The sequence below is a fragment of the Camarhynchus parvulus genome, chromosome 3 (genome assembly GCF_901933205.1).
Source record: "Camarhynchus parvulus chromosome 3, STF_HiC, whole genome shotgun sequence".
NCBI lineage: Eukaryota > Metazoa > Chordata > Aves > Passeriformes > Thraupidae > Camarhynchus > Camarhynchus parvulus.
Genome location: NC_044573.1, coordinates 72,030,434 through 72,102,522, shown reverse-complemented (window position 1 = coordinate 72,102,522; position 72,089 = coordinate 72,030,434). Strand labels below are relative to the sequence as shown.

General features: G+C 37.9%; 1 protein-coding gene across 1 annotated transcript; it reads right to left on the bottom strand.

Moving 5' to 3' along the window:
* Positions 1–34,954: 34,954 nt before the first annotated feature.
* On the bottom strand, positions 34,955–70,487 carry APOB (apolipoprotein B). The gene is given in 31 exon segments (XM_030944757.1): positions 34,955–35,266; positions 35,268–36,878; positions 37,937–38,123; positions 38,975–39,089; positions 39,557–47,137; positions 48,010–48,386; positions 50,071–50,216; positions 50,486–50,673; positions 50,803–50,978; positions 52,247–52,457; positions 53,043–53,164; positions 53,374–53,556; positions 54,080–54,291; positions 55,495–55,662; positions 56,398–56,589; positions 56,890–57,066; positions 57,605–57,842; positions 58,179–58,390; positions 59,847–59,993; positions 60,190–60,307; positions 60,472–60,596; positions 60,598–60,700; positions 61,495–61,714; positions 62,459–62,544; positions 62,731–62,855; positions 63,819–63,974; positions 64,160–64,313; positions 65,324–65,469; positions 66,332–66,447; positions 69,050–69,088; positions 70,430–70,487. Coding segments are annotated over 31 exon segments (14,001 nt in total).
* Between the last annotated feature and the right edge of the window lie 1,602 nt (positions 70,488–72,089).

Here is a 72,089-nt window from a genome sequence, read left to right as displayed (position 1 = left end):
TTTGCCACAACAACACAGCACTTTTCCAGAGGAATGCATGTACAAGGGGGATCAGAGGAAAGGGAAAAAGGCATTTGTAGAACAATTTCCCTACTCAACATTTTCTAGTTGCACATACATTAGTTCCATTCATCTGTACCTCTGCTGCGGCCGAGCACTTCACTGAAATATCTCATTCTCTTCACCACTTTATTTACAGAGAAAGATGAGCCTTAAACCATTCCAGTTTTGCTGAAATTTTTTCTGAAGTGATTTTTCCTCAACTGTTTGTTTTCATTTCTTCATAGAAGACCTGCAATATGTGAGATGTTTGGTTGTCAGCAGAGCTCCCTGATTACCAAAGACAATGCTGCTATAGAGAGAAAATATACTTTTGTGTGGCATTTGGCTCAGTTTCTTCCAGGAGCAGACAAGTGAGAAATTCTCCTTGGGCCTGCCATTAAAATGGAATCCCCAAATAAACTCAGTAGTGAGCAAGGCCAGCACTTTTCATGGCAGTGAGCGCAGAGAACTGGTTGCAGCTTCTCTTTTTAGCCCTGGTAGATGGCCAAGAGTTTTGAGCCAACACTATATCAGGAAGGGAAAGAGAAGGGACAGTTGGATTCAGGCAGTACAGATGTGTAAGATGTGTAAGCCTCTATCCCATCATATTCTTCAATTTGCCATACAAAATTGGCAATGAGTATTTGCTAAGTTTTTGTGGCTATGCTTCATTTCCATCTCTTTCTGCTTTATTTTGGGTTTTGTACATCTGTTATTCTGACACAAAGCTTCTTTAAGGGTAAGCAGTAGGAGAACAAGTTTTATGCCTAAATATAGATATCTAGTGGTACCCCTAGGAGTCTGGGTATGGTGGGCTGCCCCAGGCCAAAGGCCAAATACCCACCTAACTACTCACACCATCTCCCCCAGCAGGATGGAGAGAATGCAGAGGGAAAAAACTCTCACAGGTTGAGATAATGATGGTGTAGTAGGGAAAACAAAAGCCATGTGTGCAAGCAAACCAAAAAGAGGAATATGCTCTACATTTTGTATTGGTGGGCTGTTGTTCAGCCATTTTGAGGAAAGAATGTAACAGCTGTGAAGAAAAATGTAATAAGTGTGAAAATCCACCTCTTATTTCACCTCCTTTCCTTGAGCTTTTATTGCTGAGCACAGTGTCATAGGGAGGGATTGCTCTTTGGTCACCTGGAGTCAGCTGGGTCCCCTCCCAGCACTCCCCACCTCCTCACTGGGAGCAAAGTCTGGAAGAACAACTTGCTGCAGTGCAAGCTGTGTTCACGAGCTATACAACCATTGCTGTGTTATCAGCACTGCTGCAGCTGCCAATTCAAAGCACAGCACCCTACAGGAGAGCTACCCCCACCCCAGCCAGCCCCAGTACAACAGGGTGGTCGCTGGAGTTGGTGAGTAAGACACAGGACCTGCCAGAGCCTGCAGCCTTCTGAGGCTGCAGATGAATGCCAGGTAGGATGCTCTGAAGCACCTAAGGCAAAAATAAGCAGCTATTTCAGGCATGTCTATGTTTTGTAACACTTTGGGTCCTGCCTTTATCTCATTTGTATTAGATTTTCTCCTCCCATGACGCCATATTGCTGCATGGTGGCAATCCCTGATTGATACCATTGCTGAGTGAAAAACAACCACAGCTTCTGAATGTAGCAGGCACTTGCTTGGAAAATATATCTGAATGCACATGCATGTGGATTTTTCTGTCTCTACCACTGATAACCACGTGTTAGCCCATTTCAGCCCATTTCTGATCCTGCCAGATGTGTCGGTGTCATGTACTTTAAATCACTTAGAGAGGCTTTGTGTCTTCCACAGCAAATTCTAGGAACAGGGAATAAGCGCATGACAAAGCCTAGGACTCTTTTATGACAAAGAGTCATAAAGTGGTAAGTAATTTCCAGTCCTGGGATTGGACTTGGCTTATGCTGCACACATGGACAGTTTTGACATGACGTCTTTATGTCTACTCAGTTAGTGCCTCTGAAACATGTGCTAGCAGCCAGGTAGATGTTCACATGCTGAACGACTTTTGGTGCTCTTGATTTGAGCTGTAAATCCACACAAATGTTATTTCTAGTGGAGAATTTATTTGCTATAAACTAAGGAGGTGAATGCAACATACGTAGTTCAGAAGAATTATAACTCTTGACATCTTTTTACTGGCTGGTGGGGCAGCATTTTTGGCTTGGTATTGCTTCAGAAAGGATTTAGGTAAATTGTACTTAAGGAGCATTTAATAATGAGGAAAAAGGACAAGTGGAATTTACCTGTCTAGACAACTGTATCTGCATGGGATAACCCCAGCTGGCAAGTATCAAACTCTGGACACACTTGAGGTGCATCTCAAGATTGAATCCCACAAATAAATTAGCTTTCCATTTCAAAAAGAGGCATTTTGGAGTGCAGGACAGTCACCCTTGACTTGTGCCTCTGCTGCTGTGGAAATAGAGCAGCTTTGCCAACAAACCTGTCCTACCTACCCTTCCCTGGATAGGGCAGGTCTGGTTTCTGCAGGTCAGGGGTACAGCTGCCCATGACCTCAGTAGTGAAACTCTCCCATCTAGGCAGGCCATTGCTTTCAAACTGCTGGATAATTTATTAGCACCCAAATGCTGTTGAAAAACACAGCATTCATAGCTTTGGCACAGAGTAAGTGTTAAATGGCTGGCAGGAGGGCTATCTGCAGGGGCATGAATGGTGTTTCACACCTAATTATCACTTCCCAGTGTCATCTGGCTTGATAATTGAGAACTGCAATATGGAAAGGTTTCAGAAATAATTTGGAAAAGTAATTACCTAGCTAACAGTAAATTAAGCTATAGTAAAGCCTTTTCCCCCTGTCCTTTTGAAAGTGTTTTCTGCTTTCTTATTTTCTGGAGACAAATTAGCACAGGAAGGGTCAGTTTTCCTGAAACAAAACAGGGACAATCATGTCCCTGTTTTGTCAGTTCCCTCTCTGCAGACATATATACTGTAAAACATTACCAAAACTGATATTAAATGAGAAAAGGCACTCAACAATAGCATGTGACAAGCAGGTGGAAGAACAGTATGAAAAAAAATGGGGAGATTTCTTTCTTGCCATCAGCTCTGTCCTGTCTGTGAGGGAGCTGGGTGATGACTGAAGAAGTAGTGGGTGTAGGTGAAGGAGTACAAAAAAGGCCTGAAGGAGACAAGGCCACTCCTGCCATAGGCAATCCCAACCCAGAGCTCTGTTGATGAAGTTATAAACTCTTGAGAGAAGGTAGAAACTATTTGTATTCCACTCTCCCTCTTTCAACAGTCCTCCACTCCGAAGATTAAAAAGGGGTTTCTTTGTTTTTAATTTGCCATCTGCATTTATTTCTAGAGACTTAATATCCATTCAATTTTCTGTCAACATTTTCTCCAGCTTCTAGCAGATTTTTTTTCCTGATGCCAGTGTTGCTCCTGTAAATTTAAATAATAATTACTTTTTTTTCCTAATTTTTAGAGCTAAAGCAACAAGTTCTACACTGCACAGGTGCTGATTGTGTCTTCCTGTAAAAACAGACCTTGTTTCTTTCACAGCTTAAATTTACCTTTCCTGAAAATGGAAATTCAGAAAGGTTTTAAAATAACCCAGTCACACAGCTCTCCCCAGCTGCTGTTCTTTGCATTCATTCCTGTTCTCTACATTACTGCTGGAAATATTCTTGTTGTATAGTATCCTATGTGATGGAAATGTTGCTATGAGAATTTACCAAGAGAAATCAGAGGAAGAAGCTCCTGGAAAGACTGGTGGTCTGCTGGGATCTGGAGGAAATGAGCTGTGAGCTGGTAGGTTGGATGACTCCTCTCTCAGAGTGAAGATTAATGGGATAACCCTGCTACTGATTAAAGGCATCTGAAAAGGGGATTGTCAACAGCAAGGGACCACTTCATGCATTTGCTGCTTTCACAAGAGACTTCCTGAAGGCGAGGAGGAGTGGGACAAGTAATATAGAAAGTCATTGTGTGTTGGTAATTTAGGACCTGTAACATGGGGCAGACTGTGGTATTTTGCCACCACGATGTCCAGGTCACAACCTCTGCTCAGTAATTTCTATTATCACCACTGCTGATAAACTCTAGAGCCAAGGGCTCCGGATCTTGCCAGTTTAATGCTAAAGTCTCTAGACATTTTTTAAGGGAACAAGTGCCTCCCCATGTGTATCTGTGATGGCAAAGCCTTGGAATGTCAAAATCAGTCTTAAAACAAGTAGCATCATTTATCACAGTCTGATTATCAAAACTTGTGCTAACTATGTCACGTGGCAAACTTCTTTAGAGAATAGGGCACAAAATTCTCTTTCCACTTCAAAATGACCTGAAGCCAGACTTTTCTGAAGCTTGGATTTTGATGCATTTTATTGCAGAAGTTACAGTATGCAAATAACCACGAAGCAGAGTAATTGTTCAGAAAGAAAGATGATGTTTTAACTAAATTGTGCAGTAACACTGACACTTCCAAGTCAGCAGGTCTGAGGCACTAGTGCTAAATCCTAATATTTCCATTTAGACTGATGTTTGACAGTATTAGAAAAAATGGTGATGTCAAAAGGACTACTGTTCCCGTGGCTGACAAGGAAACCATTTTATATAATTGTTTCAGCCTACAGAAGAGGGTAATTCCTTTGGACATTGCTGGGTTTTATTTTCATAAAGAGTGAATAAATTATCTCAGTCCCCCGGATCAGAGGATGTTAAGTTCAAATCCTGTCGCTGAAATAATCACTACAAAATAGTTCAGTGTTGATTCTGCAATTTGTGGGTAGTTTTGGTGGGAAAGGCATTTTTCCAAGTTTGCTCTCTTGATGTGTTGAAATTACAGAAAAACTGAATTCTCAAAAGGGTGGCCAGGATAGTCAAAATGGCAATTGGCTGAAATATGTCCAATAAAAAGTAGACTAAATTCAATAAAATGCAGCCCTGCTGTTATATTTTCATATCTACCAAAAACCTATGACAACTTAACTAGATCTGGCTATTTTTATGATTTTTAAATTGTCTCTCTTAGAAGTCCTAGGGAAAGAATCCACATGAGTTTTAAGAAATCTCACATTGAATGTCTGCAGAATTTAAAGGTGTTTTCTTGTGAGGTTTTTTTTTGACTGAAAGTTAGGGAAAATCATGATCAACCATATCAAACATCTGATTCCTCAATACTTTATTCAACATGGACTTCATTAATTCAATTCCCATTTATACTGTTTATATTTCAGATTTATTAAATTTTTATTTTAGAACTGCTTCTGATCAATCAATTTTTTGGAAGCTAAAAGCAGTTCTTATTAGCTTACAAACAACATTGTCAAGAAAATAATCAATAAAACAGGGCAGAAGCACAGAAATAAGAAACCCTTACCTTTCTAGCCATTAATTATACTTAATGTGTTATTATATTATAAGAATGTTTCTTTTTATGCTCTAGTGTATCCTTTTTGTCCTTGAAGAACTGAAAAAGGTATTTCTGGGTTTTATGAGGTTTTGTAAGGTATTTCCAGGGTGCTTTATTAGAAGTGTAACATTACTGATCCCAGCCAATGTGTGTCACCTCTGTAAACCATCTATTGTTACTTCACCACTCTGCTATTTCACACAGCAGGTGTAGAAAACACAACCAATGAATCTCCTTTCATTTGATGTGCAGACTAAACTTCTGGTCATTGTTACTTTTTTTTTTCTTCAGGCAAAAATAGGAATATATTAGCAAAGATTCTCATAAGCAAGACATAAAAAAAAAAAGAGAAAATTCTTTTCATCTAGCTGATGAAAAAGCAAAAACCCCCAAATCCCCACAACCTGAGTTAACCATTGGTGGTGAAATGATGAAATGACAGCTGCTGGGACACAGTTACCAGAATAAGTGAAATTGATCAATTAGATAAATTCTTTTAGATTGATATTGAGATAAATTTTGCCTAAAGTCTTTAAAATGTGGGAACAGGTAAATCAGTGTTCACTAACATTGATGATTTATTTTTTTATCATAACAGATGACCTTTCTGCATCTTACTCATTTGGTTGTTTTCCTGCTAAGTAATTCTTTTCATGGCCAGTCCATTCTCAGCAACCTGCAAGATCAGTGTCACTTATAACAAAAGAGAAGTCACAGAGATTTGAGTGCTGAGTAGCTCACTGTTTTGTTATGGCTGTAGCTAATTACTCTTCAAGCTCTGCTACTTCACAGGGATTTCACTCTTAGGGTCTCTAAACAGAAATCAGTTAGTTTTGGCAGCCTCTGCTCTGCTGTGTAACATTCATCAGTGTCTTTCCCTGGCGTTTCAAAGGCAACACTTACATGTAATGGTTTTGCTGTGAAACAAAACAGAGAAGGAGTATTATGGTGTTGAAAACACATTTCACAGGGTTGTTACAGTTTTTTTGGAAGGATGCCCTTTATTTAATTAATCTTGCTGCAATTTTTTTTTTTTCTTTTTGCATTTTCCATCACCATTTTATTATTCTCTGATGGACTTGGTCCCCGGAGCTGGCTCCAGGGAAAGGTCTGCTGGATTAGACTGTGGTGCCTTCCACCCGCAGTATTTCCATGAGCCCTTCATGGTTGGCAGCGTGGCGTGCAGGCCTACTGTGAACCATCAAATGATCTGTTTTCTTTTCCCTTGAGGTGAACCACATTCGCTTGTATAAGAAAGCAAAACCTCCACAGTAGACCTGAAAAGCAGCCTACTGCTTTGGAGAGGGCTCCAACAGGCCTTGATGTAAAACCCTGACCCCCGTTAATGGGATTCTATTGCCATAAAGCCTCCTTCAGACATTTATTTATTAGACATTTATTTATTATATAAGGAGGTGATGCCAGTGTGCTCTGCTGGATTAAATGTGTTGAGCTTCATGATTATTCTAGAAAGATTTATTTTGCTCTGCACGCAATTACACACCAGTCCAGTCAAATGAGCACAGTGGAAAATCTCACCCCACTGCTTTGATGGACTAAGCTGGTGCCATCCACAGTCTGCAGACAAGGGCTAAAGAAACTGAGACATTTTCATAATGTTACTGAATGACAGCTGAGGTGTTAAGTAATTTCTGTGGTAGAACAAGCACCTGGAAGAAAAAAAGTAACTTGCCTTTGGCAGAGCTATGGCTGAACTCATTGTCCAGGCTGGGATCTATCCAGACACGTCATGACTTTGGCTACATCTAAATAAACAGCTTTGAATGCTGATTTAGAGGTATTAATGGGTTTCTTGAATCATTTATGACTATGTGTAGTGACAATTGTGCTGCAACAAATCCACCACATAAATCAGGTGTGTGTTTTGGCATGGTCAGTCTTGCGTGGAAGGGCAGCTTTTAGGTGAGGAAAAGAAAAGTTGCCTCATAAATGTCAATAAGGTACTCATTCCATCAGATGCCAGGAAAAAGAGAAAAGCCCCTAGTAGCAATAGCAGGGTTACCATCCATGAATGCTGATGAACTATCAAGTAACTGTACACTCAAAACAAACTTTTGTTGTCATTAATACTCAGTCAGAGAGATCAAAAATAAGCTGGCATCACTTTCTTTTTATTATATATAGGGTTTGTATGCATCTCTGTGTGCATATCTGTCACCTGGCAACCCACCTGCAGTTTATTTAAACAGTTTTATGAATTATATGTATTTAAGAGTTGCTTTAAGCACTCTTTGCAAGTTATATACTGGCTGAATGTAGCTGTAGAGTAAGATTGATAAAAAGTCATGTAAAGCAGTAAGATTGTCTGCATTTTTGTACCTGATGGTGTGGATCCTCATTACCATTAGTTGAAATGTGGGTTCATATTAACCACACATAACTGGTGAGAGTCACATGATAAATTGTTCAGCTGCTGATTGCAGGCTTGAGCTCTCACTTTTCTGTGTAGAAAGTCTGCATGAGCTTGAAGGCTTAAGAGGTTTTTGAGAATTTACAGGAAAAATTTGTGTTTATTTTGCTTTGAATATTGGCAATTTTGAAATGAGGTTGACATTTCAAATGCTACTCTGAGTTCTAGAACTTAGATCCATCTTGGGTGTTCAGAGCCATTTTAAAATCTAGAAAACTTTGCACCCCCAACAGTCATTGAAAAAATTGTCAGGGGACAATTCAGAAGCTGCACCACATTCAGGAACCTTCTCTCAATCTGCTGTCTGCAAGACGAACATAAAATCTTATAGGATCCTCTGATTTTTCTAGACCTAAATGCTAGACATGAGGTGACTGAATCTCAGTTTGAGTAGGAAGAAACAGGTAGGGAGGCACAATTAATGAAAGAAAAACAAACTTTATCCTGACTTCTTTTTGTTCCCTTCCTCTTAAAAAAAATAAATAAATAAAATAACAGAGTCATTAATTTGTTAATTTTTTACTGGCTCATAAAAAATTCTTTTTGTGGCACCCTGTTTCCAGGTCCTGTTCTTCCATGATCAATCTGTGAAATGGAAATTCAGGATACTTGATACCAGACTCTAGAACAGCTCTTTGCCCAAGTTATACCAGTATAACCAAACTGGAGCTGCCTTCTTTGGGAACCAACAATACAAATCCTTTCTATAGATTAACAGACATATTTCTGTTTTTGAAAACCTGATCAAATGTTCCATCAAAATAAATGTTTTACATAAATAAACCTAACTTATCCAAATTTTTAGCTACAGAACAGTGCTTTATGAGGCTTGCCAGCTCTAGCTTCCAATATGCCATTATCTGCATTTAGCAAAACAAGCAAAAACCCTAACCAAACCAACAAACAAACAACCCCCTCTCCTCCTCCAAAAAGAAACCAAAACCCCTAACAAACCAACAAGACTGCAAAACACAAGTTTGTTGAAAAATAGCAACTTGCCACACATTTCAGGGTATCTCTCTCAAGCAAGAAGAGGTGACCCTCTAGATGCTTTGATTTCCAAGATCTTATCCATGGCAAGCAGAATAAAAGTTACACTTCACTTACTCTAAACTTCCTCAGCCAGCAAGGGATCACTTCCCCTCATGGGAAGAATGAGGCAGATCTTAAAATGAACTCACTTTTTGATCTTCTCCATTATTTATGAAGTCTTTTAGGAACACACTCTTTGTATGTGAATCTGAAATGAGGAGTAGGGTGAACAAATCTATTTGCTTAGTGTTTGGGTACAATTAGTCATTAGAAAATAAACCTGTGTAAGGATTCATGATGGAGATGTAAAAGCTGGCAAAACTTAGTTTGGGAGGAATACACCTTTATTTCTGTCTATAGCTACTTCTGATTCAGAAGATGATATGATCATTCAGGTGCTCTAGTGTGTTCAAAGTGCTGGAGCATGTCTAAAGGGGGTAATGAAGCTGCCGAAGAGTCTGGAGAACAAGTCACTGAGGGAATTAGGTGTGTTTAATCTGGAAAAATGGATGCTCAGGAGGGAATTTATTTCTCTCTATAACTACCTGAAAAGAGGTTGTGTCGAGGTGTGGGTCACTGTCTTCTCCCAGGTAACAAGTGGAGGGATGAGAGAAAATAGCCTCAAGCCCCACAAGGGGATGTTTATATGGGATATTGGGAAAAATTTCTTCACTGAAAAGGTGGTCAGGTGTCTGAAAGGGCTGCCCAGGGAAGTGTTTGAGTCACTGTCCCTGGAGGTCTTTTAGACATGTACATGTGGCTCTTGGGGACATGATATAGTGGGGATCTGCAGCGTTAGGTTGATGGCAGAACCTCATGATCTTAGACATATTTCCCAAGCTTAATGATTCTATGAATCTATGAATTTCTTGCCCAGATATGGCTGTGGAACTGCCTTTTTCCAGTGTCCCATGAATTCAGCAGGATGGCTGAGGTGCAATGGTCCAAGCTGGAATAGGATCTAGGCTCTAAGAAAAATATTCCTTGTGGATGAAACTCTGTTTTGTAATTTAGTGAAACATATTAACAAATGGGTTGCTGTAATAAAAGGTAAAGTGTGAAAATAATCCTGGACTGCACAGCAAAGTGATTTCTATTTTATGCCTTTTGGCAGCCTCATGTTTTGGGTTTCTCCTGTATTAACAACATACAGAAAACCCAGGCTCTTGGGTTTCTGGTATATTAGCTGGTTTTTACTGGGGGTTAGCTCGAGTTGTTCAGGCTGTGTTTACCCTCAGTACAGCATCACCTGTCTGCTGAGCTCAGCTGTGATCACTGCCAGTGGAGGCTGTTCAGTGTTATTATTGCAATCTCTCCCTGGGAACCAATCCTGAGCCATCCAACTACTTCACCCTTGACTCTTGCATGCCTCCTTGCTTCTCAAGTCCTATGGCAGCATTTGGCCAGGCAGAGAGTGCAGACTGGTGCACTCCAAGACTTTTCCGTACATGGGATAGTTTTCTCTCATGCAGAGATATTTTCTTTGTCGTGGAGACTCCATATCTGAGTTGTTTCTTTGACAAAACAGGTTGGATATGAGAAGGTTGGTATAGTCTATACACTTTGTGCAATGTGAACGTTGTTTTGAAATCTATTTTAATGATTTTTTTTTCATTTTAAAATTTCTAAGCACAAATATTTTAAGTATTTATGCACAGGATAAAAGCCATTTTAATCATATTCATGCATATGCCAAAACCTTTTTACTTCTGATCAACATTTATGTTTCCTTTCTATCTGCTCTTCTTAATTTCACTCATCTTCTCCTTGGCTCATTTAAATGAATATTAACTGCAGGATACATTCTGACAGATTTCCATTTCTCTGCCTTCCTCTGAACCAGCACTTTGAAGGCTGAAAGAAGAGTTTGATTGAGAGCAGCACTGTACAGTTAAATATCTCACCTTGCAGAAATACAGAATAAATCTGGTCACTTCAGTATCATTTGTCCATTTGCACTTGGAATAAGGTGCCTTGAGGAATCAGGTGAAGACAGGACAGAAGTGGCAGGCACGCTGATGTTGTGGCAGCCCTTTTCCCAGCCTCACTGTACCATGTGGTGCAGCTCTGAGTGGGAGTAGCAGTGCCAGAACACAGGAGTCTGTGTGGACCAACAGCCATTATGACACCTGCTGGGTGAACACACAGATACAGAGACATAAACCTCCAGCTAAAATGCCCCGCAGCATAAACAGCATTAGACACAAATCAAGAGATCTCCTTTTACACTGTGGGGCTGCACCAATTGTACTGGTTGTAATTTTCTGTTGATTTAGTCACAGTGGTATAAAACTGTTTATAGACAAGCACTTCACATCAAAACAACTTTGATGAGTACTATCCTCTTCTCATTCAGAAGAAAAAATGCATATTTAATAACAAGTTTGATTACAGCTTTTCCATAGTAATGATAGAATGCCTTTTCTGACTTATCTCCAGATTTGGTGTGAATGGAAAAGAGAAGTAAGCACTTGAAACACTTGTCTTTAGCTCAATTCTTGCAGCTTTCTCCTTTTTTCCCCATAATGCCCCATATTTGCAAAGAGACAGATCATCAGCCTGTTCTCCTTTTGTCTGTAAGTCATATGAATTGAGGATCTATTTTTTCCCTTGGTTTCCATCATATTTAGTTAAGCAAATTTATGCCAAAGGAGTGTTGGAAAATGAATGTTTCAAATAAAGAAGTGCTTCCCAAAATCACATGAGGAAACCCATTAATCCAAAGAGTTATTGAATGAGTTAGCATTCAGTTTCGAAATGGATGTCTCAGATGTAAAACAAAGGCTTGAACTGAGCACAACATAGTTATGTGGTAAAGCTGATTATTTCACTGTTTTTCACTGTGCTGAAATACAACACTAAGTTAAATTACACACATTTTTTAAACACAATTGAGAGATTGCACTGGATTACAACAGCCTAAATTTTGGCATAAAGCAATTAAAATTTTGTGATGAAAACAACATTTTTTGCAAATCTTTGATCTTGGACGATGCATTAGCAAATTGGGAAACAACAAATTACTAAACTTTGAATCCTTGGCCTATTTCTGGTTGCTTAATTCTGTTTGCTGGCTCCTCTGCAGTTTTGGAGGAGGTGACATCTGTCCCCCCTGCTTCCTGTTTAATTTTAAATGGTTTCACCTACACTTCATTGAGACCTGGACCCAATCTCGTATCACAGGACCTATTTAAGGATGAGAGGCAGAATAACCAGAATCACCATTTTTCTTGCTCTGGGGAGCCAGAGAAATGTTCTCAGCATTCTCTGCTATGCAAGGAGTAGAGTCAAGCCCTTCTAATCTTCCTGAATGTGGCAGAAACTCCTTTGCTATAGGATTTCCTGCTATGTAATTGAAATGTTTGCCTCAGACGAGGAATTTACTTCTACCAGGCACCAATCTATCCTTACATGCCAGACTGGCAGCTTCCTTTGTTATTTTGAAGAGGCTGGAAATTCTTTCAGGAATTCTTTCAGACCTGTGGGACTAAGCCTACTATTTAGTTACTTTCAATTGTATCTTTGTGGGATATTGAAGGTTGAACAATGCCATTTCAAGAGCCCAATTCTCATTCTTCTTTTCTTCATTATTTCTTACATGCTGCCAAGTCATAATTGTGACCCTCTTGCAGTAGGTGTTCCTTAAACATTTACACAGTCCCTCTCCCAAAGAGCTTGTAATTTAGCACACTCAGTCAAGGCAAGATTAAAGGAAAAAAACTCAGAAACCAATCACTTGGATGGAGTTGATATACACCGTGTCAGACAACACCAATCGTTTGCTGAGATGTTTTCAATTCCCCTTACAAACTTCTTGCAGACTCCCTATTAACGGTCAGAATCACCATATTTGCATATGTATCCATTTTTTAAAATTTCCTTCTCCCACACATAATCCATTGGCAGATACTTATGCATACCACAGACATCACATTGAATTAAATAATATGGATAAATAAACCAAAAATTCAACCTATTGTAAAGAGAGCTCCATCTAACATCCTGTCAGAAGATTCATTCCCTCCCTTCAGCACACATAATCAGGGCAATCTTGACTGAATGCACAGGGATCAAACCACCAAACATTTCTTGCTGACGTGTTACAGAAGGTTTATTCTGTCCAAGTTCTGTGACCTCCTTTGGCATTTCCAGTGAAACGTGGCAGATCCCAGCTGGCTGAGTTAGATGGGCCATGGTGCAGAAGCAAGTGATAGAAGTAATTTTTCAGCCTTTCTCAGAAGAGGTGGCCATGGAGGGCAAGCAGAGACTGGTGGGGAATGAAGAAATCAAGCTTCAAAAATTTTGGAGAAGGCTTAGAGGAGACTTTATTGAGGCCTGACATTATATAAAGGGGGCTTCCAAGAAAGATGGAGGAGATGGTTTACCAAGACCTGTAGTGGCAGGACAAGGGGAAATGGTTTTTAACTGGAAAAGGGTAGGTTTAGATTGGACATAAGGAAGCTGGTTCTTTGGGTTTGATGGAAGTGAGATGCTGGAACAGGTTGTCCGGAGAACTTGTGGATGTTCCGTTATTGGAAATATTCAAAGTGAAATGAGATAGGACTTTAAGTAACCTGGTCTAGTGGAAGGTGTCCCTGCTCATGGCAGGAGAGTTAGAATAAATGGTCATTAAAGGTTCCTTCCAGTCAGGAGCATCCTGTGATTCTGTTTGCATATCCATTCATAAATATTCATCTTGAGGCTCAGTGACCTCAACATCAGCATGTGATGGACATTGATCACATGGATGTATGATGGATATGATGCCCAGTGGATCAGTAGGAAGAACACTAAGTTTTGTGGCTACTAGCACTGTTTCTTATCTGAAAGGTAGGGCAGCTTTCAGCTTCTTCTGGTTTTGGGCTTTTCAAGGTGGGTTCAAAGATGTCTGTGGACAATGTCTCATTGGCAGCCACTGCCAGTCACAGGGGCTTTGCAGTGCACATTAGGAACCTTGTTAGATGTGGGGAGAAACAATTTAACTTCTCATATTTGGGAAATAAGATTTTTACTGTTTCCTTTTCATTTACTTTTAGAGCGAGATAAGTGCTAAGATTTTTTTCTCTGTCACCTCATAAACATTAAGTAATTCTCAAAACTGTGCTAGAAGAAACAATTCAGAATGAACATGCGGCAGTAAATAATATAACAAGGTTTTTAATCAAGCCATGTTAATTCCCATCTGTAGAAGACAGAGTAGACAAGCAGAGAGATGGACAATACCTTAATAGTGATACATTCACAAATATTCCTAGAAATACAGAAATTGAAAGCGTGATATAAGTGCGCTGTTAAAAATGCTGAAAAGCTTGCTCATTTCTTGACACTGTATGTCTGTTTCTTGTATTAAAGGGTTCAGAAACATTGTTTATGGATATTGCATGACCATGAATGCCAAAAATAATAATCCTATTAAGTTTAGTCCAAATAGCATGTAATGAGATTCAAAATGATATGTTAAATACACATTCTAATAATGAAACTCAAATTGCTTTACAAATAGCATCGGAGAACATTAGCCTATTTTGATTCTGATAATTACTTGCATCCTGTGTTCCAAATCTATTCAATATGCTTTGTGTAAGAACAAATATTTGTTCTACTAATTGTTCTGCAATTCTCCTGGTTATTTTTAAAAGGTTAAAAGGCTACACAAGACCAGCAGTTGTCTGTTAGAATAAGATCTGGTTGTTTTTTTTTACTTTAATCATCTTACAGAATTTGAAGAAATTAGGTTCTCTAATACCTCTGTCTTTTGTCCAGATTTCAGTTGTCTGTGTTTTGTATACTATCATTAAACCACTTTTCAAGTGAATCTTTGCCAGACTAAACATAATTTTTCCTCGTAGAACATTCCATCCAAACCACATACAACCACTGTAGCCCTTTCTGGATTGTCCTAAGATGCAGATTGTTGATTTTTAGGCTAGGCATTATTTCTAGTTTACATATTAATTCTTAACTATTAGTATATTATGATCGTATCATATTGCCAGTTAAAAAGGAGCTATCGATACATTTTTGACTGCAGAAAAATGTAAACTGTCTATAAAGAAGCCATATGGTTTAAATGTTTCAAAATATTGTTTTAAATAGAAAGAGAACAACTATGAATGGGAAAGGAGCTCAGCTTTCGTTCACTTCTGGCTTCACAATGAAACAGCCTGGGATCTCAGTGGGTATTAGAAATGGACCAGAATTGTATAAATGCTACTCTATCCACTCCTTGAAATATTTATTCAGGTTTCTCTCCTTAAGTCTTTTACAGATGTGAAGTCGATTAGTCTTCAGTCTCACTGCCACAATCTCAAAGACCCAGTGTGTGGCCTCCAACACATGGAAAGATGACCAATGTGCAAGATGCACAGGGGATTTTCAGATCTGAAGCCAACAGTCTGAAAAATAAAGTACCCAGGGAAAGTGTGTCTTCTTTCCACTGACAGTGAGATCAGGTTCAAGGAGAAGCTATGCACGCAAGTTAGATATCAAGACAAAAGTCAAGCAGACAGAACACCATTGTCTTCATTTTTCACCACACTGTATTTGTATTTTGTTCTTTTAAAAAGTACTTTAATTTTGTTTTGTACCATCCAAATGGGGAGTGTCTGAATACCACTGTTATATCATAACTTTTTGATAACTTCATCTCTTTCCAGTTTTCCTGTATTCTACTTAAAGAAGGAGAGGAGAAACAGTCAGATAGTAAAAATGCCCACTGCAATATCCTGGCCTTAAAATTATCCTGTGTTTGAATGGCAATTCCTTTTTTTCTTAGCTGAGTTGCGTGTAATTCTTTTCACATATATGGAATAGTCCTGGGTATTGAGTACAGCTGGGATTTCTGAATACAAATTCAACCTGACTGCATACCATTGAAATAGAACTCAGTTGCTTGGAGAGTCTATTGGAGAATTCCTTAAGTCTCATTAATCACGTATGTGGTGACACTGGAGGGGGCTCTTTACTTTTTTATTTCTCATTTGTCTCAGATATTCCCTGTTTATTACAAAATCCCTTCCTTTGCTGGATTTATAATGTGGCTATTTTCCAATACAGTTGTACCCTTTCACTCCCAAGCGGAGCCACCCATGTGTGAGAGCTGGGAACCTGGAGCTTTTTGATGAATATCCTTACTTGCCACAGAGCAAAGAGACCATGACAGACCTTGGAGATGCTTGATGGTGTGGCCCACCAGGAAGATGACAATTACAGATGGAGTTTGCTGATGCTGCTTGCACAATCTGATTCCAGTTCCCTCTGCAGCAGAATGTGTCTGTCCCTCCGCTGTTCTTCTCCAAGAAATTTGTCATTTTTGAAAAGAAATATGCACGTCTAATTAGGAAATGTATGAATTAATCTTATTTACAGCATAGTTTCTGTCTTTTAATATTGATGCTGAGATGAAAATTTGCAAAGATATTTAGGTACCAAGATGTTTTTGAGGCTATGATTGCCTTATGGCGTCCAGCTACTGATGCCTTGAACAAATCATCTTTCCCATTTCCAATTTTCTTATGCCTTCTCCTGCTCTCTAATCCAGATTCCTCTCTTGATCTGTGAGTGGTACATCATGACCACATACTTTGAAGATTAGTTGTTCCAGTCAGCTTTTCACACAAAGGTGAGATGCTAGGTACATGGAATGGATTTGCAGAGGGGGTTTCACCTTGTGTTGGCAGTGTGGCAATTGAAAACGCTCCAGAGGTCTGCAGTGCATGCTATTGATACTGCACAGTTACAGCTCCAAAACTCCACTTGATTCTATGTGCAGAGGACAAATTTTCAAGTGCACATGAAAAATGTCACGTTTTTTCTGTCTAGTGCTCATATCTCATTTGTCCATAGACATGAGAGCTGAGCATGAAACCATAATTTTCTGTTAGGAGGCACCTAAAGTTCTTTTCCCTGTAAGCTCATAGCAAGCATTCTTTATTTGGAAAAATGTGACCTTACAGATGAAAAACTATGTGGGACCAAGTAAAAGTTGCAGATATGCAAAAACTTACTAACCTTGGAGAAAGGAAGGACTAAAGAGGAATTTTAGTTCTGTTTCAAAACATGCTTATGTGCATGACATATATGCAGCATATGGAATATCTAAACATTACTCATAAAATCACCCACACAAATAAATTTCTAACAGCATTCATGGAGCCTGACACTTTTTTCCCCTCATTCCAAACAATACTTAGATGGTGTTTCTTCTCTTTATTTGATGGGGCTAATTCCCTTTCTGGTTTTGTGGTAGGAATTTGACATAAAAGAGAGCACCACTGCAGTGATTTCTATTAATTGTCATGCTAAGTAACTTGATGCTAAGAGCTACCATAGGTGTTAACAAAAAATTGCTTCCAGAACATAAATGTGTGCTGCCAGCAGAATTTAACCTCAGGTTGTAAGAGTAACAGTGAGACATGAGGAGGCTGAAGTGGAGTTCTGCCAGATTTCCCTGTGCAGATTATGCAGGTGTTTCCCTAAAAAAGGAAAAGTCTATAATAGATACTATGGCAATTTATTTCCTCCAAATGATAGCACAGGCAAGTAGACTTTTTGGCATGAGTTTTGACTAGGAAATAATTGTGATCTCCTCAGTATTACTTAAATACATTTTTATAGAAAGCATAAGGAATTTTATGTTAAAATATATCATGTGTCAAAATCCCTGTATTTGATAAATGAAAAATGTTGGTGGCTGTTCCCATAATGCTTTTTGAATTATAAATATGGGGAAGAATCAAGAAAATGGAAAAGAGAAATACTTCAAAATGAAAACATTTGAAATAGAGAATGTTTCTTCTTCTTTTTTTTTTTAGCAGCTCTACTTGGCAATTTAAGGAAGAGTTTGTTAAAACTTAATCTGCTGACTCTGCATCCTGGGATGGAAGATTACCTTCTACTGCCTCAGCTGTCAGGGTCAGCCCAAACAGGTAAAGGACTGTCCCACCATGACCTTAGTTACAGCAGTTTCATCTCCAAAGACACCAGCTGAAGTCATGCCTTGGTAGAGAGCAGAAGTGTGACCTGTAAGGCTGCTTCTTCTCTCATTTGTAATGGTACAAATGAGCTAAAAGCAATGGAGACCTGATTCAGAAATGGTAGAAAGTGGGAGCTGGGCTTCTAGATTCGACCCTCCCCAAAAGCCCATAATATTCGTAACAGAACCAGATGACTCAAAGTTCAGATGCTAAGGGATTCAGTAAAACACATATCCAGCACTTGGCAATGACAAGAGCTCACTCCTGGAGAGGCAGACCCACAGGGTGATATTTGAGAGCAGGGTAAAACAGGTGAGATCGGCAGCCGAGCGACCCAAGCGAGTGTAGATGCAGCCCTGGCTGAACTTAAACTTCATTCAGCCCACTCACCCCCTCACTCACCCCCTCAGCTGCCACACAGACACAGCAGACCCCTCAGCCCACTCGAGTTGGCTTTATTGGGCAGGCAGGATGCAGTTCAAACCCCACTGTAGCTGCTGAGAACGCTCCCGTGTATTTGTGAGCTGTAGGATGGGGAATATAGACATGGTTTGCTTTGGGAAACAGCATTATTGCATGAAGGTATCCCAGAGTGAACCAGCTTGGAAAAAACAGTCTCACAGCAGTGACGTTTGAGTGGGATCTTCCTCTGCACATCCTCATCTATTCCCTCCCCACCCTGCCATATATATACGGTAAATACAGCTGAACTCAGAGTTGAAAGCTTAGGAATATTGTGAGAAACATTATTCTTGGAACAACATAAGTATGCATTGAGGGATGAGAATGACTGTGCTCCAGTGTAGGGTGGTTAAGGGGGCTCCAATCCGTTTTAGATTAAAGGCACATTTAACCTCAGCCAATGAACTTGATGAGCATTTTATTCCTGTTTGCCAAAACTAAAAGCTGAAATGGAGGACAACGGAGGGAAAAGAGGGAAATCAGCACATTTACAATGTTAATCTATGTAGGTTATTAATGAATAAGGTTAAAAATAGAGGGGCTTTATTAGTAAAAAACATAGACTGAATATTAACCAGTGTTTGCTATAAATGCAATCCCAGTTTAACAGCACTTTGAAATGGGGGATCTGCAAACCAAAAGCAGGCCTGGTTCTCTTGTCTGTGTCTAGGTTTTATCCTGTCATGGGACAATAAATGTGTATCAAAGTCAAGGCATAAACTCTGCTAATTCTTCAGTACAACCTTTTCACATCACTTGGCAACTGCCCATTTAACTGAAAACTGCTTTAGGAATATGCTAGCAAGGAGATTTAAAGGTCTTCTTTATAAGATCAACATATCTCTCTCCCATATAAACTCTGAGAAAAAGAGTAACTAGTAAACAGAGCTGTAAATCCTTCTCAGTTTTTGAATTAAAATTTTAGCTTTATTAATGTAGCAATTTTTCCTCTTCAAAATAGGACAGAAGTACTACAAAAAGAAAGATAATTTTTTTTGGTTACAAAAATATTTGTTGAGTTATTTCAGATGTTGTTTTAATTTCTTAAAAAGGAAATTGATTATGAGTGGTACTGTCAAAACCTGCTTTTTAAAAATTTTTCAATGCAATCGTAAAATCAAAAATGTTTTTCATGCAAAAATGTTGGCCAACTATAACAATGCAATGTTTGAACAGTACCTTTTTTAAAAAGAGCAATGCCACTCATGATGATCAGTCAGCTACTGATATTCCTTGCTGCCTCTTGTTTTGTAGTGTGGCATAGGAAAGAGGACTATTAAAATTCAGCTGATAGTCTAGAATGATTCCTATGTTTTATGTGGAGGGCTGCAGAAAAAGAGAGCTCTGATGCAGCTAAAAAACATTTAGCTTGGATTGTATAAAGCGAGGTAACTTCAAGAACTAAAAAATAAATCTCTCAGACTCTGCTGAAATGCTTTTTCCCTCCAATTTCCTTCCCAAAAAAATCCAAAAAAACCAAACCTAAAGCAAACAACACAAAATGGAGTGGAGAGTTTGAGCCACGCACAAGATCAGTGAAAAGATACTTTTCAGCTATAAGAACCAGCTTGTTGCCAATTTCCGTCAAAATAATTCCCCAGGTTAAATCCTGGTGCTATTGAAGTCATTGTCCAAATGCTCATTGGCTGTGAGGGGAGATGAGGATTTGTCCCGTTCAATTCATTAGTGATGGTATGAACCCCAAGTAGTATTACGCTTCCTTTAAAGAAAGAGAAGCTCCTACTTACTGTTTATATACTAACGTTATTTCTCACACGTTTATTGTGTTACTCTCCTTAATTTGGTGCCATGCTGGGTCCCTGTGGGATGCCACTCAAACATTATGTCAATGTTCTCAAAATTGAACTCCAGTGCTTTATTTTACAAATGGCTTCTAGCAGATGTGTGGCACACTTTATTAACTTAAGTACCCATTAGTTGAAAATTTCATTAGTTTGGGGGAAAGGGATCAGTTTCATCAATAGATCTGGTATGGGTGGACCCTTTGTGTCAACCTGACCCATATCAAAACGGATTATTGTTGTAAGTGAGACAAGTGACCTAATGTTCTGCCTATTATGCACACATGATCTATAACCTTTTAAAATACTAGTGTGGGAAAGGAGCACACTTCAGTGCGTCCCCAAACCATGGATTCTTAACAGGTGGCAGTCCCTCTCTTAGCAACGTTTGCCATGGGCTGTCTGCGCCAGCATATGAATTATCAGGGGGTACAGTTTCCAACCAGGTAACCAGGGGAAAACTGGGATGGAGAATGAAACCAGAATAATGAACGGCCAAGCAGAAGTTTTAATGAGTGCGGCTGGTGGACCTGGGTCTGTAGTGCCATCGTCTGACTGACCAGTGCATTTCAGCTGAAGCATTCCGTGTGCTGCCTGGATCTGTCAGGCTAATAAAGCCCCAGAGGTAAGGCTGGCTGTTGTTACAGGAGGAACATATGGTACATTTTACTCCACAGTTTTAATATTTTGATGCTGTTTGTTCTTTGAATGATGGCAGCAGTAGTTTCCAATGCATTCCCTTGACCTTGTTTTGGAAACCATTTTAGGGCCAAATTGTAAGTCCATGCAAAAGTATTTGGTGGGACCACACACTGAAAGGTGCACTATACAACCCTTTGGCTGTTTTGTGCAGCAGTTCTCACACCTGCCTTGAACTGATTGACCTTCTGAAGAGGAAAAAGTAAACCTGTCTGGAAGCGATGAATCATAGAATCATTGAGGTTGGAAAAGACCTTTAAGATCATTGAGTCCAACCATCAATCTGACACTGCCAAGTCCACCACTAAACATGTCCCTAAGTGCCACATCTAAATGTCTTTTAAATACCTCCAGGGATGGTGACTCAGCCACTTCCCTGGGCAGTCTGTTCCAGGGCTTGACAACCATTTCCATGAAGAAATCTTTTCTAAACAGCCAAACTAAATGTCCCCTGATGCAACTTGAGGCCATTTCCTCTTGCCCATTGCCTGTTATTTGGGAGAACAGAGTGACCCTTTCCTGGCTACAACCTCCTTTTAGGGACTTGCAGAGAGCAATAAGGTCTCCCCTGAACCTCCTTTTCTCCAGGCTAAACACCCCCAGCTCCCTCAGCAGCTGCTTGTAAGGCTTGTGCTTCAGAGCCTGCACCAGCTCCTGCACCTTTAGGGTCTCCCTGTTTCATAATACCCAGTCTTCCTGCACTTCTTTGCCCTTCAGGACTGCCTGCTGTTGCAGGGAAGGTCACACAGCTCACTTTTCCTGAGCTCTGCAGGCCGTGGGGTGAGAAGCAAGAATTAGGCTGGACAAACTGCTCTGTCTGGGACAGCCCGCTTCAAGTGCCATCCTAGAGGCAGACACTTTCCTGCCATATATTCAACACCAGAATGCTGGTGATATGATTAGAGGTGTGAGAAAACCAGGAAGATACCAGCTGGGGTAAACTGGAGTGGTCTGTTGGAGTCTTTGACCGTATTTGCAGCCAATTACTCCCAGCAATGTCTGGGCAGCCCAGAGATGGGATCAGCCAGACACATTTGATGTGGAAAGAAGTCTTCTTTTCAATGCTGTGAATTTGGGAGACAAAGGGAAGGTTGGTTGTGTTCAGTGTTTGTAGAGAGAAAATTGGTCTTGGAGCCACCTGTTCATCTTTGGTGATAGAGAAGGGTTTTCCTGGAACAAGACACTTCCCTGTGTTGATAATGAAAGTCAAAGGCAAAATACAGAATCAGTAGACTCCAAAATCAAAGGAACTGAGATAGGAAAACTAGATTTCCTAGTTTAGTGGTGGATTCCTTTCTCCTCCTGCCAGCTTAGATTGATTCTCAAAGTTTGGGGTTTTGTCTGTTGAACAGAAAGAGATTGTTTAGCTTCTGCAAACCTGACAGGTATGCATTTACTTCTCTAGGAGACACAGGATAGGTACAGAAAAAGTGGCTGAGAAAATCAGAAGAATGGAATATGTGCCTTGGCCAGCAAACTCCCAGATTCTAAGTGGTTGTGGGACACCTTATTCGCTTTCAGTTCTCGTGCTTGTTTCCCACCTCTGAAATTTAGGTCTATTTGCCTCCTACAGAAAGTGTTTTCAGGTAGACTGAAGAAAATTTTATGAGAGAATGAAGTAGGTCAAATCTTATGCAGTGTCACATCACCACAATCATTTTCTGAAACAAAACCTTGCTAATGTTATTATGTTAATCTTCTGTCTAGGGCTGAACAGACAAAGAATTTACAGAGATTTAATTCCAATCACTGCTTCTGCTGACAAGCTGAAGCCCTCCCTCTCTCAAGTCAATAGGGAAACATGCAGTTGCTTCTTCAGCTCAGGTTCATTGCAGTAATTTCAGTATATTTTGTTGAAAAGTGCTGTCTCACAGCCAGGTCTCCCATGATACCAATATGAAGTGTACACTATATTCTTTCCCTGGTTCCTCTAGAGCCTAATATATCCTTTGCAGCACTTTCAGCTTGAAATGAAGTGTATGACCTAAAGTCTATAGAATAACATGAATCACTGTACAATAATTTATAGGGTCACCTCGTAATTACTATTGAGTAAAACACGACTCCATTTATTGGAACATATACAGGAGGAAGGTTATTTTTGAAATTTTTCTTGTTTATTCAAGCCAACATTACTCCAGATTTGAATGGATTTATTGACACCACATTAAAAGTAATCATTGTCAAAACAACTGGGAGAAAAAAAAATTAAAAAGTAGAAACTTCCTGCTCCCGAATCCTTGCAGAGAGGTGGGGAGCAATCTATGGCTCATGACTTTTCTGTGAAAGGTGATTTTTTTCATATCTAAAGAACTGAAATCTACTCAAGGACTGGTAATAAGAATGGACTAACTGAATGATAACAAAGCGTGTTGCATGGTAGTGTTCCAAAAAATAATGTTTTATTTGGAAGGAAAGCATATTAAAGCAAAGAGAAGCCAAAAATTTAAAGGAGTAGAGTTATGTTCTGGGCTTGTTTTGGAGATTTTCAGGTTTCTGCGCTTACTATCCCTAAGTTATACTTTCCCATGCCTTTGTCCATAGCATAGGACAGGGAGGGGTAGAAAAGGAAGTGTGCTCAAACCAGTGATGCCCTTGATAGTAAATGGAAAAATCTTCAGGCGGTTCCAGAAGTAGTGTTGTACAAAAAGCACATATTTGGCACATATTTGGCACATATTCGTGGGACCAGAACCAGAGACCTTGCTGAATTTTATGGGTTAAAATGCACCAAGACTCTTCACACTACAGGGGTGTTCGTAGAGACTTGACAACCAGAGAACATCAAAGCCAGTGCAATAAATATAAGTGCTGTGTTCAGAAGTCCAACTTGTTGCTCTTCTGGTATTTAGGATCTCTTAACGCTATCACACATTCCAGATGTGCAGCCCAGGCTGTGCCAGTTCTGAACCTATGCTTGGCTTGACCAAACATGGAGGGGTTTATTCCAAATAGAGATGTATTCATTTGCAGTCATAAAAAATGTATATTTATGGAGGGAATTTTGGGTGCTGTATGCCAACACACCAATTAAGAGTGTGTAGAGTAAAGAGGTACTGTCAGGCTGCATATGTTTCAAATATATAAATTCAAAGACCAAAATACTTAGAGACAGTAGATGGATTAGTGACACATTCAGAAAACTATGGGTACACATACTCTGGTAAATTAAGCACTGTCAAGGCATGGGCACATGCACTGGGATTTACTCATCTACACTATTCAATTGTTAGAACAGCCCTTGGTGTGGTTTTGGCCTAGATCAACTAACAACCTCCCAAAAAATTCCTAGGTATGGCTTGTGAGTTAGTTCAGGCCAGGGACCATTGCCAGCAGGCAACATGCAGGCAGCTGTCCTGTGCTAGAGGTTAAGAGAGTTTAATATTATGGATGCGTCGGATTGTTCCAGATGGCTCAATGGCCCTGACACTATTTAGTTTACTAATATAGATTTAACCTTTAGGTTTTTATACTCATCCACTTGGACCTGTGACTCACGCACACCAAACAAGCAGCTGTGGTGATTTAAGATGTTATTGCACCTGAGCTCTTTGTTACTGGCTCTTGCTGGAGGCTGCTGACCCCGCTGTAGAGCTGCCAAAAGTAATGTACTTCAAGTGTTTCAGGACCAGTGAAGGTCAAGCCATGATGTGAGGTCTGTACGTGTACTGAATATGGGGAAAATATCTGTTTAAGATTCTTTCCCCACGCCTTGAATTCATGTATTTATAGAGCCCTGCATAAGGCCAGAGCTCTTACTGGTGCTGTTGCTGTCCCAGTCCTCAGCACAGGATGCCCTTAATCATGAGTGACCTTTGGATAATGACCCTGTCCTAGAGCCACTATTTGGCTTTCGTGGGCTGCACTGCTTTTCGTGAATCTGTGTTTTCCTCTGTTTTTCCTGAATCTGTCCTTCTCTGACTGTTGTTGTGCAAGAGTTTTGCACCCTAAAATCTATGATATTTTCCTTATATGCAATCACTCCTACCTTTAGAGACAAATTAGCTTTATAGATAATTAGTTTAAAGACATTAGTTTGATGTTCAGTTATTCCAGGTAGGTTTATTGTGAATAGAGTTTCCAACTGCCAGGAGGACTGTGGTGGGGTACAGACATGCAAGGTCGTGCATGGCCATGAGGAACTATCACCTGCTGGTAGCACTACAATGATGGTACCAGATGGGACTATACCTCTGCCTGAAAGGCAAAGAGGTGCAGGAAGATTGGATATTCTGAAACAGGGAGATCCTAAAGATGCAGGAGCTGAAGCGAAAGTCTTATAAGGAGCTGCTGTGGGAGCTGGGGGTGTTTTACCTGGAGAAAAGAAGGCTCGGGGGAGACCTTATTGCTCTCTGCAAGTCCCTGAAAGGAGGTTGTAGCCAGGAAGGGGTCACTCTGTTCTCCCAAATAACAGGCAATGGGCAAGAGGAAATGGCCTCAAGTTGCGTCAGAGGACATGTAGTTTGGCTATTTGGAAAAAAAAATCTTCATGGTTGTCAAGCCCTGGAACAGACTGCCCAGGGAAGTGGCTGAGTCACCATCCCTGGAGGTATTTAAAAGACATTTAGATGTGGCACTTAGGGACATGTTTAGTGGTGGACTTGGCAGTATCAGATTGATGGAGAGACTCAATGATCTTAAAGGTACCCTCAATGATTTTAAAGCCTACTTGCTAATGAAGGGCAAAATACGGAGAAATCCACCATGGCTTCCTACCAGACACTTCTGGGGCTGTATGTGAACAGACATGAAAAACGCATAAAAAACTTTAAATGGAAGAGACTGAAGAAATTATAGCCCTCTGGAAAAGGTTCACAACCTCTGGTGTACACATAGCAGTGCTACAGGCAGTCTTAGGAAGATATGCATGTCTGCATGAATGGTCTTTTTTGTGTATTATTTCTCTGAGTGGAAATAATTTCAAGAAAATTATACTTGACAACCTGATAGCAAAAGGCAACTCAGAGGTAAAAATAAGTGGACATAAGCTTTTTTGTCTTTATCAGGGTCTCCTTGTTTTCCTACAGTGCTTCTTTGGCTGGAGAAGCACAGAGCAATAAATGTAATTTAAAAGGCATCCTTGACATTTGTGAGATCCATAGCATCATAGCACATGCCATTCTTGCCCTTCAAAATATGTAGGGAAAGTGTGGTCATCTCACACAGAGCATAAGAACAGCTGCTGGTTAATGGTTCTTCTAATCACAAGCGCATTCTAATAACAAACAAATTCTACTACTTCTAACTTTAAGACTAGTTTATGTGTTTATTTTAAGAACAAAGGCTCAAATGCATTAAGTGTCAGAGTTGCTCTAGCAAAAACAAAAAAAATTGTAGGCATCCCATTCCTCCCTTCCCCAAAAGAAAAAGGAAGTGTTATCTGGTTGACTGCAACATTCTTAGATTAATCTCAAAAGGCATCTAATGAGTAAGAGGAATGCATTACGTCAAAACAAAAGATCACATTTACTGGCCCATCTTTCCACCAAAACAATTTCTGCATGTGCTGAAGATAAACAACAGCAGCAAAGCAGGGACTCTATGACTACTAAATATTGTGTAGGGCAATTTTCTGTGACTTGCAATGTTAGTGGGAAACAGTTCACTTACATTTCACGGAATAGCTTTGGGAGCACAAGAATTGCTGAAGCCATGTTTGATACACATTTGTGCTTCATGGTCGAATGTGAGTTCACTGGAAGATATTCCTGTGTAGGACATCCATGGTTAAGTTTTCTTTGAGAAATCTTTGTCATTCGATGGGTGTGAATTTTCAGCCTTCCAGTGGTTTTGGGAGCCCAACCCCAGAAAGGGGTTTAGGTCTTAACATAAACAGAATAATTCAAAGTACCTCTTGTGATCATCTGATCCAATACCCTACACAATGTAGGATTAACTTGGAAGTTATGTTGAATTTTGAAGTCAGATGAAGTTTGTGAATGTTTCCATCTGAGTTCTGAACATGTCCAAAGAAGAACATCCCACAACCTCTCCTGGATCTATGCTAATGTTTGATTATTCCCAGGGCAATTTTTTTTATCCTTCATATGGCTTTTATTTATTGCTTTTTTTCTTTCTGCTCTGAGAAGAGCTTGACTCTGTCTTCTCTATAACCATGCAACAGGTCATGGAAAACAGAAATAATGTCTCTCCTCAGTCTTTTCCTCTTAAGGCTCAGCAAACTCATCCATCTACCACTTGTTTGCATGCTGTGCACTCCAGCCCCCTGAGTAGGTTGCTGGCCACTGCTGAACTCACTCTGGTATGTCCATGGTTCTCTTTCACTGGGGATCCCCAAACCAGACACAGTAATCCAGATGTGGGCTCACAAATGCCAAAGAGAGGAGAAGGATCTCCTCACAGACCTCCTAGCTACAGCTTCCCAGTATGTGGTTGGCCTTCTTGAGCAAAAGACCATACTGCTGACTCCTGTTCAACTTCTTGTCACAAGGAGAGTACAGACAGGTAGATATAACATGTAAATGCATATATTAGACATTGCACATTACATATTGTATCTATATATATCCTAAATTTTATCCTCCCCAAAGGAACAAAGTGGGCTTAAAATGTTCTCTTGCAACCTTATCCAGAGCGGAACAAATGGGCTATCTGCTAACTACATTATGGTGGATATCAGTAATCACTGTGGGAGTACTCGACTTCAGAAACACAGACTGGCTGCAAACCAGACTCAGAACAGAAGTGGGGGTAAAGAAGCAGCTGAGCTTAGCATCAGACTTTCTAATATGTGCTGACTTTTCAGTATCAATCTTTGCAGGCTATGCTTCTGTACTTTAAACACTTTTTTTTGGTTACAATTATTTGTTTTTTTAATGGAGAAAAAAAAGGAATGTAATTTTATTAAATAAATCATCTTCTCCCTGTAATATCAACTAGTTTTCATGCCGTGCTAAACATTAAACCAGACGAAATGGGACTTGGTTACATACAGTTAAGTAGCACACTCTTTGTGCATGGTAAATGAGATTACTATTTGTTATTTTTAAACAAATGTTCACCCATAAAAAGAAATATCTCTATTAGACAGAAAAGTGACTTCACAAAGGTGCATTATGTGGCAGCCAAAAAACTGAAATGGGCGGCAGATTATTTCCAAAGTTAAAAGTTTATGGTGAAACCACGATATAAATTAACTGCTAGCAGCCGTTGAGTCCATTCCTCGGATCATTTATCTGTATGAGAGTGTTATATGTTTGATGCCTGGTATGTATGATGGTTTTGGGGTGGACTAGAGTGTTTCTGAGTGATTTAGCACATGAAATCAACTCCAAGTTTCTAAAACAATAAACATGATGATGGGAGAGAGAAGTCAATATCTGTATCTTGATTTCTTGTTGCCATTACAGTGTCTATCTACTTTACAGTCTTCAGCACTATGAGACTTATCAGATTATTTCCAAGTCATGAGTTAGTTTCATTCTGACAATTCCATTGAAAAGCAGAGAAGTATAATTCCCATTTTACTCATGGGAAACTAATATATGAGAAAATGAGGTGGATGAATGATGCAGTGGATAAAAAACTGGCCTAAGAACTGAACCCAAATACAGAAAGTGAGTTATTAAAACTTGAACCTGTCTCTTCAATGGGCAACACATTTCAAGGGAAGTCAGGAATGGGGTATACATCAAGAAGATTTGTAAAAAGCAAAAAGATAGTGATGTTCAGTGAAAACCTGAAGAGGGACAACACAGAGTGCAGACTACACACATACACATGGTCACAAAGAGGTTACCAGGTCATTACTGGGCTAGCAAAATATCAACAAAATTTTTCTTTAAAAAAAGTGTGTTTCTAAAAGGATTGGAAAATTTAAGCTCAATCTTAAATTGGAAGAGGAACTGGCCATTGTTGAATAAGATCAGCTGTATCACTTTACAAAATTGTGCAATGTTTTCATCAGCACATTTCAGCTGAATTGGACTAAAAAAAAAAAAAAAGAAAGCTACCTCCCTGCAGAACCCAAAAACTATAACTTTCTGATTCAGTGTTTAAACAAAATTTGAAGTTTTGGAAGATGAACCTGGTGGAACACCACTGGTGAAACTGCTGGCTTAATAGGTCCTCAGTGGGAAGAGCTACATCAGCTCACTGCTGATGGGAAGGCTTGGATGGCTTGATGTGCTGAAATGAAGGGGCTGACCTAAGGATTAAGGATTAACTTTAGGCTTTTAACTTGACAGTAATGTACATAGTATGTGTGTGTGTTTGCATGGATGTTTGCACATATAGACAGATGTGTCTGAGAGAGAGACGGTGTGGGTTTGTACTGCTGGAATATGGGCTATGTGTGAGAGATGTGTGTTCCTTCAGATTTGGCTGGTTTTCTGTTCTTCAGCTTTAAAATAAAATGCTTTTGCATAACTGTCCATATTGTTTGCAAATAGTTATAAGCCAGTCATTTCCATAGAGAAAAACAAAGGCTTATTAAATAAACAAATATAGTAACAACAGAGAAAGAGCATTATGGAGAGACAAACAGCCTGCAAAAAATGGGAAATATCTGTGCAAAGTGTCATGCAACAAAGAGGTGAGAGCTTTTTTTTTTATCCAGCTTCTCTTTGAGAACATTCAAAGGTAGTAATCTTGAAAGAAATTAAATTAATACCTATGCTGAACTTTGGAGACAGTGATACCACCTTTCCATTTTTCTTCCTTTTTAGCAGAATAATATGATGCAGTCTCAATGGGATTGTGAAGTGAAAAGGAGTGCACATATACCTGGGAAATGGGGAGTTTTTGGGTAAATGCAGAAGTTTGATCTGGTGGCTTTAGTGTAGGGGCCTAATGGCACCTTGTAACTGGCTTCGGATCTTCACTTCCAGCCAGGAGAGCCACTGATTTAAAACTTAAGAGTATTACAGGTACTAGAAGCAAAGAAACAAATAACCTTTCAGAGTGATTGGTTGGCATAGTGTGGGGCTGTTTATGAGACTGATGACAAAACAACATGTTAGCAGATAAAGAGATTTCTGAGGGTTCCAGTGCAAAAACCTTCCACAGATGAAACCAACCAAAAGAACTACAATTCCCACTGCTTTTAGTAGAGCTGAATACAAAGACGTCCATAAAATACTTTCTACAGAAAACAGTTCTGAATAAAAGCAGTATCAATTTTTTTAGAAATAAAGTTCTGTAGTCATTAAAAATACTAGAGCAAAATAACAAGTTAGTAAGTATGTTAACAATTTCCCTCTAGTTGGCACCAACATTGGAATACATCTTAACTGTGACAGAGGTAGTGGAAGCAGGGAAAACGTGGGGAAAGAAAAGTATGGAGGCTAAGTGTTTCCTTTCCATCCTTAGTCAAAGCTGCACAGAAAGCAGAGCAGAATATTATCCCTGTAAGATTAACCATGTTGCCCAGAAACCCAGGAGTCACCATCCTCTTTCAGTAGTGTAATAGAAGTAGCAGGCAGCACTTAAAAAGTTGTCGGTCTGATACTTTTCCCCATTCATGGCCTTAATTAAGATCATCTTTACTCATCCCAGTGGCCTCTTCTAAGTATCTAACCATGCCATTTCTCTGGTAGATGCAGTGAATATTTTAGTTTTTCATGCTCTCTCTGCTGCTCATTTGGTTCACTCCTTGCTTCAGACCAAGTCTCAGGTCCCCCAGGCACCTATGCTGCATATGGCTTTTGGCTCACTCTTAGAGGAAACTTGGACACTTGAAGAGAGAGTTGTTCCAAGTCTTATTTCCTATATGCTATATAATGTTTGAGCTAGCGCGTATCACTTGTTCAGAGACTAGAACTTGCTCCTTGAGTCCCAAAGGCAGTATAGATTAATAGATTTATTCATAAATTCAAGATTGTTTTAAACATGTCCCCTTGAATTCATTTGCTGGGACATCAATACGAGGCTATAACTTGTGGTGGGTCTCTGCTTACAGCAAATACCTGGCAGATTCTTCACAACAGATGCATGGTATAGACATTTGACCTTTGCTACTTCCCCAAGTTTGTGGTGGATCTGCTACTCGTGTACTCGATCCTCTCACTCTGACAAGGCTCAGCTTAGCAGAGGACCCTTCTTCAGCCACTCTGAGAAGATGTGCATCTTATTCTTCTAACAGCTACCACAATCATGCTGTCAGAATATGAATGGTTATAGTCATAGCATCAATTCCTGTATATTGGGAAAACCTCTGTGATTTGGTATGACAGAGGTATTCATATGAAAAGCATAGAAGAGGAAAGATGCAGAACCAACTGAGAAGCCTTCAGTTGGTAGAAAGCTTCAGGGAATTTTAGGATGCCTCATGGTTGCAATCAAAATGAGGTTGTGTTTACATGCAGGGGTACCATGAAACTTTTGTGTCTATGTATAATGATATATTACAATAATGATGCAGCAATTGCTTGTAAATCATTTACCAAAGGGTAGGCAAAGTGTTAGAGATGGCAACCTAAAGCCATGTCAATTTAGTCACAAGAGAGTCACAAAGTAACTCAAGTTGTAGGGGACTTTGGGAGGTCTCTACAACCTACTTCTCTAAACAGAGGTAAGCTTTAAATCAGATTGTGTTGCTCAAGAATTTGCCCAGTTGGGTCTTGCAAACATCAACACAAGCTTTTATTCTGTCCCAGATTCCCTTAACGCCTTGAATGGATAATGAAATGAGGGAAAAGGTGATGAGATGTATATGTATATTTCCATGTCTAAGGCCTGGGACCAGAACCTAGAATTCTTGGCCCTGACAGACTTTCTCTGTGATACCAAGTAATACTGGGTAAAAAATTGTAAAGAAGCTCTGGTTAATGTTGTACAGGCAAGCTTCATTCTGATCTGACTCAAATTTGTTAGTGATTCATTTTCTTGTCTGCATGTTTTTTCAATGATATTTTTGTGTAGATTTTAATAGATAATAATATAGCTTTGTCCTACAGGATCCCAGAGTGCTTCTCAAGTTATACATCTAACTGGCCAAAGCCTACTCCTGCTGAGGCCAACAGACATTTTGCTATTGATTTCATTTGGGCCAGGATTTGGCTGTGTAGAAATGGAATATGAGCAATTCTGTATGTCCTCATGGCCTTTAATAAATTCTGGTTTCCCACCTGGACAATAAATCTGCCAGCAGAAGAGTAGTACAAATTTTGGTGTCACTTACTGAACAACAAAATATTTTAATATAAATTTTGAAAGGTATCAGTAGGCCATAATGGCAGTTGCTCTAAAAGTATCAATAGCACAATTTAGAGCCAGAGGTGGAAGATGGTGGGTGTGGATGTGGATAAGTGTGTAGAATCTCTGGATATGCAGCAAACTATGCATGTACTTTTAAATCACTTAATAAAAAATCAGCTCTAGTTGGTTGCATAATCTAAAATTCTGGAACATTTTTTCTGTCCTACGTCTGCAAAAGTTTTTCATTTAGGAACACACACGTTTCTTGTCAATGTTATTTCTACAATCACTTAGTTAGAGCAGGGCATATTGTTCTCTCAATTTCTTGTTAAAATGTTTCACGTAATTAAACTTTTACAACCAGTCCTGCTCTATGTCTGATACCTGCTGTAAATTATAAAGAAAAATCCCTTTGGCATTTATGAGAATTCAGATGGTGAAGACTACAGAGAAAAAGAAAAGAAAGAAGCAGTGTCACTGAGCCCCAAATAGTTACTGTTTCCCTGTTATCTCCCACACAATTTGATTTAATGAAATAGAATATTTCCTGTTATATAAACTAGACTGAAAAGAAGCCAAAATAGAACTAATAATTTTACAAATTATTATATTGCAAACATTTCATAAGTTGCAACACAATTTGAATAATTCTGGGTTTTTCTATATTTCTGTAGCTTACTACATGGGAAATAAGGCTAAAATTTTCTAGATTCTGAAAGAAAACAGCAACAACAACCAAACAACAGGAAAAGGAATGGAAATTAAAGAGTCACCTGGTTGTAGTGCTTGTGTCACATGAGATGCACACACACAAACACAAACAACCTCTTCCTGTGTCAAAATATTGCCCGAGTTTCAAAGGGGTGCTTGAGATGACCTTTCTGGTGTGGAGATTTACAAAACAGATAAGTTCCAGTAAGATCAATTTTGAGAGCAGTGTTCTGCTTCCAGGCTCTCCCAGACCAACTGTGGGATGACTGCAAGATGGCACATCGATTACAGGATTGAGAGCTTTAATCCAGTTGGCAGCAATGCTGCTATGAGACTTGGAAGTCTCCTGTAACCTCTAACCACAGTTTAGTGTGCAAACTATTGTGTTTGCTCTTGGGAAGCTTCGCTCTTGCCAATAAGAGCCAGTATTTATACTATTTGGCATATTTATTATTCAGTTAACCCATTCCTTATAAGTAAATCCTTTTTTAGCATCTAAAATCATTCCAAGAACAATGGATGATGGACAGAAATAAATAGACATGAGGGGGAAAACAAAAGAAAACAAAACTTTAAATCGCTCTTCTCCCGTAACTATTATAATTTATTCTATTGTCCTTTGTTTCACAGGGTTGTTTGTCTTGATGAAGGGAAGCAACAATCAGTCAGTGTCCGAGAAATCTGGTTGTGTTTAAACATTTGTATTAAAATTCAGGGAAAAATTCAGGGAAATGAGTTGTGCAGTCTGGCATCCCATAAAGATCAGATGACCCATAGGCTTTGGTTTCCTTGTGAATGAAGGTGAAAGGGCTCTGCAGACAACATCTTTTTTACTGGGATGCTCAGTAGAACATGTAAACAGGGATTTTTATAACTTTGGTTCCACTGGGCAGGGCAACATATGCAGATTAGTTCTATTCAGAATCAAAACATATTTTATAGTTCACAGGGGACTATTCTATCTCTTATTCTGAGAATTTTTGCTGTAATTGTGATGTCTGAAAGATCTGAGGGGAAAATTGATTTACCTTACTTTCTAAGAGGTAACCACTTGCTGACAGCTAGATAGGTGTGTGTATACCATGCTTGTGAGATTCTGATTTCCTGAGTAAAGATAAGAATCTGATGAGAATCATTATCTGATAAAAATCATTACTGGTGAAGTTACTCAGGTAATAATATTATCTATCAATAGGGATATCAAAGTCTGGGTGCTCCATTGCTTCATGTATGTACTCCACCGCACCATGGATGAAAACAGCTCTGTTTTTCCCATTAATGAACAAGCAAGAACCATATTACAGAACTCACTGTATCAAAACAGACGTGCACAAACTTTCTAGTGTTTGTCAAAAAGTTTATTCTCAAAGAGGCAACATTATTTCAGCCCAAGCATGCATTTCTCTAGGACTGTCTATATAGTACACCACTGCAGCTCAACATATTTTCCACTTAAAAACAGTCTTATTTTGTGAGGGACTTCTTCAACATCTTAAATTCATCTTTTAAACTGAGAATTCATTTAAATGATCTAGGCTTCTGCCTAAGAGGGGAAAACTTTTTGACTTCTATCATACACAGTGATGTCCATGAAAACTTTGACACTTGACTAAACTCATAATAAGTAAAACATAGACAATTTAAAGTGAAACCAGAAATATCATGGGGAAACAGGTGAGAAAACCCTGTATTTCTGAAAAATAAATTAGCCAGTAGAAAGAAAACATAAAATTCGTGATATAGTTCTCTGAAAACTGACATAGGCATAAATTAATTCTTATTAAAAAAAACATTGTATTATTATCTGCAATTTTCCAAGAGTCAGATTTCTACATATGTTCATATTTCTACATTAATTTTCAATTTTTGATGCCATTTTCAGAATTTATAATTTTTTAAATTCATGTTTTTATACGTGCTCTTTTTCTTGCTTATCTATGAAGGTATCTCTATGCTGGGAACTAGATGTGCTTCCAAGTCCTCCTTCAACTGGCTTATGAATGTGACCTTTATCTTAAAACCTGTTTATTCTATGTATTCCATAGCTTTTGTAACTATTTACACTATGCATTGCACAATATTAACTTGATCCAACAAATTGTGAAATTACAGAAAAGACTTCCCATTGACCTTGAAAATTGTTGGATTAAGCCTTAGGCTCCAAGTAAAAGTAGTTGTAATGAATGACACAAAAATGTAATAAAGAACTCATTTATTGGCTTATTAAGCTTATTAAAGTAACCTAGTGTAGATTATCAAGCTTTCATTTACAAATTCAGATCCAAACATATATACCTGAAGCTCCAGTATACTGATTGCTGTTATATTTAAATACATTTTGGTAGAAACTTGTCACTTCTGTTCTTCTACATGCCCATTCAGTGTTCATGCGCTGCTGAATATTTTCCATAATCTCCTGAGGACTCACTTGCTCAGTGTTGAGTTGTTCATTAGTGAAGTGTTGCATCTCGTTCCATTTCTTGGAGCCTTTCTCAATGCCTTGCTGAATCAGTATGTGTGTCATTTCCACTTTATTCCTGAGTGCCTGTCTGCTTTTTTGGGGCATTTGGTAAATGGCCTGCCAGTCACATGGGCACCTGTATTCTAAGCTCTCCTTGACGAACAGCTACATACGGCTTTATGCTCTCAGCTGTTATTTGCTCAAGCCAGCGAAGAAGCTCTGAGAGATATTGCAGGAAAGCAGAGTAATTCTCTATAGTTAGATCAATTAACCTTTTGGCTTCACTGATTAGCTTTTCTTGGGACTGGCTAAGCTGCCCATAGATCTCCCGGAGTTTTTCTTTGAGTTGCTTGTTATGTTCATCGATTTTCCTCTTAGCAGCTGCAGACCAAGATCGGATTTTTTCTTGAGCAGCAGATGAGAGTTCCATGATCTTCTGTTTTCCTTTTCCTTCAAAATCAGTTATAAGGTCATAATATTCCTGACTGTAGATTTCCACCAATTCTCTTACTTGGTCTGTCAGGCGTGTAGCAATGCCAGCAAGATCTCCAATACGCTGGTTGTGCCAATCTACGAGAAGATCTATGATATTCTTCAGCCATCCCAGTACTTTTTCTTCCACCTCATAGTATTTCACTGACAATCCAAGTGTAGTTGGATCAAAATATTCCTCCCGCAATGACTTTACATAGAGGAGCAGCTGGTGCAGCTTTCTTGAAAGGTCCTGGAATGTCTTCTGGCTAAAGTCTTTGAACTGAGAAATGTATTTTTTAACATCTTTTGTCAAGGATCTCAGCTTCTGGGCAAATTCTGAAGCCATTGCATCTTTGTACAGCCGTTGTGTTTCGACTTTGATGTCTTCAAAAGTTTTGGATTGCAAGCTTCTAACCATTTCTTCTACCTTCTGAAAAACTTGTTGCACTGCTTGTTTCAGTTGCTTCAGCCTTCCTACAAAGTCAGCTTCCTGAAGAGTAGCAAATGTCTGCCTGATTTTGTTCTGCAAATCTTTCAGCATTTCTTTAATTTGATCAAGTACATTACGGCCTCTAAGAATTGTTTCAGAAGCAGGAAGTCTGACTTCCAGCTCATTGATAGCTGCAATCAAGGCATCAAAGTACTCCTGAAGTTTTGAAAGGCATACATCAGCAGTTTTTGCTACCTTCTCTGTTGTCATGAGGTATATTTCTCCACCACTGTACTTTTCAGACAACCCAGGGACCTGAAATTTTGTGGTTTTCAGGAATTCAGTGGCTGAGTCAATTACGTGTTTTATTTTCTGGTGGTACTGTTCTATTATGTCAATTAAAACATTCAAAAGTTCTGCTTTTATTCTTTGATAGTCAAAGTGTTCAGCCTGATCTGCTGCTCTTCGATAAAGCCGTTTAGCTTTGAACTTCAGCTCCTGATATTTGTCCGAGGCCTCATTGGCAGCTGTGCGAAGCTGAGCATCTATTTCATCTATTTGATTTGCAGCAAAAGTGTATGCTTTTTCAGCATTATTCTGCATTATATTCTTCATCTTTAAGGTGGCAGCACTAATTTCCAGTCCCGTATGCTCCTTATGGTACCGATTAACATATCTATAGACTGCATTTGTCATTTTAGGGACTCTTGTTTTCAGACCCAACAGCAAGTCTTTGGCAGCATCCTCGTTCCAGTTGAATTTCATTTGAATCTGGTCAGGTTCTTTAAGGGATATCTCACCTTTTAGTACGTCGATGTCATTCTGGGGAGCAGACTGAAAATACAAAACAGGGTAAGAAAACTCCAATATTATTTATGAGAGTATTTTGACATAGTCATTATTGCATCTTTAATTTTACCATTTATTAAGACAAGCACTCTCCAATTTTTTGTCCACTGTCTGTTTGCTGTCTGTTTGCTCTCATCTTGAAAGTTTGTTTTGGAAGAAATTATCTTGTACCAAGCTATTTCAAGCTCCTTCAAAGCGCAAGACTAGAACATAACTTAGTCTGGTCTTTAATATCTGACTGCAAATAAGATTTTTCCTTCCTTTGTATTAAATGCCTATCATGTCTCATAAGGCAGGTGAATTACTTGGGAAAATGACCTTCTACTCATTCCTGAATCAATTACAGTGAATTCAAAAAGGATCTTTTTCATATGAAAATATTAGAGGATTTAATTTTGTAATCATTTAAATAAATGAGACAATTTAGACAGTTATTCAGAGAAGTTAATAAATACTCAAATGAGAATATATTTACCTGTATAGTTTTTCCATTTTTATAATAAATAGCGAATTATGAGTTGCTTCTGATCCCTAAATGAGTATATAATTTTGGAACGTAATATTTTAATTTGGAAATTATTGTAGTATGCCAATAATAAAAACATGTATTGTAACAGATTAAAAAATTAATATTAACAGATTAAAAAAGACACTTCACAGATGGTCTGACCTCTTCTAGTCGCCTTTTTCCTATAATGGTCACTTATGTAGTAATTCCAAGTAGCCTGATGGCTATCTATGAAACCTGATGGGTAGCTTAGCTAAAACTGACTTTGTACATTCTTCACAGTGGATGTGCCTTCTTAACCACAGGAGATGGAAAAAAATAACTCTGTGAAGGGCTTGAAATACCTCTTTACACAGATATTATTTTTGGTACTAGAAAAGCCAGTGTAGGAAATAAAACCTTTAATTACTGATACTATAGTTTTCATTTGGTGGTTAATTTATATCTCAATGTAAACACACACAAAATTTAAAAGGGAACTTTTCCTCTGACCACACCAAACATTTTTGCTTTTTATTGCTCATATCAAGCTTACCTGAGTTTGGTAGTACACTCTGGCAACTAAAGTTTCATCGTCACTTTCAATGACATAAGCAAGGGTCCCAGCTGAGGGTGAGGATATTGAGCCTGATGATTTCCTTTCATTCTCTTGGTAACGCACATGAACATCTGTGAAAGTTGGGCTGATGATGTCCAGCGATAAAGTGTCCTCCAGGCCTCCTCTGCAACCACAGTAAATACACAGCTATGAAGCAATGCAGATAGCACAAGCCCAATGATGTATGTCTGAACACAGTACCACTTATAATTTCATATATATATATATATATATATATATATACATATGTTAGTAAACAATGCTTTTATGATGAAAAGAAAATGTCAGGTTTACTATCCACATTTCTTAAAATTTAGCCTGACACATTCAAAACTTCATGTCACTCCAATTTTCCTGTTTTAGATAAAACTATATTGAGCTCTGTTGTGAATTTTCATTAAATTAGGGCAGGTAAACAAAGCCTGTAGCTGTACCATTGTCAGCTTTCTACAGATTTCTACAAACTGACGACAATTTTTCCATGGACACAAGTATAGGCACTACGGTTTATCTGCATTTGTACTTGCCTTCACTGATTCTGTCCCTTGGATGTATCAACACAACACTTGCAGATTGAAACAGGCAGAAAGAGACACAAGTCTAATCCCTGGTGTGGGCACTTGTGAATAAAAATTACTCTGTACTGGCTTGTGGCGACAGAGGGATCCACTGGGGAGAAACTCAGCCATGTTGATGGTGAGATCTAGAACTGCTCTGATTATAAAATACTGTGTTTATGTCTCAGTAGTTTTCTGATGGGGGCTGGTGAGAAAAGCTGTTCTAGAAACCCTGAGAGGGAACAGCTTTCAAGTTACCTTGAGAGGGAAAACGACACAGCTCATAATAGTAAGGTAGATATACATACAGGTTCTTATTAGTTACTGCAAAGCACCCTGGGGTATTAGAGATCAAAGCAACAACACATCATTTGCAATTATGTGTATTGTAAATTATATAATTAGAGCAAATCTTTACCCAAATCCTGAAATAGTTAGATTTTCCTGGTAGTTTGCACTCATGTCACGATGTGAAAAGCTGCCAGTTGTCTTCATAACAAATACGCCTTCTTTATATTCGTAGTTGGAAACAACTGTGAAAAAGATTTCAAATGTGTATATTACCAACAAAAAATAAAAAAGACATATCCAGTTGTATGTTAGATGGCCAGTTTTGGAGTATTTCACTGATATGTCAAATTACACTTCAAGAAACTGAATGCCCATAATGTCCCAAATATCGACATGAAAACATTTGTTTAACTGGAGCATTTTAAAATTCACATTATATCTCAACATGGATATGACACACACACACACACACACACACACACACATGTATATATATATAGTCATTAGCCTTCAGGGTGACTGACTGAGACTCTGATACTAATTTATGAAAAAATGCCACTCCTGATAAAAGAAGTGTCAACTAACATCAATGCTAAACAGACAGAAACACCTTCATATGCAACACTCTGGGAAAAAAAGATCTGGAAAAGCCTAGAATACAATAATTTTCTCCCTCAAAATCATGGCATATAGAATTTTAATGTCTTACCATTCAGGTCATATTCCAGGAATTGCAACGTTGAGCTGCAGGTAGAGTCAATGGAATGTTCAAAAGAATCCTTCTTATTTGTCAAGTCTGTTCTCCAGGTGACATTGTACAAAGGGGAAACAACTTTGAAAGATCCAGTCAAGGCACCAAATGATGGGATGTAAATTCCAGCAGGCAAGGATATTTTCAGAGGGGGGATCTCAATTTTCTGTTCAGGAATGGTAATTGTAGGCATTTCAAAATCTGCAATTTTATTAGCTACTTCATCTAGATCTACAGAGAAACTGCCAAATGAAACACTCTTTGGTAAAGTGAATTGAGACATAGTTATTTGGTATTCAGGTATTGTCACCTCAAAAAATGGCATTTTATATTCTTCTAATGTAATATAATTTGCTCCTACATCCACTTTGGGGAATCTCAGCTTTGGCAGTGTGGGTAAATGGACATCAAATGGCATTGTGCTCAGTGTCTGTGGAATTTTTATGTTGCGCAAGTCAACAGTGTATGCTGGGACCTGGAGAGTGGTGAAAGGAAGGTTGAACTCTGGAGTGCTGAGGACAGGGCTTGGAGCCTTTAGGTGTAACCCAGGAATAGTGACAGCGAAGCCATCGGTCAGCTTATTCACAGGTATGGGGAAAAAGTAACCATCCTCACTCTTGGTGTACACGAGGGATGCTGAGCCATTCAAGTACTGTTTCCTGTCAGCACTGGTAGTGACGTCCAGCTTCAAAATATCCCATAAGCTCTTCTCAGAAATGGGACACTTGATGACTTTGAGGAAGTCCATGTATCCTTCCAAAGAACCAGAAATATCAAATTTTGCTTTTGAGTTTTCATTTGATAACTGCATATCATGACTGAGAGATAGTGAGTGAATTTGGCCTTCACCCTTCCAGCCAGCTTTCTGGTTTGCAGGACTGATTTTCACTACAACAGCCTCATTAACTGATGCCATGCCCAGGTAGGGATTTGGCTGAATGGCTTGAATCTGAAGATCTGCTGATACATCCCAAGGAGCCAGCTCTAAGGTTGCTTTGCATCTCTGAGTCCCCGTTGTTGTGAAACGAGATGTACATTGTGCATAATTCTTCCCATTGTGCTCCCAGACTGCATAAATATGATGGGTAGATGCTTCAACTGCAAGTAGTTCTTTGATTTCAATCATCCAGAGGCCATCTGCTTTAGAGTGGGCCTCGAATCTGAGGGATGACCGAGCTCCATTAGCATTTAAATAGGCATTTACCTCATGGTCTAAACTCCCAGAAAATGCATTTCCAGTGTAAAATACTCCATCAATATCCCCAGTTGTAGAAGATTCTACTGATATGTAATATGTCAGGCTCTCTAAAGCAAATTTGTGAGCAATTTCTCCCTTAGCACTGGTACCATATTTGGGAGTATTAAAATCATACATTAATTTTATCCCTGAGGAAAGAGTGGGTTTAGATTTCGTATTTCCAGAAAGTTCTTGGCTGAAATTCATTTTTAAGACTGGTGTGTCAACTTCTATATTTGTTGCCACGGCAGCTTCCATCATCCTCTTTAAGAGAGTGATAGTGCTATCATGGTTTCCTCCTAGATATTTGTTATTACTCAGGGACAATGCTGTGGCCAGCCTCAACCCCCTTTTTCTTGTCAAACTTGTTGAACCATCCAGTTTAAATTGCAGAGCCTCAATGACAGAAGAGGATGAGATACCGAGATGTCCGACAATATCTGACTGATTGAACAGCCCAGCATTTGCAGTTAAAGTGATTACACTGGATTTAAATGAGAAGTCATAAGTAATGTTGCCCATGGCAGGAACTAAGATGTTGTTTGCTGAGCTGTTAATTCTGAATCTAGGAAGCTTTAGAGTGCGTAGATCCTGGGGAATATGGAGGACTGGAAGCTCAAAAGAAGGTACAACTAGCGTGTAAGATGGAACTGAAAAGCCAATTATTGGGACTGTGAATCCTCTTGTGCTTATTTCTTTTGGAAGTGTGAAACCAAAGGCTGGCATCTCAGCAGTGAAAGGAGAAACTTCAATATTCACAACTGGGATGGTGTATCCTGGAATTGTGAGGGTCCGTGGTATTTTGTTCAGTGATGTTTGTATTTTGTATTTGTCCAGTTTTGTTTTGGCTTCATTATATGACTTTGTAAGAAAATCTAAAGCTGCATTTCTCCCTTTCTCAAAATGCTTGTTGAATAAAAGGATGTTCTTATTAAGTACTTCATGCACTTTTGCTAAAGGAAGTGGGATTGCATGCATGTCTTTGTTTTTCTCATATTGAGCATTCAAATTTAAATCAAAGGATTGTCTTGTTGTCTTCAGTAATTCCTTCAGGCCTAGCTGTTCCCACAGTGAAAAATCTTTCAGCTGAGGAGTTTTGATTCCAATGTAGGGAATCTGAATCTGATGAATGCTTAGAGGAATATTTAGGAAGTCCAGGTTGGCATCTCCATTCATTTCGATATGAGCTTCAATTCTGTCATCATTGCTGCCAGCAGACATATTATGGGAATATCTGTACTGATTGAATCTGCCAGTAGCTTGCCAGCTGACCTGCTGAACAGAAGAACTGAGGGCGAACCCATAGTTATTCAGGAAGTCAATTTTGCCAGTTAGTTTCATTGGGAAGCTGATTTTCACATTTCCATCATTGTTTGTTGAAAGACGAATTTCAGAAGGGTTTGCCAAGAAGGAAATGTCATTATTTACAGTTCCAGTAATCCGTCCATGGAGCCGAGCATTGTGAGAGCCTGTTAATTCTACTTTCATTCCTAGAAGCTCTCCTGTGCCTTGCACATTCAGAAGGCTACGTCCCACACGCTGTGACTCCATTTCAGACTGAATCTGAAGTGCTGCAGACATTAAGGAGTGACATTCATATTTCATAGCTTGGTTGACTTTCAGGTACTTATCATTTATTCTGTTGTTGGCAGAAAATGTAATACTGGGGCCCTCAATCTTGAAAGTGGCAAGTGAATCGTGAGTGCCTTCATCAGAGAAATTAGGTGAAGTCCATTTCCAGTTTCCTCTACCAGCAGAGGTAAATGATATGTATCCTGCTTCTACCTCTGTTGTCATGTTATTGATCAGATCAGCCTGGCTAGAGAAATCAGCTTGCGGAATATTCAGTCTGTGAGAATATGCCATTCCACTCTGCATCCAAATTTTTCTTTGCAGCTTGATCATTAAGTTATTCTGTACTTCTACTGAATTTTTCTTTGTATTTAAGTTTGCTCTAGTTTCGGCTTCACCTACTACTGAGGTCCCTAAAAATACCACTTCATTGGTGTGATCAACTTTAAGGAACCTATGGTTGACTTTCACGGCATTTTTAAGGTTCAGCTGTTTCATGTCAGGGGCCAGCAGACGTGAATCTGCAGTAACACTAAAAACTAGGAAGTCTAATTTGGATGTTGTTTGAGCTGAAATAGAGGTAATAAATTCTGGGCTGTTTGCAGATATTGTGGTATTACGAAGCTCAGCTTGTGTAGATAGTGTGAAGAATGGAGAGGTGACTCTGAAAGCACCAGACAACTTGCCAAATGTAGGGGCAGTCACAGTATGTGGGATACTTGGGAGCTGGAACTCTGGTATCTTCATGTTAGGAATCTGGAGCTCATTTAGATTTAGCTTTGGAATCAATAATTCTGGCATTTGAAACTGAGGCATTTGTATTTCTGGGAAAGAAATATCAGAAAAAGGCATATCTTTCATCTTCAGATCTTTCAAATAGACATCAATAGATGGGAACTGAAATTCCGCAGACATGAATTTGTCTATTGTTCTTATGATCAGAAGCTTGACTTCAATCAAGTCAATTGTGAAGGAAGGAATTTGAAAGGTATTTAGAATTTTAAATTCTGGGGTAGTAAATTTCATTGGGATTTTCATGTCCTTTAGTCTCTTAATATTGATGTCATAGGAAGGGATACGGAGATCAGTCAGTGGGAGAATGAATTCTGGTGTTCGAAATGTTGCTTCCCGAAGACTTCGGAGACTAACCTCAAAGGCAGGTATAGTGACTATAACTGCCCTGATTTCAGGGACTTTAAATCCAGTTTCAACGAACTGTTTTACATTTTCAGCCCAATTTTTTAGATCATACTCTTCAGCCAATACAGTGATTTTTTTGGAAACTGTGTTCCATTGGTCAGAGATGTATACAACAACAGAATTGTAGAATTGGCTTATCTTCTGAAGACACCACTGGAGTTCCTGAGAAATATCCATTTCAGAAATCCTCTCTCGCAGGTCTTCCAGATGTTCATTTACCTTGGCTTTGAGATTAGCAAATGTTGTTGAGTCTATGAGCTCCCTGAGCCAGTTAATTACTGCAGCAAGCTTCGTGTCCTTTAGCTGTTCCATGTATTTTGAAATCACAGTTCTAAAATCTCTTATATACTGTTTCAGGGCTTCTGCTTTCTGTGGAAGTTCTAGATTTCTGAGTTCCTCATTTATTTTCTGAGTCACTTCTCGAATTCTGTTATTTGTGTCATCTACAAATTGGTCATAATTGAAAGCCTTGAGCTTTTTAATAACCATGTCAAGGAACGTGTTGACTTGCTTTATCATCTTTTCATAATCAAAAGTTTGCACTTTCTTGACAGCATCATCAACAAAAGCAACAACTTTATCAAAGCATGACTTCACATCAGCATTTTGCAGGTAGATGGTCAGTTTCTGGACAGTTTCTTTTATTCTGTATGTTTTAAGCAGTTCTATCATTCTGTCAATTAAAAAATATATCTGCTTATCAATTTCATATTTTATAATCAATTTGTGCATACGACCACGGAAAGCGCTGATCTTCTCAGATAATTCATATTCCTCTATCCAATTTAGAATAAAGTCTTTGATTTGTTCAAGAATTTCATTAATTTTTTCGATTGGCAATGATTGCTTAAATTTTTCTAAACATTCTTTAGCATCAAACGCTTTAATCTGTCGTTTCAAATTTTCTGCAACGCTTCTGAGATCAATATTCTGAATCTGAATCTTGAGTGATTCTAGCTTTTCCTGTATTTTAGCTGTAATCCTGTACTCATCATCAAGATTTTTAATCCAAGCCAATGTGCTGCTTCCGATTTTGTTAAGATCATATTGTTGGAAAAAAACCCGCAATTTTTCAATGATGTTGATTACAGTTGTTCTTACCTGATATTTGTTTTCTAGAGCTGTCATTGTTTCAACTATTTTATCAAGAAGCTGTGCAATAAGTGCTTTAATGTCGTACTGCTCATAATAGTCTTTGATGCATTGCTCAACTTTTATCAGATAGATCTGCAGCTGAGACAGTATTTCTTGAAGATTGTCCATGGCTTTTTCTAGCATAATTTGGAGATCATCAGATGTTATTCTGTAGTCCTTTGTGAAAGCAACAAAATTATTTTTCATGCTGCTAACTTTGCCTTTGATATCTAATTTGTCCATGTAATCATTAATGTCCTGTGGCAGTTTGTTCAAAGTTGCCTTGTACATTTTCATGTGCTGTTCTACATCTATGCTCTTCAGATAACGTTGTATCGGCTGCAGTATGGATAGAATGGTGCCTCTGAGTTTTTCAAAGTAAATTGGCAAATTTTCCAAGAAGGGTAGGCTAATAACATGCATATCTTTATTTTTGTCATACTTCACAAAGCCAGAGATGCTGAATTCTTGAGGCTCCGATATGCTGTTCCTGAGACCCAATAGATCAATTAAATTAACTTCTTCAGATGTTAATGGCAGTATGACTGGTCTGTCCATTACAGAGAGATCTGCTAAAGCTCTTCCATTAAGTTCCACACCGATCTTTTCTGCATTATTATAAGTGCTGAAATCCTGTGAATATACATTATTGTTTAGCTGACTTTTCAATTTCCAAGAACTTGACTGCTCCGACGGAGTAAAAAGCATCTGAACTTTGTTGTCAAGCAGGGTAGTGTACCTTCCTCTAGACTTCAGGCTATGGCTGGTAGAGCCTCTGTAATCATGGGAGAAAGTGAAAGCAAGAGGCTCTGCTTTAAACAGCAATTTGCTGTACAAATCTCCTGTGTGTTCACCCACAGCAACCAGCTTTCCATTAGCATTGGTGTGCACGTCAGCCGTGATGACAAATGGGGCCATAGTGGAACGCACAGCATTGCTGAAACGGAGAGGTTTGGAATCACAGTTTGTGTTCATGGTAACTGAGGAAGAAAGTCCTGCCACATCCAGATGAACTCTGTGACTCACTGCTGCACCTTGAACATTTGCCACAGTGTCTGTTTTCAAGTCTGCACTTAGACCAGCACATGTAAGGGTGTAGGTGTGCCTTATTTCATCTGCTCCATGGGCTCCTCTGACATTGCCACCCAAGTTCATATTCAGAGGCTCAAGAAGGAGTTCTGCTTTGTTGGAAACTTCCGTTTTAGTGTATTTAAGATTATTGCTCAGTTTAGCTGTTAGTGAGCTAGGCTCCAGTTGAAGGTCAAAAACATGTTTGTGGAACTTGTCAAAGCCAAAGCTGTTGTCTAATTTTGAAACAAACGTTAAGGATAAGCCTGGAATATTCAAGTCATTTGTGTACTCCAACTTAATCTCTTTGAATGATCCCTGCAAATTATTTGAAAACTTGAGTCCTTCTCTATTAACTCTGAAATTTAAAACATGTTTGTTGTCCATACCCAGAACCGTACTCTGATATTCACTTCCCAGCATTATTTCTGTAAGGCTCACTCTTCCACCCACATTGAATTTTGCATTGTTTTTCCCATAGCGCCCGGAAGAGGACAGTGACATGGAGCCTCCAGCAGTGTCGAGCTTGGCATTCATTTCGCTCTGCATTGCCAAGGGACTAAGCTGCATGTTGGTGGTTGCGCTGCTGGCTAGACCATACCGATTGACATTGAGTGATGACTTATGTGCAGCTCGATTCTTCTGATCAGTCAGAGAGATATCAGTGTTGAAAACAAGGTCCTGGGAATTGAGAGAACCTGCAAACACGGCAAAATACTGGATTTGCTTGTAAGTGGCTTGGTATTCAGATCGAAGTGCTGCCATCTTCTTTGACAAAATTATTTCAAGCTTATTGACACCTGCAGTATGTTGATACCTCCCGTTGGTTTCAGATGACATTTTCAGTTGGCTGTTTTCAAACTTCAGTGTAGCTGTGTTCTTCAATAGCTCATTTTGTACATCAGAAACTGAAGTAATGGAAAATGAACCGTCACTGTATCTGCCAGATATCTGATTGGTAGCCTGAAGGTAAGAAGACTCCAACTTCAGATTTGATTTTCCTTCTAAAACCCGTCTCTTTTCATTGTATGTGGTAGACAGAGTGTAAATGCTTTTTGCATACACTGAAGCCACTTCCAGCTGCCCTTCCATATTGACATTATTTGTATTCATGTTATTGATCTTTTCAGAAACAATGTCACTGGAAAATGAAAGCTGAGGACCCAGAGTACTTGATGCTGTAAGTGATAAGGTGTAGTTTGCCACTGGAACAGGTTCATAATTCTTTCTGCCAGACAGCTTAAAAACTGATGTTAAGACTCTGTGCTTCAGGTGATTTTCATATGCATAGATGAATCCGTTTCTGTTATATGATGCTTCTCCAGAACCTTTAATAGGAAAAAAGAGACAAAGGGTAAGTATGTCTATACCTTTTCATCTTTGAGAACTTGTCTGATGCTACTGAACTTCTATGCTACTGCTTGAATTGCAATTTCTGTGATGACATTTTGTTTTAAAGGCCTAAGTGCTTTGGTAAATACTGAATATTTCAGTAAAAATGGCTACTATTTTGATATTTAAAGCTAAAGTTTTGAACTACAAATAAAGTTTCTACACTATACTACTAAATATAGTAATGTGAAATAGCATAAAATTATGTCATTATTTAAATTAAGAAGACGGACTCAAGAATAGCCCATATCTAACATTCCTAGATTTTAGTGTTTTCTTTATCATGCCTCAGTTATGGTGAGGAGTTTAGAAGAAAATGAAGTCAGGTTGTCCTTTTGCTGTTTAAGAACCCCAACTGCAATTTTAGGGGAACCAACTTAAAAAATACCATATTATGGCAATATATGGACATAAGAAAAGACAATTTTATATACATATATACACATATTAATAGACTGAGAAATAAATTGTGGGCATACCTACACATACATTTGCACACCTGATTTTGAAAACAGTTGATTTACCAGCTGCACAAGTGTTTGTAGAATCATGCCTTCAGTTTTGAAGGACATTTTCTTCAGTAAGGAACACCCAGGAAAACATGGACTGTAAAAGTTTTAAACTGACTTCTTCACCTTCAGTGCCTGAATAAACGGACACACCCAATATCTTTAAAATCAAAGGGAAAGTGATTTGAGATCATGCAACACCTGTCTTTAAATAGGAACGATTGTACTGTACCTGATATAAGGGATACAAAATGATTAAAGTAGGTTTGCAAACATTGACATCTAGCAAACATCCTTACCTTTCACACTGTAGGAAAGCAGCTCCAAAACTGAATCAGCATTTGTGTTATAGGTAGCTTTTACGCTGGTTGCTCTCTCTGTGGTGCTGTTAGTCACGGTGTACGCAGCTGTCCAGTTGTAATAGTTGCTGTACACATTAGCAGAGACCTCCAACTTGCCCAGCAAAGGCACACGGAAAGGATAGGATTTTGGAATAGTAAACGTTGGGATTCTGTATTCCTGAGATGGCACACTTATTCCCATGGACTCCACTACCAGAGGAGGTGTTTTAACAGTCTTCGGCATCCATATCTCATCAGATGATTTTCCCGCAAATGGCAGTGGAATATCAATTACAAAACTGTTTTTATTGAAGTTGTATCTGACCCGGCCTTCACTGGAAAATAAAGATAGAAGATAAGCTGTTAGAAACCAAGTTCATAAAGCATATACAGGAGTTTTCATTATTTCCTCCTCTGCCCAAGATACCGAGCTTACTTACATGCTTATTTATACCAATGTCCTGACTTTAGTTTTAGAGAGAAATGTAACGATCAACATTTTCAAGCACTCATTCACCAGTATTCATCAAAAGTATTTTTGATACCAGGGAATTATTTCAATGTTTTTTCGGCTTATTTCATAAACAAAGGGACTTGTAGGTAAAATTTTAAAAAATTGTCCAAAATCGTTGGCATAATATATCATTGGCACTTTTGGGATGCTGAGTACCAGAAAAAGGCAATTATGTTTTTTTAAAAAGTGATGTGTTCTTAGAGAAATGCATGAAATCATATTAGCATTAAGAATTTATCTCTTTCCCATTATAAGCATTTCAAAAGTTTCATCTAAATATTCAGCATTTTTTTAATTCTGAATAAAAGGAAATAAAATCTAAGCGTGCGACCAGGAACTAGGACTGAAAAATGGATCATTGGCTGACAAAGTGTAATTAGGAAAAGGCAAAACAGAAGGAAACTTGGCCTTAATTTCTGAATGAACAATAAGCTGGCAAAGATACTTTACTTGTTTTCATAACTGGTCTTTCATATTGCAAAATCATGAATTTTTACACTTAGAGCTGCATCCTGAGATGAAAATTAAGCAAATGCTTTTGAAATTTGTCCCTTTACAAAAAGATTATAAATTTACAAAAGGAAATTTGTTCCTTTAAAAAGCTACATAAAGGAGCAGTAAAAAACCCTATTATTGCTATTATTATTAGCACAGATGATAACAACCTAGGAGAAAAAAACAGTTTCCTCCTTGCTTATAATTAGCTCAGGAGCACAATGGCAGCAATAGAGATCTGTAGCATTAACACACCACACCATATTAGCACAATAAAAGATAATACATGAAAACCAGATCTAATAGATATAAAATTGAAGACTCTTCTCCATTTGTTTTTGGAATCCAATCTTACACTAGCCTCTGTTGTCCTTTGCATTTATTTCAGCATTTCATTTCTATGAAATTTAACAGAAGGGTAATGACATTCATACAAGTCCTGTGAAACTCTTGTCGGTAGAAGAGATGGGACCAAACTAGTGCACGCATCCAGTCCATATGAGTACAACTTCCCTCTTGAGCATGTCAGGCACGGGAGGAGGTCAGGTTGCTCTGTTGGTGCAGGTTAACCACTATGTGTAGGGGAATGGGAAGAACTGTCCAACAGGACCGCACAGGAAAATGTAGAGCTATGAGGGTGATGGCCAAAGTGTCAGCAGGGATGTAGGATACCAATCTATGAGAAACATGGCTTCGGTAGTTCTGCGGCTTAAAGACTGTTGAATGCTGTATTTTTATTCAGAATGCCTTATAATATAATACAATACTTTGGGATCTATTCACATACGACATGAAGTCATATTAAATGTGTATTAAATATGTACATCAATTCCTCTGTATAATTTCATTTCTCTGACTGTAAAGTTCTTTGTTATCATTCCAATTTTATGCTAATGTTTACAGCAATTCCATGCTGTTTTATAAAACCAAAGCAAAATAAAGTAACGCTAAAGTGTGAACAAATATCTATTTTCAGTTTCCTGTTTCACTATCCTAATTTTATTCCCTACCTTTTCAGGAAAAGTTCTTCAGGAATGGTGATAACAGGCAGGTTAAGTTTCTGAATGTTCAGTTCCTGCAGTGCACTTAGTTTGTCTTGCAGAGTCTGGGCATAAGGGACATCTTTGGATGTCTTTTGCAGCCAGGTGTTGGTTGCCTGCAATGAGGAGAAAAGTTTTGTAAAGTAAATAAAAAGTATTAGGACTTCTCAGTGAAGGTATCTGAAAGTCATTTGAACTACCCAAATACTGGGGTCTAGGTATCTGCTAAAGTGACTCATTCTTATCAAAGCTGGAAATACACAGCTTATTCAATTTGATGAGTGATTTTACAAGTAGTTCTTATTTTGGCTTTCATGGGGGACGCAAGAATTCCTCAGGGCTATGTACTGGAGCTGTAATATCTACTGCAGATTGAAAACCATACCACAATAAATTGTGACACGATATGTCGCAGTGTCATATCTGTATGAGCCACTTTCCGATCCAGAAGTTCGTTGGTACGCTTCTCTAGAGTTTTTGGGTAGTCTGAAAAGTCAACTGGGAAGGCAGAAGACAGTTTTTTCACAGCAGCACTGGCACCTGAATTCCACTCTAGCTCAACTTTCTCAGCATCTAAAATTCAAATTTTAAAAAGAAAATGGTAAAATTAGTAATATTCTTATTTTGAGAAATACTATGAACTAATATAAAAAGATGCTTAAATGTACAGGCTGCATATGTGGATCATGTTTTTGCTCCTACCATATCTGAGAAGAACTCTTTTTGAAATTGAGTTTCCATGAATTGTTGCAGCTGAGCTGATCTGAAGATATGCTTTGGTTGGTGAATAATTAACCAAGGCTTCACTTCCAAGTTCAGTTTCCAGGCGAGGAAAAGAAATGATGCCTCTTAACATTGCCTCTTCCACTCCAGCATATCTGTGAAAGAAAAAATACATGTGAATAAAAATATTTAATTGAATTTCTGAGGAGCAATTTCAGCATTTAAATCTATAGCAAAGGCATAATAGGTGTTATAAAAAATTAGATTGAATCAAACTTGTAAACACTGTTCTAATTCAATTAATATTTTCAGCTTATGCTAGTTACTTTGGAAAACCTGTAGTAGACTATTATAACGCTACTGTGCAGATACACACAGTAATGAGTCTGTGTTAATTTCAAAGGAGTGAAAACGATGGAAATATGTACCTGTCCTGGTAGAGTTGTAACTGAACCAAATTCTAAATGCCTTACTCAAGCTGAATTCTCTGCTCAGGATACAGACTGTGGCCATGAATCACATAGAAACAAAACACTTGGCAAAATATATTATGCCAGTGGGCTTAATTTTCCTTTATTCCCATTTATTTTATATCTCTGCATCTTTGTTGACTCGAGCAAGCTTCTAATGTTATGTTAGTGCAAATGAAAGGGAATTGAGGTCTCTGACATCTGTCCAAAGCTCCCACTGATATCAGAGGCAATTCTACATGAACAGCAAAGACAAAGACTCCCTGGGGCACCATCAAGATCACAGAATTCCATGGAAGATTGAGGTTTATTAAAGAATGTGATCAGCCCATTTCACTATGGGCTTCTGAGGCAGACACTTTTAGAAACCCTGGCAGGCTGAACATTTTTGTTAGCTCCCCTGTAGATGTTCCCGGAAATATTCTCATCGAGAAGCGTGGGAATTTTTACAGGAAGCTCTCAGTTATTTTTGGTTTTGTTTCTTACTGAGTGCCATTAGATTTCTTCATGGGGAGATGTAATAACTTTTTTTTAGAGCCAAGCATATCCAGTAAAAGATAATACCTCTCTGAACAAACCTTGCCTTGTTTATATCCTTGGATTATCACACCTGCAATAACAGTAGTACAATGCATTCTTGTAGTCATGTGTGTGCAAACATGGAAGAACTACCTCAAGGAACTTGTAATACAAATTATATATATATACACATAGTAGGAAAGATCAATCAATGTGTTATATGTAAATGTATGTGTTATATCAAATGTATGCATTTGATACATTAAAAAGAAAATCACTTTAAAATTTTTCTATAATGGGGTTTCAATGGCAAGTTTATCTGTGTCTGTATTTAAGAAATTTCTCCAAAACAAGATAAAATTTTGTCAAATTTTTACATCCAGTGAAACCTTTTCAAAGGTAGCTTTTAAATTCTAAATGTTTTCCTGAGTTACCTTATGTGGCCAGTAAGAGTAACTTCTGTAATCTTCTTGTTGTTGATGTCTAAGACAAAGGTGTATGCTTTCTTCCCAGAAAAGGATTCATCAGTAATTCTGAAGTTTGTACCAAAGTCAACACCAACATCTGGAATCTGGACATCACTGGTCAAAATTTTTTTGCCTCTGTTGTACCTGAAGGTCAATGTGGCCTCATGCTGGTTTATACCTAGAAAATATAATGTACTTTGTTTATTCACAACTATGGAATCTGTTTGGACTTTTCTTAAAAGCAGAACAAAAAGAATCAGCTGACAATTATATCCCACTAAAGATCTAACACAACTTTTAATGAGTCTGATTTGCAACTGGGCCATCTTTTTTCTTCTCATCTTCTAAATACACCATGGGCTGACCCACTGACCCATCAATATTTTTATTATTTAAATGACCCCACAGATGTTTTGTATGCTTTCATTCCGTATTTCATAAGAAACATATTTTTCTCATGCTTATATAGCCCCCCTCAATATCTCCTCTTCCTTGCTTCCATTCACCAACATCACACTTTTATTAAAATCATTCAAAATACAAAATCAGCCTCTCATCATGAAAATCTTGCACTGAGATTGCATGAGAGGAAATCTAGTTAAATTGTGGGCCTGCTTGGGTGTGAAAATAGTATTCTATCTTACACTGTTAATAATACTATTAAGATTTATTAATAAAAATGTCTTTTCTATAAAATGACAGTTCAAAACTGTCAACAGTTCAAAACAGTTCAAAACCACACAGGGGTTTTTTTGACACTTACCTTCTGCCTGGACAGCAAACTTTAAGGTGTCTATCTGGTCATTTCCCTCTCTCTGCAGTTCGTAGTTTGCACTTGCAGAGTATTCCTTTACTTCGCCTGTGGACACTAATTCAACCTCAAATCTACAGAAGGAGTAAACAAATGTAACTTTTTTGTCCATGACCACAATCAGAAGAAATCATACAGTTCTCAACAGCTCTCTTTTTGAGCTGCTGCTGCCAGTAAGTTTTGAAAGATTTTTTAAAGGTAAGCTTGATGTGAGAGACTATTGGAGACTAAGCGGGAAGGTAGTTAACACAAAATAAACATAGTCTAAGTTGACATGACTTACCTGGATTCTCCAGTCAAGGGAAAATAGGGAACTGCTTCTGCGGCAGTGGAATTAGGGTACAATACTTTGGTGCAGAACTTTAGACCAGGAATGAAAGGCTTACAAGAAGTTGAGGTTTTTTGGTTCTCTATCAGAGTTGGAATCTCTTCAGTTTTGGCTGGAGACACCAAATGTAGCGTATTGCTGGAACAGAAAAGTCAGTAATTTATTCCCAGGACAGGTGCTCAGGTGTCCTATTAACACAGTTACTTCAGAATAAAATTCGCTTATTGATGTAGGAGCTAACCGAAATAACATCTGGCTTTACATGATGTAGGTATTATTATTGATAACTATAATTTAGTGTATTGAGCCATTTTCTCTCTCTAAAACTAATCTAAGTAGTTCATTTAAATTCAATTTTAAAATCTGTATTGCTATTATAATAATTTTATGTGAAAAAAAACCAAAATAATGGAAATAGTAAGAGTCTTGTATAAAATTTAAAAAATAGCGACAAATAATCCGTAAGCCATGACTCCAAGTCACCACTTATCTGGCATATTTGCTTGTCTTACAAAAGAAGTTATCACAGTTTTACAATGTCTAGGATTTTTCTGAACTGAAAATTTCTCCATGCCTGCCCTACCTTTTCAATTTCACCACAATAAAAACCAAGAAGAGAAGGAAGAACATAGGCTTGAAATTCTCATGCAGTTCTCATTACCTGATACTGAGGAGTTTTACTGGATTCTTTGGAGCAGGAATGCTGAATTTCAATTGTCCAGCTTTTACACTAACATGTGCCTCTATTCCAGATTCATGGAATATATTAGAATTCATCTCCACACCACTTTCAGCAAATTCAGGCATGTTTACTCCCAGGTGTGTCACAAACTCAACTGCTACTGAAGGTTTAGCAATAAGATCTGCTTGCATCTATTAAAAAAAAAAAAAAAAAAGAAAAGGTGGTATTTATTGGCCCAATACACTTCTTGTTGGTTATACCAAAAAAACTCCCATCCCACTCCTGTTAATACAGAGGAAAGTTTTACAGAATTGATTTTGCTATTCAAAAAATCAGATTCCCAAATCACCTAACCAAATGGAATATATAAGCGGTAACTGTGGTACAAAAAACCAACAAGATGATAACATCAAGAATCCCTACCTATTTTAATGTAAAAATACGCTTCAGAAAGATTTTATACATGGAGCTACTTGCATGTATTTATAAATCTGAAGGCATGAGCCAGTTCTCCATTGTAAAAAAAACCCACCAGTTTTCAAAGACAATGAGCAAACAAACAAAATGACAAAAAAGAAATGGATCCAAGATTTGAATTTCTCCAAACACACACTGGCTTATTGTCAAGCTTTTGCTTTGGCCATTAAGAAAGAAAGGACAGAATGCAAAATTCTGGAAAGATTCCAAAGCTAACTGAAGGGCAACAAGTACTAAATTTGAGAATTTATTTCTTATTTTTATTTAGATCTTGTATATGGTAGAAAATTAAAAGTTTAGATTAACTGACACTAATAAGAAATTCTTCGAAAATATTGACTAGGTTAGAGCAAGGTAGATATTAGAACTGTAAAAAGGAATAGAAAAATTTATTTTCTTTTAATTTTAAGTGGATAATTAATTTTGTGTCATATGCTTTTTCCTTGCTACAATTTTAAGATGTTTCCTCTCAGGGCAAAAAATATTTTACTTGACTCAATTTTCAATATTTAACTGCTAATCAAATTTTTTCTCTTTGAATTGGCCCCAACAAAATGTTTTGTTTACTTTTAGGCTTGAACAGCAAATTCACATAGTGTAGCTTTTCTACTGTTGTATTTTGAGTGCAGGGGGGGAGAAAGAAACAGATCAAAAAGTGTTATTTTTGAAAGAGTGATCGAAATATTTTTAATTCATACATTTTATTATGTCTCATTTGTAATTTATTATATGCATTACTTCTTAATCTAATTTAAATGTCATCCACAAATTAACCAAAGACGTCCAATGAGGTAGGGTTTTTTAATATTGATAACATTTTGCAATCTTTAAAATGCTTCTAATGTTACAGTTTAATCCATAAATTAAAATGTAGATTATTAAGAGGAGAAAAAATATAGACAACTATTGGAACTTACGCTTTTTTGATGAAGCTTTGCAGCTACTCTTGCCCCAGGTGTTGCTACTCCAGACAAGGCAAACTTCAGTTGCAAACCTGCTCCAGTTGGAAGCTCAAACTCATTGTCCATGAATATGTAGTGGACAAATAGATCCCTGTCAACACCTTTTGAGATGGCTTGTGCAATCTGGGAATAAAACAAGGAAATGAACACTAAAATAAATCCGTACTTTTCAAACTGATCAGGGAACGATTGCAACACTATAATCCAAAAGTTAATTTCATATGGAGTAAGAATCTAATTTCCACAGATTCACTGCTTCAAAAAATATACTAAAGACTGTCAGCAAAAGCTGAACTTTAAATGAATACCAGATTTTTTACCAGCCTTGACACACACAGGTTGTCTACCTTAACATACACACACAAAGGCAAATTGGTTTAGGTACCACGTAATATTCTGGTTTCCCCAAAGACAATGGCAAAACATTATTTTACTTCAATGAAAGAAGGATATTACCAAATATTCCCAAAATGTACTACATCTTTTCTTTTTAACTTGACAAGGATGACATTTTTAATATTAACACATATTTACATAATTTAAAATTTAGTCATGTAACTTAATAGCCAGTACCAATTGGGAATTGTTCCAGTAGATATCTCAACAATACAATAGGATCTGAACTTTCCCTTTTTTCTTCCCATCACCAATCCTCCAGGAGGACACCACTTGGTTATTGGGGAGTCTTCATAGATTTCTCAATCCTTCAACATAAGCCTGGGTATTTTATTTTAAATAATTATATTTTCATGCTGGTATCAAATATTTTTGCATAATAGTTAAATACAATCTAAATCTTAAAAAAATATGGTTTAAAAAAAACCATTGATAATGCACATTGCTGCATCAGAAACGTACCATTTCGGGAACAGTCTGAAGAGTTTTAACACTCTTTAAAATCAAGCTTCCCAGCAGTTTGAAATCATTGAGTTTCATGTACCCAAGTTCTTCACCCAGGATCCTTAGATATGCTCTTCCTTCTGGAGCTTCTTTGCTGCCCAATTCTTTTATCAGTTTTTCAAGGTTAAGTATTATTCCTTTCACAATATCCTGAAAATTCAGTCAGAAAGCAATAAAATAGACTTATATGAAGTATGTAAGGTCGTATATCTAGAACAGGTTCTTCATGAATGTCAGCTATTCTGCACATGCACTTATAGATTTCTCCCCACACAAAGATCCCTCCAAATACAATTAAGAAAACATATTTAATGTTGTTAAATAACATTAAGGAATTCTGTTTATCTCACCATAGAGGAGAAGGAACATATAGAGTAAAGCACTAAGTGCGGTAATTACTGTGTAAAAATAGGAATGCTGTGCTGCACAGAGAATGTTTTCAAGCTGTACCTGATCCTGCTTGCCATCCTGTGAGTAACCAAAATAGTCAAAAAGTGCCTTGGAAACCTTCTCTGGCACTTTGCCATCAACCCAGTACAAGGCCTTGGTTGCAGTGTCTGGGAAAAATCCATTCTCTCCAAACAATGCTTCCAGTGTTGGTTCAAATCCCTTTCCATCCAAGCCAAGCTGAAATGAACAGAAAGGACAATGCATAACTGAGACAGTTGCCACCTTTTCTTTGGAACTTTCCAACAAACAGACATTCTGGGGAGCAAAAAATGCATTTAAAGTGTATCCTAGAAGCCCATGACTCTTAACAGAAGATATGGAACACTATGTCTTATAATTCATTTTATCTCTGTGGTGAGGTTCAACAAAAAATATATGCATAGGTTGTATCTCACTTAAAATCTACTATGAGTACTTCAGTGTGTCAGTGATGATTCATTAGCACAAAGTCAATTTGTTATGGATGGGTTTATTTTACCCTGAGCCCTTAAATAACTTCAACAGGGTCGTCCATCCAGTCAGTGGCAAGTGACATCACATAATGAATGGCTTGCTCTAAAGCCCAGTGAGACTAAATCAAAGTCCCCTTGAAGTCACAGTGATTTCTCCCAAGGCTTGTAAAAAAATACATTATTCACAGAAAGTTGTTATAAGAAAACAGAAATAAGAAAGAAAGCAGCTGAATACTAGCAAACGTTTTTGATAATTGTTGTACCTCAAAGACATCACTTGGGTTGAATCCATATGCATGCAGGGTGGTTTTCAGCATGGTCTCTTTAGGAATATAGCTGTTTGGATCAAATACCACATTTCCTTCTACCTTGGCAGAGATGGGGTCAATTCCAGGTACAGAAACTCTTTTTGAAATCTGATAATTTCGTGAGAATTTTCTGAAATCTTTGACTGTTGGGAGCTGATTTCCTTTCAGAGCTTCTTCAACTTGGCTTTTTAGACTAGGGAAGAGGATAGCAATTAAAATGTGATTAGTATATATTCCATACACTCATTTAGTCTTAGTTAAGGGTTTTTTTATGCATTTGCAGACAGTCATACAGCTGTGCTGATTGCTAATGGATATGTCTCTGCACATATTTAACAGTAAACATAAGACTTACAGAAAAGACTATAATCTGGCACTGTCCTGACAAAGCCAGTTTACTCAGTTGATGTGCTTGTTGAAATAAACAGAAAAACCAGTCAAAAACTCCACTGCTAGATAACTACTACTGCAGCTATGGTCAAAACTTTTTTCTTCCAATGAGACCAATATAGGCCTAAATTTCACTTACTCTTCGACGCCCAGTTCTTCAGAGTCCAGGATGTTGGCAATGTGTGAGGCAACAAAGCTTTTCACCTGCTCACTCTTCTCCTTTGTGAGGACTCTCAAAATCTTTGCAAGGTCACTTGGAGAGGGATTTTTCATCACTAGGAGATAGGATGCTAGACGTTTGTCTGTGGGTGCATCCAGTTCTTGGAATGCTTTGAGAAGGGCTGAACGGTCCTACACAAATAGAGAAAGGTTTGCATTGATGAACTGGCTCATGGATGATATTGCTAAGCCCTTTTGGGAATATATAGGGTGAAATAATCACAGAATATTCTTGATTGGAAGGGACCCATAAGGATCACCCAGTCCAAGTCTTTCGTATTTTTGTACCTTATTTCTAGAGCCCATCACAACAGCTTCTTTGAAATTATTTTGTTAAACTTTCTTTTGCTAGAAAATATCATAGAAATTATGGCTTTATTAAAAGTGATTTTCATAGAATCAGAGGACCACAGAATCATTTGTATTGGAAGGGACCTTTAAAAACCATCTAGTTCCAGTTCCTCTGCCATGGGCAGGGACATCTTTCACTGGACTAGGCCGCTCAAAGCCCTCTCTAACCTGGCCTTGGACACTTCCAGAGATGGGGCATACAGAGCTCCTCTGAGCCCGAGCCTCACCACCCCACAGTAAAGTATTTATTTCTAACGTCTAATCTAAAATTACTCTCTTTTAATTTGAACCCATTCCCCCTTGTCCTGTCACTAAATGATCTTGTTAATAATCTCTCTTATCCTTTATTTTCTTATATTTTTAATTTACTTTTCCCCTCTTTTTTCCCCTTATCTTTTTTGTTTGCCTTTTTTTTTAAAAAAAAATTATTTTTTATCGTGTACATACAGGTTACACTTTTACTTAAGAATTCTGATTTTTGATCATTGGGAATCATATGTGCAGACAAATTATCAAAATTTGGAAAAAAGATTATTCACTTTAGGAAAAGAAGATGCTCAAAATCTACTGCTGCAGGAAAAATAAAAAACATAATTTAAAACTAAGTAATAATTAAAAAAATTAAATGTATTAAACTGAATCTGAGGATATGAGTTTCAGGTGTTTCCAGTCTCCCAGACTTTTTAAGCCTTATCTGGAAATGAGAGCATATCTTTTAGAGAAGAAATCTTTCAGTATTGAAACTATCTCACCATACTGAGCAGAAATGCTCTGTATAATGATACTTATTTTGTAAGGGATGCTGTAATGTCACTGCATTGTAAACACACATCTACCCATACTGTTAACAATGACAACCAAATGCCAGTAAAGAATTGGGACATGACTTTTTTCTTAGTTAAATTCATTTAAGTCTGGGGAAATTCATTAGTTACCACCACTTTTAAATAAGCAGAAGTCCACTTAAGACACAAAAAGGAACAGATTTGATCTTCCCATTTAAACTGAGACTAACTATACAAAGAAACTGCATCTCAAAAGAGCCACACCCACTATGCCAGGAGGTTTCCCAGCTATGTGTATGGAAACCTAATAAAGGGGTTCTGGAAAGCTGGAGCCAGCTAAAAGGGAGATAGCAGAATTGAAAAAAATGGGAATAGCTTTGCATATTCAATATCTCCTGTGAACAGTCAAGGTGAACTGAGAACAGTTTATCCTGGTTCTTGCACCAATTTACCTCTTCAGTAATTGTCATTTTCCTGAATGCCTGGATGGCTGCTTTCTGAACTGAAAGTGATGCAGCTTCATTTCTGATACATGTCTTCAGAGAAGATTTCACACTGGGTTTAGCTTTCTCCATTACTGCACCCATGTTTCCAATAGCCTGGCAGTGAGGAAAACACAAAAAGATAATAAAAACTTCCCCTCCACCAAAAGAAGTAATGTGATAATAAATATAACATAATATAATATCATAAATATCATAGAATGTAATATAATATCACATAATATCATATCATACAATATAATATTAGTATTATAATAATAGCCTGCATAGGAAAAGAAGGAAATAAAAATACCCGAAGTGTGAGGTATGTGACTTCATCTTCCCCAGAACAATCAGTGCCAAGCAGTGATACCATGAAGTCTGCAACATCTGCTATTTCTTCTGTCACAATCTTCTTCTCATTGTAGAACCTAAAGAAATAGATAAACACATCAGAAACAGAAGAGGAAATTGGGAAATGTCTGTATTTTATTCCTAAAGAGCAAATACATGAAAATAAAAATAAAACAAAAGTGAACACTCTTTGGGTTTATTCAAAGCACTGTAATTTTGTACAATTGCATGCTATCCTTACTTAGTAACAGAATGACTCAAGCCATAGAATGAAGCTCTACTTGGCTGATACTGGGCCATGTTAAGAATTTCCCGTATTCTTTGTGGAGTTGGAGAAGGCAACAGTCCCAGGGTGTATGTGACCAAGGTCTGCCACAAGTGGATTCACATTTCCAGTTCTCAGGATTTGAAGGATTGCACTGTAGCACTCTGGAGTCCCACACTGGGCCAGGGCCTGGATGGTGATGGAGCTGAAAGGAGAAGAGAAGACTTTTATTAATTGATTCCCTGATTGCAGTTATTGCTGCATGTTGACTGTTTGAAACAAACATATGGCAGGTTTATTAAGGTGTTTTAACAGAAATGATGTAAGCTTATGTGTGTCAGGAAGCAAATTATGTCAATTCTTACCAAAAAAGAAGTTTCTTAGTTTTACAAGTTATACTAATAAGCCAATTAAATTAGAACAAGTAAGTATTAATGATATGATCATTACATGGACATATCTTTCTTTTTTTCCTTCACAACAGACTTTTCAGACTTTTCCACAACTTTAAGTATTGTCATCTAATATATTGACCCAGACTGAGGCTCTAGTTCCTTTACAGATGGAGGACATAAAGGATATGTAAACTGGCTCAAGTCCAGCTTGGACAAAAGAGTAAGGGTGACGAGTGGAGGGTAGGGTCAGACCAAACAGTAGCACTCTTCCATGTCTGCTGAAGTCTCACACTCAAAACTGTGTTCTTTGCCATAAGTAACACTTGGGGGTTTGGAATTACAGCCATTGTCTTTGAGCAAAGCTGCATGAAAGATATTTGGCTATAAAAGCGCATCCAAAGGATTGTGTCAGGCACACACAGTTGACTCCCTTCCTTATTTCCCTCTGCGTATAGTTCTTATAACACTTATCTTTCTGAAAGACTCTCATTACATCCAATACACCTCTAATTTAAAACCATTTGTAGCAAACCATCAACCATAGCATGGTTTTGCCATGGCATTGATGTATGGTGTTTTTGCACTGTGAACTGCTGAAACACACCTTGAGGTTTCCATCATCTTTGGTACAAGAGAGCCAAGAGTGCTGTTATGCAAACTCCTCAGCCCAGAAACAAATCTGTAAAAGAGTCTTGCTCTCTGCTGGTTCTCCTGGGAGGCTGCAAGTTTCTGCATTTCCTGCAGGGTTTTCAGAACAGCATCACCCTGCCTGGGCAGTTTGGCATCTGTACTTTCCAGTGCAAGTCCCTTCTCTTCCAGTGCATCTAGAAATTGGAAAAAAATGCATTCTTTATGTCTTTGTCAGGGAGCTATGTTAATTTTTATCTTCTGTCATACATTCAGTATAAATACAAAGTCTGTACATTATTTAATATGATAACTGCTGAAGTTTAACAGCTGAACAGTTTACAAAAATAATGGTGTGGAATTTAATATAATTATCTCAAAAGTTGAATATTTGTATACATGCTTTTGTATTTTCATGAAGACTATTCCTTAACACCTCTCATATTAGCATAGTTTTCTTTTTAAAATTTTAATAAATATATGTTATAAGAAGTATTTTATGACTGGGATTAACAGCTGCAGGTCAGAAAAGTATGTTTCAGAACAAAATGTGTAGTAATAATGGATTGTTTACATTTGGCACTGAAGCAAAAAGATGCTTAAGAAATTATGGGTAGCTGAAAAGGGTTCATTAAACTAATTTCCAATAAGATTAAAATTACTTTTCAAGCAAATTATATATTTTTAATTTTTAAAGAATAATTTTAAAATTAAAATGAAAACACAAAGATTATTTAAAATTAGGGTGTTTTTAAACTTCTCGGGTTTCCTCATTTTATACTCAAACTTTTCCCTATTAAATTGGTAAAATTTCATTTAAAATGATGAGTTTATTTGGTCCCCTCATCTTTAATTAATTCACAATAAAAAAAATCACAAAAAATATTTCCCTGTATTTGTATTTGTCTCTGTATTTATAATATTGAGAACTGCAGCTATACCTCCATCAAAATTTTTGTTAGTGATCTTTGGGGTATCTTCAAGCTTCAGAGTCTGGTTGACCTCTGTCATGACACCATAGCGATTTCTAGGAAAGAAAGACAAATTTAGTGCTTTAGTTAAGTCCAAGGCTTTTACAAGGTCTTGACAGGCCTCCTGCCTTCTTAAAAACAAAATGTCCATTTAGGGATGAAGTCAGGGCAGAAGGTGATACATCACCATTTAAAATGGATATTAATAAATATAGGATAATGATAAATAGTGAGCAACCTACTTGTATGAGGAAGGCAGAAACAGGTGTTTTTCACTGCAGATAACATCTCTTATGTGCCTTTTCTTTGCATCAATATTGTAATGACAGAACTGAGTGCTCTTCAGAAGGGCAGATAAGGGGGTGTTCTGTAAAATAAATAGTTTGGCAGTCAGCTTACTGAGTAGAATGGGAAGCAATCATAGTTTTAAATGTTGACACAGTTTTATTGTAAGATTAACAGTTACATACTGGAAATGAAGGTGCATAATTGGAATCATTCTTACACAAAGACAAAATTGTGCCAGTAACAATCTTCGGACTTAAGTCTCTTCTCAGGCAAAAATCCCACTGAAATGTTCCCTCAGGCCTTATAGAGGTGCTTGGGTTAGTAGTTACTTCATGATTGATCCCCTGCTGCCTACAACAAAGGCTTCTTCATAAAACCAATTTGTAATTTTTGGAATAGTTTAGTCCCCTTGTAACAACTGCGATGTTCAGGCTCACAACACATATTTTAAAGACTTCTACAGAAAGCTGCAGAAGTGGCAGAAGTTATAAAATGTGTTTTCCGCATTATATGAAACTTTTTTTTTTAGTTAAAACACCCAAAAGCACAGATGCCATCATATCAGAAAGAAATCTGACCATATTCATGCAAGCAACTGCATCTGATCATTGTGGATTAACAGGCAGACCGAACATTTTGTCGAACCACTTCAGGGCATCTAGAAACCTATCCTCCTGGACCTTACACATACTTTAGAGTTTTAGATGTCTACATGTTTTAGATAAAATTGGAATTTTGAAAATTTTGACCCAATTTGACTATGCTCTGATAGCTTATAAAATAATGAATAGTACTAACTCCATATATGAAAAGCTCTCCTTTAAAATAGAGAAGAACATTGAAAAAGGTAATTACACTCTTGCTGTGCATCTGTTTTTCTCTATTGACAACCAACAATACTGCAGTCTGATCTAATGGAAGGGTACAATAAAACTACATTTTCAAAAAATAAATATAAAAGTAGTCATGGTGGTGGTTATCTATCATTTTAAGTGCTGGTGTGAAAAATGTTACATTATATGATTTTTAATGGCATACTTACTAGTCCTTTTACAATGGCAATGGGGCTGACATGATCTCTGATGGGACTGAAGCTGTCACAGCCTTTCAGGTACCTCGTAATTGAAATATCTTCTGCAACATTCCCTTTTCTGGATTTGAATTCAACTTCACTGTCACACTTTCCGTACACAGTATCCTGGAAAGAACAAAGAAGTCAGTGCCTTTGCTCGTGCTGTCAGACATTTTCTGATCTATCTGAAAGACACCCTTTCAGAGCTGAATATCCAGGCCTTTTGAAAATGATGTTCAGGAATAACTCTGTCTAGGTGAGCTTTTTTCCATTGGTTAACACAATAAAGAGAATGCTTTCAAAAGACCTACCATTGGAATTGTTTTTATGTTTTCCACCGTTTCTGTTGGCACAAGGAGAGCTGAGATGATACCTCTCTTAAGATTCAGTACATTCAGAGGCTCATCCTTCTCTGGATACAGCTTGACTTTTGTTCCATCCTGAATGCTGAATTTTAGCTCATTCCTGTCCCCCAGAAAAACAGCATTAGTATGAAATCATATTAAAGTCACACAGTGAAGAACATGTTATCAATAACCTACTGGGCTAGAGATAAAGCATCATGTTTATCTTGGTCTATCATTATTTACTATTCACTGCTGTTACTAACAGAAAGTACTACTATTAAAGCAACAAAATTCTAGCCAAGGACATTTTGATTTCGCCCGATTACGTCATCTAAGGGCAAACAAATACCAAGAGCAATGGCTGAAAGTTGGAGTTGCATAAATGCAGAGAGGAGATAAATTTTTAGAATGGGATAATTATAAACTACTGCAATAAACTACGAAATGATGGGAAGGATTCACTACTAGTCTGAGTCTTTAAAGAAAACCTTAACTGTTTTCTGTAGAACATATTTTAACACTGTCTCTAGTTGGTTTGAGATCTATAGCTAGTGAGACAATGACTACTGAGGCGTGGAAAGAAGCATGAAGGTGCATGACTAAAATATGCACTGACAAGCGCTAGAGACTAGCTGAGTGGAGGGAGTAGAAGAAATTACTTACAAAAGCAAATAGGTAGGGCAAAGATTAGCTACACAGATTGGGATTAGAAATCTGGACTTCAGTCTCAAATGCCTTTCTATTGCACAGTCTGTTAGCAAAGGAATATTATCTTAAACCGGCTGAGTGCAGCCATTTGAGAATGTGCTTACAAGAAGTAATAATAATTACTCTTGCAATAATCTTTTGAGGCACTACCCAACAACTTCCTGATGCAGATGACAGAAATGAAGAAACTATTCCAGGTGAAAAGTTGTATGTAAAATTCCCTTCCCTACTGGCAATTGAGAACTATGTAAACTCTTAAGTGTATCAGACATAGTTCTGCTGTAGAACCAGCTTACAAATCTACCATGTCATCATGAAATGTGTTCCATGCCTAGAAAAACATAATCAGGGTGGACTGTTTACACTGCAGCCTGTTCCATGTTAAGGTCCCAAGTATTGATGATAATTGACATTGCTTACTTTGACATGGCATTTGCAAAGTCCTCAGAGTTCTTGGACTTTTTCAGAATAGCCCTTCCCTCAGTGTCAACACCAAATGTCTCCCTCAGGGAGCAATGCATTGTCCTCAGGATGAAGCGGCATAGCTGGGGTACCTCCAGCTCAACCTGAAAACACAAATATTATACATTATTATAAAAATTATTCTTTTTAGCATTATCACATTTCCAGGATCACTCTGCTACTGCTTTGAAAATTCCTTGGGATTTGTAAAGTGTCAGGATCACCCTGCTACCAGCTGTTGGGAAAGATTCCAAAGTGCTCTAAATAGCTTAAGGTAATCCCACGGAGGAGATAAGAGGGCAAGTATTTGCTTGGCTAATAGCATGACATCATACTAAATGAACAACAGCTTCTGAGAATTTTGAGTATTATAACTGTATGAAAACTTGAGTCATTACACTGATCAATGTGTTTAGACTCTATCAGAACAGTACGGGCTAAATAAAAATATTTTTCACAGTTACTCCATTTCAGGACAAAAACCCCTCAAAACCAACATTATGTTGAGAAAGTTTTGGGCAAGATAAGGTGACGTTGGGTAGTTAAATGGCCTATGAGAGCCTTTAATCCTACAGGCCTGATATTGTCTTGAGTTACCATCAGCAGGCTCTCATGTGATCTTCATGGCATCATGAGTTATTTTAATTCAACTTCTAGAATGTTTGATGGACATTGGTAGACCGAGCCTGGGAGATAAGGAAAAATGAAGTAGCAGGTCTTGCCCCTTTCTCATGTAAAAGTACAGCCAGGGATTGAAATACATGGGCACAGAGGTATGAAGGACTTCTGCCATCCTCAGTGCCTTTGTCTAGAACAGGGGTGGCTTAGTCTTCATGATTCTCAATACATACCCTCCAAAAACATGATCTTGTTTGTAAAATCATTGAAGGATGCTCCCCAGCAGCCAGCTCCCATGCTGTTAAGTACACAGTCCCCAACTGTGTGTATTTACTCCTCTTTGCCTACCTTGCAAGTGATCTTTGAACCACTTCGAGAATCTGCTGTTCCTGTGATCCCACTTGATGTCTCTGCTTCATATGAGTAAACATATTTTCTCAGGGGTTTAAATCTGGTTGCATCCTCTGCAATTGGGAAAATGAGAGTGGTTTTATGACCTGGGTAGGATATGCATATGTAATCCTTACAGTGCATGCTTAATGTTGTGTAACTAAAATGAATGCCAGAAAAAGGAAGACTGAAGAGCCATGCTCCCACTATTTCCTTATGCAGAATATCTTTCAGACAGAGAAGTGATGCCTTCATGTCAGTTGGATACTTTATGAAATATAGAACAAAACTTCTGGGAGCAGCATAAGTTTTGGGGTCCGCTGCTTGGATGGGATCTGACACTGTGACCCCATCTGTCCTTCAAATCATGCCCAAAAAGCAAATGAGAAAAAGAGGAGAAAACTTGAAGTATGAAACTGTTTTAAAACTATCCTATAGCATCTAAATTGAACCAATCAAATTGTAATTTTCAAATTGGTAATAAAAAGATTCCTTTCAGCTCAGATTTTTCCATCATAGTGCAAATACAAGGAGCTGCTTTACCAAGCACATGACAGAGACTGAAAGCAAAAACCATAGAAATAGACAACACACCAAAACTACCATTCTTCAATACAATTTCACCTGAATTTATGGACAATCTTTCTGCTTCAGACTCTCTGAAATATGATTTACTCTAATTCACTTATTAGATCAGAAAATTTTACTAGGGTAGATTATTTTTAATGGACATAAGCTTTAGTTAATTGGAGAACATCCAGAACAAGGGAAAAGCACTAAATTATGACCAGAACTAATGCAGGAGGGAGTATTTCCAGAGGTATTTCTCTTTCTATCAAAAACCTAATAGGCTTCCTAAAAAGAATGAATTCCACCTGTATTTAACCTCTCCCTGTTGCCCTCAAACCCAACCCTCTGTAATTTTAAACCCTGCAAGCATGAATGAAAGTGCTAATACATATATTAAAAAAATAGTCTCTATGTCAAATACAGAAATATAAGATATTACTTTGGTGTCTGAAATTAGTAACATAACCCAAATAATATCCTCAATCACAAATCACTCCCACTAAAACTGCAGGCATTGTTTCAAACTAAAGATGATGATCAGACACTTGAAGTGTCTGTGTTGGAGCAGTCTAGATCAATCTGAAGCAAAAATTACTGTTCCCTTGCTTTAGACTGAGCAACTCACTGGAACTGATTCTGTTGTGATCCTGAATGAAAGGTAATTTCCTAAATTGCTCCTCTGTGGTTATTTGTGACTGCCTGACTATATGCAGTCCTGATTTACTTTTATAGAAAAAACAAAGATCGGTAATGCTGGTGTAAACCCAAATACCCACCATCAAATCTGTATGACTTTGATTGCCTGTGCCTGCAGAAATGTAGCTTAATCTTCTTTTATCAAGTCTTTGTCACATCAGAAGCCAATGGCAATGTTAACATTGCCCTTTATGTCACACCATTTAATACATAGGGAGGACAACAAATTACTACTATAAATCTCATTTCCTGACTGCACTATCACTTTTATAAGCTTTACATACTTTAGCTGAGATTATTTTCATGTAATTGCTAAACAGAATTATTGCAACAATAACTAACTGTCATACAGTAATCAGCATCTTAAAAACATTTGAGAACTAAATGAAATTATCTATTTAACCCTAGAATTAGCTGCTATTAAAAGATTCATCACTAATCCTGTCACTTTTGGCTATCCTAGCCTCTAATTGTACTCAGAAAAATTTTCAATGCCAGTATCCATATTTCTAGAGTGAAAATTATTGCTTCATATCCTGCTTTTAAACAGAAGCCAACGAAAAAGGAATAATTATAAGCTTAGACATACACATAACAAATAAGTAATTGTTTCAAAAAATAAAGAAATTGGCAATGAAGCCCAGCAGTCTTTGGGGTGGTTCAGCCATCTGAAGTAAACCAAATTGCCTGGAGGTGGTGCTAAAGCACCCAACAAAGGGAAAAAAGAACCCCTGAAGATTAAGAACAAACTAACTCATTCAGTACTTTGACCCTGTGGTGGAACATTATGTATCTAACCGAGGAGTCAGCACCAGTCAGAGTTCATGACAAAGATGATAGTGCATAAAGTCAGCATTTCCTGACTCTTGGCTTGTTTAAAGAAATTGCTGTCCTTGCTGACAGAGTTGATGATTTATTCTACAGGTATTTAGTTAGAAATCCAAGTGCAATCATGTGGGCTTAGCAGCAGCTGTGAAGGGTAAATAAAATGTGAGATTTAGTCCACACGGAGGTGTAGTGTACTTAACCTCGCTCTTAAAGCTTCACATTTGGTAGCCTGGGATCTCTAGACTAAGGAATTTCTAACTGACAATTAAGAAATAAATAAAAAAGCCCAACCAAACAACAAACCCACAAACCCACAAACCCAATGGAAAATAGTTTCTTTAAGAAAGTTCAAACACTTAACCGCAGCTTGTCCAATCTTAGTAAAGTTTTAAAATTATTTGAACCAAGCCTAATGGATAATTGAATACTTAAAATAAATGGCAAGAAGGGCTTAAGAATGTTATCATCACTTTCATTTAAGTTATTTCAGAAGAAAATATTAGGAAAACTCAGGCTTTGAAAGATGTTTTCAGTTAAAATAGTGACTTAAGATAAAAAAAGGAAATGCAAAAAATAACTCACTTGAACATCCTGGATTTGCACTTTCAGGTGATTCTTCTTCTGTAAAAAACCCAAACAAACAACATTAAAAACTGGAAAAGCTGTTTACAAAAAAGTTTATAAATCAAGAGAAATGAAATGTACCATATAACACATTTTACTGTTAAATTTTGGTCTATTTGACCACACAAAAATACTGCAAAATGGCTGAATGGCTATACTCTGTTTTTTGTATGTTTAAAATAGGACAACTTTGAAGGTTAATACAAAAATTCTCTGCCAAGAAATCTTTTCTGGATATTGAGAGTTTATTTCTTGGAGGAAAAGAATGCTGGTTGGAAGCTTATTCAAGTTAAGAATTATTTGCTCCAATCAGTCTTAGATATGTTCCATATGACTCTATTTAAATAAAATAAAATAAAATAAAATTAAGTTAAACATTATCTACTAATTTGTTTGCATTTATTGGATGCTGTGTCATTCTTTGGGATATCACATATGAAGACCAGCACTTTTCACAATGTTCTCTGCACACTTTCCATGTTTTCATTCTGGAAATTCTAAGTAGACTACTCTATAGAAATACACTGTAATGTTAGTCACAGTAACAATAGCATCAGAAATACTACTATTGGTATTAAACTAAAATTAATAATATCATTAACAGCAATTAGAAACAAGGTTTATTGTATAGCAATACATTTGTGTAACATCAGTCAGGAACAAAACATTAGTTCAATAAAGATGTCCATATGATGAATTAGATCTTTGTATAAAACCAGACCTGCATAATTACCTCTAGACTCACTTTTCTCCTTAAGCTCCTTGAAGCCTTAGGTAACACTACAGAGCAGTATTCTAAAAAGCCACTTCTTGGGAAGCAAGGATAGCTCCCAATCCATAGCATCATATTGATCTCAATTGTCTTTTCTGATCTTAGGAAAAAAACCTCTACTAGCCTATTTCTTTTTCTGATGACTGTGTCCCTTCAATACAAAATTGCATTTAAATTGCCTGCCAAATACAATTTGCTTTACTGCTCTCTCTCTTCACATTTGCTGCAAAATAGGTTAGTAACAGCTGGGCCAAGTCTGCATGGTATCTCCAAGCTATAGTAGCTCCATGAGGGTTTAAAAAGACAATGCTACAGAAAAACAGTGAATGCCTTACAAGTTGCAAAATACATTAAATCAAAAGCCGTCAGGCAAACACGAATGACTTTCCTACATTGGGATCCTCCTATGACTGCCCATTCCCATGAAGGGAAGAAATTATATCTTTGCCATACTGAACCTTTAATTCTAAAAGCCTTGGTCCTTCTGATATTTTTTTCAATATTGTTGTTTTATTGGGTTCATAAATAAAGCAGTAAAGAGCACTGACATAAAAGAGAATACTTACGTGTGAGAACACCACTGCTGAGCAGCAGGGAGAGCAGCAAGAGCTGCACAGGGCCCATGGTGAGCCCTGGTCCCTCTTGCTGCTCTTTCTTTATCTTTTTTCTTCCCTCTTCAAGTCTTCCCTGCTGCCGCAGGGAGAGTGAGCCTTCTGACTTGGACCTTCATTTATATAGTCTGTAGCAAGCAGCTGAGTCAAACAGTTTAGAAAGCTCAGAGCAAATTGCCAAAGGTCCAAAGGTGTGAGTCCCAGATCCTCACTGCACTCCACACCATGCCCTGCTTTGGTTGCTGATAGTCACAGAAACATTTAGGTCGGAAAAAACCTCTAAGATATTGAGCTAACCTCCAGTAAACTCGGGATTCTCCAGTTAGTCAGGACTGTTCATAAATGATTGACAATGGCTCAGTGAGCACTCCTGCTAGCTCCCCATCCTTCCTCCTCTGAGAATCAAAACCCCTCATTTTGTGAACTCTGATTTCATGATGAATCCCAACACTCCTAAAATACAGCATTATCCAAGTGCCTCTTCCTTGCCTGCACCTTCTGAAGAGTTTAGAGCCCTCCACTATGGCTGTCCAGTAATTCAAGTCATCCCACCACTTTCCCATGATGGCCACTACATCACAGAATCCCTGCTGCACGGCGGCTTCCAGCTCCTCCTGTTTGATACCCACGCTGTGTGTTGGTGTAGATGCACTAGAGTTGTGCTTCTGGTCCTGCCACCTTTTGAGGGGAGAAGTTCTAATTCCTATGTGATGATTGTCAGGTGCATCCACTGCTTGTGACACATCAAAAACTCCTGTGTCTTTGCTGCCACAGAAGAGGGTCCCCATACTCTATCTCTGCTGAGATGGCAGATCCAGGGACTGTGGTAGGACATGATCCCTCAAACACTGGCACGCTGCCCCCAGGTGTCTCTGAAGGCACAAGACTGAGCTAGAGATAAGTCACTTCCAGTTCACTGGTCTTTCCCTTAAGCAGAGTTTTAAGAGCCAAATCCCCCAGCTAGATAATCTAACAATATATTCAAATAAATGTACCAGATCTACATAAGTGATTACAGTGCATAAATTGGAGATGGAAGAAATTATCATTGCATCGTGCTTTAGTACAAATGTTGATAAGCACAAGAATATAAGTACTTGACAAAATCAGAATATTGTGCAACTACTGACAGGAGATTGAAAGTTTTTTTTTTCTTTGGAACAGAATTTGTCATATGCCTTTTAAAACATATTTTACTTTGACTTACAGTATTCAGGTAAAACAGGTCAAGCCTATTTTGAAAGTAAGCTCTGCATAATTCTTTTGTTTCCTTATTTTTAGGTTCAATTTATTTTTTGCTAATAACAGCAAAAATATGAAAACTAGATGATAAATTTTATCTTAATGAAGAAGATAACCTATGAAGAAAATAAACTTGATTAAATGCAAACAAATTCCCCCCTTTAGGGTTATGTGTATTGGCAAAAAAGACAAGGTTTATGTCATGAGAAATTCTAGTAGTTTGAATTCTTTCTCTATTCATATTTATCAAAGCTAAATGCAGAAAAAAAAATTGACTATGGAAATATTTAAGAACATTTTGTTCAGTAAATTTAATTTTTCATATATCTGATCAAATGGAAATGTTTTGACATTCACATACTTAAATATTTTT